At 42.9% G+C, this 72089-nt stretch overlaps 1 long non-coding RNA gene across 1 annotated transcript; it reads left to right on the top strand.

Moving 5' to 3' along the window:
* Positions 1–23017: 23017 nt before the first annotated feature.
* LOC140185980 (uncharacterized) lies at positions 23018–71553 on the top strand. Its single transcript, XR_011882759.1, has 3 exons — positions 23018–23099; positions 31930–32061; positions 71306–71553. It is a non-coding gene; the product is annotated as an uncharacterized lncRNA (long non-coding RNA).
* Positions 71554–72089: the final 536 nt, after the last annotated feature.

The following is a 72089-nucleotide window of genomic DNA, read 5'->3' as shown; positions in this document are numbered from 1 at the left end:
TGAACTTTTACTCAAGTTAACAATTTCTTATCAAGCAATCTGTTCATTAAGTGACCGGTAGACACCTCCAATCCAATATTAGTCACTTCTTCAAATTGAAACCTTGTGTTTATTGGCCACATTTACAGATTCATGCTGCTACTCTCAGATCTTTAGAAAATGTTCAAGATACTCTATCACCCCGTACACCCTGTTGCAGGAAAGCATGTACCACTGGTCTGAAGAACTGTTTTTATCCCACTGTGATCAGACTCACAAACAGGCCTCTTGCATGTTGAAATAGACTCTTGACCTTGCAATTCACCTCGTTGTGATCTTGCACATTATTGTTTACCTGCACTGAACTTTCTCTCTAGCTTTTTCACTTTACTCTGCATTGTTACTGTTTTACCTTGTTCTACCTCCATGCGCTGTGTAATCATTTCAGCAGTATGACATTATGCAAGACAAGCTTTTCTCTCAATTTTGTTACATGTGACAATAATAAGCCGAATCAAACATGGGACACCACCTTCTGCAGCAATATATTCCAAAGCATATTACAGACTGTGAACTGTAGTCAGCATTGTAAGAGATATGGAAATATGACAGCCAGTTGATATACAGCAAGAGCTCACAAACAGCATTGACATATGATAACTGTTGACTTAATTCGAAAGTTCAAAGTAAATTTATTATCAAAGTATGTATATGTCACCATATACTACCCTGAGATAATTTTTCTTGTAGGCATTCACAGTAGAAGCATCTACAAAGAAGGCATGGCAGCAGCTATATTTCACTGGGAGTTGAGGAGATTCAGAATGTCACCAAATACATTTGCAAATTTCTACAGTTTTACCATGACGAGCATTCTAACTGGCTGCATTGCCTTCTGGTATGGCTGGGGGGGTGCGGCTGCTACTACACAGGATCAAAGTAAGCTGCAGAGAGTTGTAAACTTAGTCAGCTCCATCATGGGCACCAGCCTCTGTAGCATCCAGGACATCTCCAAGGAGTGATTCCTCAAAATTGGCCTCCATCATTAAGGATTCCCATCTTCCAGGTCATGCCTTCTTCTCATTGCTACCATCAGGAGGAGATACAGGAGTCTGAAGGAACACACTCAACAATTCAGGGACAGCATTTTTCCCTCTGCCATCTGATTTATGAATGGGCATTAAACCCATGAACACTACCTCACTGCTTTAAATTCTATTTTTGAACTATTTTCATATATACTTACTGTAATTTATACATATACATCATGTATTGCACTGTCCTGGACCCATCAGACAAATATAATTGCAAAGAAAACACAGCAGCACCTCTGCTTCCCCAGGAGGCTGCGGAGGTTGGGCATGTCATCAAAAACCTTGGCAAACTTATGTAGACGTCTGATGGAAAGTGTGCTGACTGACTGTTTTATGGCCTGGTACGAGAACACCAACGCCTTTGAGCAGAAAATCCTGCAAAAGGTAGTGGATTCGGCCCAGTACATCATAGGTAAAGCCCTCCCAACCATTGAGCACATCTACATGAAACAATGCTGTGTAAAGCAGCATCCTTCATCAAGGATCCTCACCATCCAGGCCATGAGCTTTTCTCAGTGCTGCCATCAGGTAGAAGGTCCACGTGCCTCAGGACTTGCACCACCAGGAGCAAGGACAGCTACTACCCCTCAACCATCAGGCTCTTGAACAAAAGGGGATAACTACACTCATTTGAGGACTCTGCTAGGTTGTTATTTCATACCTGTTATTTATTGCTATTTACTTATATCTGCATTTGCTCAGCTTACAGTTACTGTTCTGTAGATTTGCTGAGTATGCCCACAGGAAAAAGAATCTCAGGGTTGTACGTGGTGACGTGTATGTGCTCTGATAATGAATCTTACTTTGAACTTTACTGCTGCCGCAAAGTTAACAGATTTCACGACAAATGCTGGTGATATTAAAGCTTATTCTGATTCTGATACAAAGAAACACAATTGAATCGATGAAAAGCTACTCACAAACGAAGGCAGACAATCAGTGTGCAAGAGCAGACAAGCTGTGCAAATGCAAAATTAAAACAAATAAAAATAATAATAAATAAATAAATAAGAAATAATATTGTGCACAAGAGTAGTAGAGTCCTTGAAAATAGGTTGTGGAAGCAGTTCAGTGCTGAGGTGAGTGAAGTTATCCACGCTGGTTCAGGAGCCTGATGGTTGAAGGTTAATAACTGTCCCTGAACGTAGTGGTGCGGGACCGAAGGCTCCCATACCTCCTTCCTGATGGCAGCAGCGAGAAGAGAGCATGTTTTTGGCCCTCTGATCAGCTGCCTCAGTACAGACAATGAGGTCTTGTTTTAGTGAGGTAATTGAAGGCATCAGGAGAACTTTGTCCAAAAGTGCCTTGAATTCTTTTCATCCAGAGCAGACTAAAGAGTAGTGCAATGCCTCAGCTGAATGAAAGCAGCTCCAACAACTCAGCTCCTTAACTGTCACCCTCCATTACAGAGCTGGACTTGGATATGAGATTACTAGCGCAGATCCGTAGCTGATGCTAATTGGTCTATTGATCAGTTGCCTCAGTCCAGACACAAAGAGGTTTTGTTTCACCAATCAATGTTTTAATATGTCAGGAAAAATTAATAAAGTGTCAATTTCAAAAGCCTATAAAATCTAGAATTGTTTAAGTTGCATCCTTATTTCATGAAGTGTTCCTAATATTACAGGGCATATAATATCAGGGAAACCTAATCAATCCCCCAAGGAAAAATATTAGTCAAAATAGGAAAAAGCTTGCGGAAATTTAATGCACCGCAAACTAAGCATAATGAAATAATAAATACAAGCAGTGCTTGCAAAGCACGGGGATCTCAAAAGGGGGAATGAGCAAGAGCCCAACAAAGAATCTTTGGCATGAAATACTAGCACTGTTTCATTTTCTGCCAATGCTGTTTCCAGGTTTTTCCAATTCTTTTTTTTTTTGCATTTTTACGTTTTGTGCAATATGCACAACCCTTTAATCAAAAAGTTAAGTGAATTACCTTTATTGATCATAGTTCCTTGTTGTGGTTTCAATATAATCAATTATTTCTGCTCAGGGCCAGTTCGCAGCTGAAAACCTGAATCTAAAAACTGAATAATATCTTGGATTTACAGTTATTTATTTATTTACTTTAGGGCTACAGCATGGCATAAGCCCTTCTGACCCTTTGAGCCACGCCACCCAATCGCGGGACAATCTACGATGACCAATTAACCTACCAACCAGTAGGTCTTTGGACTGTGGGAGGACACTGGAGCACCCAGAGGAAACCCATGCGGTCATGGGCAGAAGGTAATAAACTCCTTACAGGTAGAGGCAGAAATTGAACTGGGATCGCTGGTACTGTAAAGCATTGTGCTAACCACTATGCTATTATCATGAAGTTTTACCTGAGTGTGAGCATATTAGTATAAATATTGAACAGGATGTCAGCATTGTCTAAAACGCAGGCAGAGTGGAAGTGCCATCGACATTTTACTGGGTATTGGGAAAGTGCATCTCAACTGGTGTTAGCCACATTACGTGCGCATGTGTGGAACATGAAATGCAAGCCCAGTTAGCAGTCAATCTGCATTAAATCCAGCAGCCACACTGGAAAAAAACAAAATGTAATGATATAATCAATCACAGACACGAGAGAATCCGCAGAGGCTGGAAATCCAGAACAACACACACAAAACGCCGGAGGAACTCAGCAGGTCAGGCAGCAACTATGGAAATGTATAAATAGCTGACATTTCAGGCTGAGACCCTACATCAGAACTGAGAAGGAAGGGGAAGATGTCAGAATAAAAAGGTGGTGGAGAGGGAAAACTGGCTAGCTGGAAGGAAAGGTCAAAGGCTGGAGAAGAAAGAATCTGATAGGACAGGAGAGTGAACAATAGGTAGGGTTGCCATATTAGCCAGGACATCCCGTATATTGGGCTAAATTGGTTTGTCCCGTATGGGACCGCCCTTGCCCTGTATTCCCCCCGCTAAGGTACAGCATTCCTATGAAACCGTTCGTAAGCCAAAATGGCATAAAGCAAAGAAGCAATTACCATTAATTTATACGGGAAAACATCTTGAGCATTCCCAGCCCCAAAAAATAACCTACCAAATCATACCAAATAGCACATAAATCCTAAAATAACACTAACATATAGTAAAAGCAGGAATGATATGGTAAATACATAGCCGATATAAAGTAGAAATAATGTATGTACGGAGTAGTTTCACTTAACAGAAACGGGAAGATTAAACCAAAACTGATATGTAGAAAAAAATTGGCATGTACATGCATGCGCACGTCACGTATGTGAACGAAACGTATGCAAACGAAACGTATGCAAACGACACGCATGTGCACATCACGTATGCGAACGACAAGCATGTGCGCGCACATATGTGCCCCCGCAAGGCTTCATGGTCATGGTAGTCTTTATCAGGGTAAACACAAGTGTCCCGTATTTGACTGCTACTCTTGTCCCTTATTTGGGAGTGAGAAAGTTGGCAACCCTAACTATAGGAGAAAGGGAAGGAGGAGGGAAGTAATAAGCAGGTGAGGGAAGGTAAAAGGTCAGAGTGAGGAATAGAGATTCAAAGTACATTTATTATCAAAGAATATATAAATTTTATAATCTTGAGTTTTGTTTGCTTACTGGCACTCGCAAACCAGGGAACCTGGAAGAACCCAATTAAAAAGAAAATAAGACCAACCTCCAGTGCCCACAGAGAAAGAGAAAAGAAAACAAAACAAATCATATAAACAACAGAAGTGAGCAGCAACAACAGTATTCTGAACCAAACCGAGTCCTTAGATCCAAATCCCCGGAGAAGGCCCAAAGCCTCGGTATTCAGTTCATCACATTCAGTTCACTGCAAAGACACGAAGCACAGCCGCCAGAAGCGGTCTCACAGCTTTAGTGTTGCGGAGAGAGGAGCCTCTTGTCTGTTTGGGCTGGCACTTAAATTGGCTGAACCTCTCACTAGGACTCGGTCCCCCGCCCACAACAAATTGTTCCAGGCCTAGATTTCGCTGACGGAGAAGCCGTTCTCGACCTCCCCAAGTCAGCTCGGGACCTAGAGCGATTCAAACTCGCCCGAATCTAGACACCCTACCTTCCTGGTCTTTCAGGCCCGGTGTTTAGATTGTCCAAACAGCATATTGTACCCTGCATTAGAACCTGGGCCTCATCGTGGCAAATCGCTCCAAGCCTCGTACACACCGCCCAGTGATTCGCTTCGGACATGGATTTCGCTGCCGACAATGCCATTCTCAACCTCTCCCAATCGGCTCGGCGCTTAGACGTTGGGGGAAGGAGGCCCTGGAGCTTGTTCACTCGAAGGAGATAATCAACGTTGTTTCCACATCACTGGTACCTCTTGGCTTTCAGATTGCTGCCTCAAGCATGTTTGAATATAAGTTATACCATCTGTCATATGTATACAGTACTGTTCAAACAGCTTAGGCACATGTAAAAACAACTGTAAAGTGAAGATGTATTCAATAATAATAAAATGAAAAGTTTCTACATCTCAAAAAATTTACTGTAAGGAACCCTAAAGTAACAATCTAAATCAAATCAGTATGTAGTGTGACCAACCTTTACTTTTAAAACTGTATCACCAACAGAATCAACAAACTCATTCGTAAGGCCAGTGATGTTGTGGGGATGGAACTGGACTCTCTGACGGTGGTGTCTGAAAAGAGGATGCTGTCCAAGTTGCATGCCATCTTGGACAATGTCTCCCATCCACTACATAATGTACTGGTTGGGCACAGGAGTACATTCAGCCAGAGGCTCATTCCACCAAGATGCAACACTGAGCGTCATAGGAAGTCATTCCTGCCTGTGGCCATCAAACTTTACAACTCGTCCCTTGGAGGGTCATTCATCCTGAGCCAATAGGCTGGTCCTGGACTTATTTCCTGGCATTTACATATTACTATTCAATTATTTATGGTTTTATATTGCTTTATTTATACTCTATTCTTGGTTGGTGCAACTGTAACGAAAACCAATTTCCCTCGGGATCAATAAAGTATGACTATGACTATGACTAGGTACACTATCCTGCAGTTTTATAAGAAAATCAGCTGGTAGATTGTTCCAAGCATTTTGGAGAACTTGCCACAGTTCTTCTGCAGACTTTGGCTGTCTCGCTTGCTTCTGTCTCTCCAGGTAATCCCAGGCAGCCTTGATGATGTTGAGATCAAGCATTTTTGGAGGCCATTCCACCTGAAACTATATAAAAAAATCTATGGTGCCTAAAACTTTTGCACAGCGCTGTGTGTATAGGCCATTCTTGTCCACCCAGAAATATGCATAATGCAAAGATCAACGTGCAGTGCTAACCCAGCAATGTCATACTGAGGTGCAGTTAACTTCATCCATTAAGGGTCAAACATTCCACAGTGAGAGCCAGCTCCTCTTGTGCAATTCCAGTTACATGTAGATTTGTTGCTTAATAACTCTAACTAAAGCAGTGCATTACTTTGCTTCTATTTTTCCTAAGAGGTCATAAAGTCTGCAGGGTTATGGTGTGCCTGCAACTCAATCAGCTTTAAAGATTTTCCACTAAGTAAATTTTTTAAAGATTAGATTGATTTGCCACATGCAGATCAAAACATCGCAACATGCATTACTGTGCAAAAGTCTTAGGCACATATATATAGCTAGGATGCCAAAGACTTTTGCACAGCACTGTATGGTGAAATGCATCGTTTTGTCTCAAATCAAATCAGCAAGTGTGGGCAGCCCGCGAGTGTTGTCATGCTTCTGGCACCAACATAGCATGTCCGCAATTTACTAACCTTAACTGCACGTCGATGGAATGTGGGAGGAAACCGGAGCACCCGGAGGAAACTCACATAGACATGGGAGGACATACAAACTCCTTACAGATGGTTACGGGAATTAAACCCCAATCGGAGATCACAGGCACAACAATTGCATTAATCGCCACCCAATGCCTGTTTTGAAAGCCAGTTGTGCCTTTTGTCATATGAATACTATACACCAGATGTACGCACAGTGGGCAGATCCTGACATGGTCCTCTCAGAATACAGCTTGGCAAGAGAATGAGGAAAGGGCATTTGCAGAGGAATACCTGCAGGAATGTGGGAAAAGAAGGAAGATTTTTGTTAAGTACTCAGCCTTTCTCTGGAGTAATTCTTCATGTGAGTGATGATCAGCATCTAGGATACTTGTATATCACCAGAGATAGCTTCATAAATATTCTAAATGTTCCCGTCTCAATTACAGTTGTGGGGCAGTGCAGGAGATGATATGAGGTACTAGTGTGTTAAAGCCACTCACTAAAGCCCCAGTGGTCATGAACCTTCTCAGACCAGGTTTACTTTTTTATTTATTGGTTATCTGTTCATTTATTTAATGAGATTCAGCACGGAATAGGTCCTGCAAGCCATGCTGCCCAGAAATCCCCCGATTTAACCCTAACCTAATCAAAGGACAATTTACAATGACTAATTAACCTCCCAATCGGTACATCTTTGGACTGTGTGAGGAAACCGGAGCATCTAGAGGAAATCCACACAATCACGGAGAGAACGTACAAACTCCTTACTGACAGTACCAGGAATTGAACCCAGGTCGCCTGCACTGTAAAGCCCTGTGCTAACCACTACGCTACCATGCCCAATGGAAGCTGAAGCTGTCAGCAACACTTCACAATTTTCTATCATCAGTTTTGTAAGAGAGTTCAAGAAAGCACTTTGTTCCAATAAAGTTGTACAGATCCTGCTCTCTGCTACAGAGGGTTCAGCTTAGTCGGGTCCACTGGCTCTCCAGTGGTGAAGAGGCCCATCAACAGAACCCATGCCAGATAGCAACTGGGTGCAGCCAGAAATACAGGAGCCTGAGATCCCCCATGCTGGACAACATCTGAACTAAAATTGCAATCACCACAACAATTACTTTCAAACTCTGCTGCAACTCAATACACCGCTCCTTAAAGAGGTGCAAACCAGCGTTACCTACTGCAAGCTTGCTGGAACTGTTACCAATCACTCGTAAAGTTGGGCTCCCTCCTGATGCATCAAGACAATTAGCTGTGCAGCTCGCGCTGCATTTGGACACTATAAACGTCATGAAGAACACGGTGCACAGATTTGGTGCATGGTTTGAATCGAGTTGCATCGTTGGTAACTAATTGCTCCCATCATCTCAGCATCGATTTATTGATTTATTTATCTTTTTTTTTAATTTTATTTTTATTTGGATAAGGAATTCACAAATATCATGTACTTTTTTCACACATATAACCTTTTCCATTTTTTTATATGTATAAAACTACAATTATTTATACATTCTTAAGTACACATTGAGATGATATAAAAGGAAAATATTTATCTTTAAAATTTATCGAGAGATAGATAGAGCATGGAGCCCTCCAAGCAGACCACAGCCTTGTTGTGGTTTGGAGGCTTGCTTTTCTCTATAACCTAGAGAGCTATGCTGGCTGCTTTCTCTCTTGATAGGATCACCCATGCCGGCCAGGGCAAAGGGTAGAGGTCAAAGTAAGAGTGGTAACCAGTCCTCTGGGTTTGGGGTTTCAGCTCCTGACCAGTCGAAAAAATTGTCACAGAAACAGCAATGAAGAAAAGCTTTACTGCTGCCCTAAACGCCAGTGGTGGAACAGACAGTCATTTTTTTTTAAAGCATGGAATAAGTCCATCTGGGCCTTTGAGCTGCGCAGTCCAGCAGTCTCCAATTTACGCCTAACCTAATCACGGGACAATTTACAATGAACAATTAACCACCTAGTACATCTTTGGACTGTGGGTGGAAACCTGAGGCTCCACGTTCCTCAATGGGTTGGTGGAGACCACATTCTAAGGTAAAATATACATCTTCTTTTACTTCAGTCCCAAATATGTAAATAAATAGCTTAATGTAGGTTCGGGAAAAGCAGTGTGAGTTTAAAAGGCTTCAGTTTCTTAATAGCTAATTGACTTTTATGAGTGGGCATATATGCTGGTAGCCAAAAAATATGTAATCCATGGTTCAGACACCAAAATTGTCGTTGAATTAAAGTATAGGCAGAAGAAGCCTGTTCATGGACATGTGACTGCAAAGGGTGGTGCTTTCAGAACTCGATTGATAGCTACCACAGGGCAGAATGGCTGGACCGTAGCGGGAAACCCTGCTAAGGGTCCAAGGCAATTTCTCCACAAAGGAGCAGAGAAGACCTGCCAGAGGTAGAGGAAGGAAAGCTCAAGTTGGATTAGCTGTGATGTTCGTATGGTACATGTTCTGATGACAGGTTCCACCTGGCTGACTGCTGACACTGAGGCAGTGGCATAAATGTCAATACTAACTGCTTCCTGGAGCTATGGCAGGGAGGTTACTAGGAAGCAGACTGGTATCCTGTGACTATTTTTGTTCTTTCCCTTTCATGAAAGATAAGTAGGAAATATTCTGGGTAGGATCCCCATTCTCTCAATATTGTAGAAATATAGGCAGTGGCAGGAAGCTTAATAGAAATTACTTCATCAAGGCAAAACAAAAAAGTGATGCTAATGTTCTAAGCTCAAAGTTCAAAGTAAATTTATTATTAAAGTAAATATATGGCACCATATACAAAACCAAAATTCATTTTTTTGCTGGCATTTACAGTAAGCACGAGAAACACAATAGAATCAATGAGAGACCACAACTAACAGGACTGACAAACAACCAATGTGCAAAAGACAACAATCTGTGAAAATGCAAAAAGAAAAAAGAAAAATAATAAGTAATTCAAGCAATATTCTTTTTTTCAGATACATAAAGTATAAAAGAGAGGTGAATGTGAATTATCAAACCATTGGAAAATGATGCTGGACTGGTAGTAATAGGAGATAAGGAGATAACGGATGAATTGAGTGAGTATTTTGCATCAGTCTTCACTGTGTTAGAGAGTACCAGTATGGTGGAAGTTCCAGGTGTTAGAGGTCATGAAGTGTGTGAAGTTACTATTACTAAGGAGAAGGTTCTTGGGAAACTAAAAGGCCTGCAAGTAGATAAGTCACCTGGACCAAATGGTGTACACCTCAGCGTTCTGAAAGAGGTAGCTAAAGAGATTATGGAGGCATTAGTTATGATCCTTCAAGAATCACTAGATTCTGGAATGATTCCAGAAGACTGAAAAATTGTAAATGTCACTATACTCTTCAAAAAAGGAGCAAAGTGAAAGAAAGAAAGCTATAGGCCAGTCAGCCAGACCTCAGTGACTGGGAAGATGTTGGAGTCGATTATTAAGGATGCGGTCTGGGGGTACTTGGAGTCACATGATAAAATAGGCCATAGTCTGCATGGTTTCCTCAAGGGAAAATCTTGTCTGACAAATCTGTTGGAATTCTTTGAAGAAATAACAAGTAGGATAGACAAAAGAGAATCACTTGATGCTGTGCACTCGGAGTTTCAGAAAGCCTTTGATAAGATGCCACACATGGGGCTGCTTAACAAACTACAAGCCCATGGTATTACAGGAAAGATTCCAGCATGCATAAAGTAGCAGCAGATTGGCAGAAGGTAAAGACTGGGAATAAAGAGAGCCTTTTCTGGTTGGCTGCCGGTTGCTCGTGGTGTTCCACAGTAATTCCACAGTGTTGGGACCAATTATTTTTACCTTATATGTCAATGATTTGGATGATGGATTTGAAGATCTTTTTGCACAGTTTGCAGACAATATGAAGATAGGTGGAGGGGCAGATAGTTTTGAAGAAGTAGAGAAGCTGCAGAAGGACAGATTAGTAGAATGGGCAAAGAAATGGCAGATGGAATACAGTGTCAGGAAGTGTATGGTCATGCACTTTGGTAGAAGAAATGAAAGGGTTGACTATTTTCTAAATGGAGAGAAAATGTTAAAATCAGAGGTGCAAAGGGGCTTCGGTATCCTTGTGCGGGATTCCCTAAAGGATAATTTGCTGGTTGAGTCTGTGATGAGAAAGGCAAATGCAATTTCAGCATTCATTTCAAGAGGACTAGAATATAAAAGCATGGATATAATGTTGAGACTTTACAAAGCACTGGTGAGGCCTCACTTGGAGTATTCCGAGCAGTTTTGGGCCCCATCTTAAAAATGATGTGCTGGAACTGGAGAGGGTTCAAAAGAGGCTCACGAAAATGATTCCAGGATTGAATGGCTTGGCATATAAAGAGCGTTTGATGGCTCTGGCCCTGTATTCACCAAAATTCAGAGAACGAAGGGTGACCTTATTGAAACCTATTGAATGGTGATAGGCCTTGATAGACTGGATGCAGAGAGAATGTTTCCTATGGTGGGAGAGTCTAAGACCGGATGACACAGCTTCAGAATAGAGAAGTGTCCTTTTAGAATGGGGATGAGGAGGAATTTCTTTAGCCAGAGAGTGGAGAGTCTGTTGAATTCTTTGCCACGGGCAGTTGTGGAGGCTATCTTTATGGATATTTATTTGGACAAGGCATGAAGGGGTACGTGGAGAAGGCAGGAGTTTGAAGCTGAGAGGGGGAGTGAAGCACCAGCGTGGAGGGACATCCATTTCACACAAAGAAATGGAGAGATTTCTTTAGCCAGAGGGTGGTGAATCTGTGAAATTCATTGCCACAGATGGCTGTGGAGGCCAAGTCATTGAGTATATTTAAAATGATGGTTGATTAGTCAGAGGATCAAAAGTTACAGGGGAAAGGGGTTGAAAGGGCTAATAAATCAGCTATGATGGAAAGGTGGAGCAGACTCAATGGGCTGAATGGCCTAATTCTGCTCCTATGCCTTGTGACCTTATGGTATTCCAGCGCAGAATAAGCACAAGCGAGCTGCCCATGATATTTGATGACTCCGTACCCGGCTTACATCTGTGAACTGAGCACAAACTCAAGCAACTTGTAGATCAGTGCATTCAAATCCTATCTGTTCTTTTTCTTCCCCCAATTTCCTTTCATTTGTATGCACGGTCACGGCTGCTTTCAATGGATTTATGAAATAAATCCGTGAACTACAAAGTTTTGCTTTGGCAGTAATCTCATGAATATCATCAACAGTCCCACTCAATTTGTCTTTGTTTAAAAGTCCACATTCACCCCACCCACACACAAATTAATACTGATATTATTTGGATTACTCTGCCAAGTCTCAACCATCCTGATTGCATTATAACGCAGCAATGGGCCAAGTGAGACATGGGCGGAGATTTGTCATTTAACTTTAACTCTTTGAAAACTAATCATTTGTCCACCAAAATTACTTGATCCTAATTTTTTTTTTTGCTAATTCTTAAATTAAATTTCAGGATTGAAATGCGACTTCCTCCACCTGGCTATTCAAGCTTGACCTTTGCCATTAGCTCTATGACCTTTACTATTTGATTCTCCTAATTGTTTCCTTATTCTACTCCATTCTTCTTTCTCTCGATCTGAAATCCCTTGGCAGATTTTTTTTTACTTCAAAAGCACTATATAAATTCAAGCTGTTTTTGCTGCCTCATGGAATTCATACACAATGCACACTATTTAATTATGTACAGCAAGATGGGACCTCAGCGCAGCTACAGTGAAGCACAAGGCAACGTGTATCTGTGCTGATGGGAACTACTTTGGAAAGGAGTGGGCATGGTTCTGCATCTGCAGTTGGGAAAACTGTGCATCATTCAATTGATGGAACAATACATACTGTTAAATAAGGAGTTTCCAACCTTTTTTACACCATGGACCAATACCATCAAGCAAGGGGTTCATGGACCCCAGACTGGGAAATCCCCGCTTTAAATGAACCTATAAACACATTTATAAAGAGTGTATAAATTTGTGTATAAAACAGTGTATAAAAGAGTGTATAAAATGAAAACCAATTTCCCCCGGGATCAATAAAGTATGACTATGACTATGACTATGTATATTAAGGAAATTGGCCAACCAATCCATGCCACATTTCACATTCTATGTAAGCCTAAAATTTTCTTTTTTCATCACCCCCAACAATTCTTCTGTCTCAGTTTTCACTGAGTGTCTCCTTCTGAATTTATGGTCCACAGCTTAACCACTTCCCCAGTAAGTAGTTCTACTTTCTATTTATTCTCTAGCTAAAGCGGTTTCTCCTCAAATCCCTATTGGATTTATTAATGACTACTGTACACTGGGCTGGCTGGTGGTGTAGTGGCATCAGCACTGGACTTTGAGGAGGATGGTCTTGAGTTCGAATCCGGCCAGGTCCCAACCTGGGCAGCAGCATTAGAAAGGCCTGGCAATCTACTTCCATATCTTGACATGAAATCCCTATGGACAACCATCCATAGGCACTCAGCAACAACAATTGTACACTTATTCTCCTAGGATAAAGACATTCAACATCATAGCATATACGCCTCGGGACTATAACAGTTAATACGACGCTACTACAGCTTGGGGTGTTCCAGAGTTTAGAGTTTAATTCCGGCGCTGTTCTGTAAGGAGTCTCTGAACATCCTCCCCGTGGAATCCATGGATTATCCCCGTGTTCCCGTTTCTTCCCACAGGGTTAATTGTAAACTGTCTCGTGTTTAGGTTAGGATTAAATAAGTGCTGTGGGGTTGGTGGGGCGGCAAGACTCAAAAGGGCCAATTCTCCGCTGTATCTCTGAATAAACAAACATTGGTCTGTTTTCCAGAAAACTGAGACCTAGCCAGAGTTGTATCAGATATTGGTAGATATTCCAGAATGGATAGGTAAGTATTTTTGCATCATTTTCAGTATTTCTAATATCTTCATTATACACACTGTGCTCAGTACGCTAGGATGGTCAGACTCAGAGTTTCCCCACCTGGAGTCCATGGGCCTCTCAGTTAATGGTAAGAGTCCATGATATAATCTAACTGAAGTTCTATTGTTGAGTGTAATTACTCTCTGCATCAAGAAATGAATTCTGTTTCTCAGCTTGCTTCTTTCTCTAATGTTATTAATTTGTGTCACCACTTTTCTGATTTGGCTAGTTTATATTTCCAGTTTCTTTATCCTGAATTTAGAAACATAGAATCATAGAAATTCTACAGCACAATACAGGCCCTTCGGCCCACAATGCTGTGCCAAACGTGTACTTACTTTAGACACCTAGGGTTATCCATAGCCCTCTATTTTTCTAAGCTCCATGTACCTATCCAGAAGCCTCTTAAAATACCCCATCGTATCTACCTGTACCACCATTGCCAGCAGCCCATTCCATGCACTCACCACTCTCTGCGTAAAAAACTTACCCCTGACATCTCCTCTGTACCTACTCCCAAGCACCTTAAAACTGTGCCCCCTCGTGATAGCCATTTCAGCCCTGGGAAAAAGCCTCTGACTATCCACACAATCAATGCCTCTCATCATCTTATACACCTCTATCAGGTCACCTCTTATCCTCTGTTGCTCCAGGGAGAAAAGGACAAGTTCACTCAACCTGTTCTCATAAACCATGCTCGCCAATCCAGGCAACATCCTTGTAAATCTCCTCTGCAGCCTTTCTATAATTTCCACATCCTTCCTGTAGTGAGGTGGCATTTTGTTGTGACATTTGCAGCTTCTTTATCATCCTGGCAAATGAAACCTGGGGTCAACTGGGCACAAGAAATAGGAGCAGGAGTCAGCCATCTGGCAGGTCGACCCTACTGTGCCACTCAATGAAATCATGTCTGATCTGGCCGTGGACTCAGCTTTTTCCTACCTTTTCCCCATAACCCTTAATTCTGCTGCTATGCAAAACTCTATCTAGTAAGGGAGAAAGAGATGTCTCTGTTACACAGCAAGAGGGGAGACATAACAAACAACTCGCTGGTTTATGACGTTAAAAGTCCGTTGCATTGCTTTTTCCAAGCTCTGTGCCCAAATATCTCGGGTCTCTGGGCTCACAGACTTAGCTCTTCCATCCCCCATGACACATCGGTCTTCTGCTCAGACACCAACCTCCGATCACCCCATCTCCAGAGCCACGAGCATTTACAACCTTGCCAACTACAGGAACAGATCTACCAACATAGGAGATGATCTGCCTCCCTGATGTGGTGCCACGGCGGCCCCTACCTTCACTTGAGAGGCGAACATCATGCTTACAGTGAACATTCGAATTTGAACAAGCCGATGTGGTCTCACCATCAAAACTTAAGGTAGACTTATTATCAAAGTACATAAAAGTACATTATCAGGGTACATTGGGGGACCGCTTGGTTGAGCACCTCCACTCCATCTGCTGCAAGTGAAACTTCCTGGTGGCCAAACATTTTAATTTCAATTCCCATTCCTGTTCCGTCATGTCGATCCTTGGCCTCCTCTTGTGCCACCCTCAAGGTGGAGAAGCAGCACCTTATATTCCGTCTGGGTAGCCTCCAATCTGGTCAATTTCTTCATGTGGTTAAAAAAAAATATCCTCCCTCTCCATTCTTCCCATCTGACGTTTTACCTCTTCTCACCTGCCTATCACTTCTCCCTGGGTCCCCTCTTCCCTTGCTCCCATGGTCCACTTACCTGTCAGATTCCTTCTTCACCAGCCCTTGACCTTTCCCACCCACCTGGTTTCACCTACCACCTTCTAACTATCCTTTTACCTTCTTATACTGATTTTTCCCCCTTCCTTTGCAGTCCTGATGAAGCGTCTCGGCCAGAAGTGTTGACTGTTTACTGAGTTGCCTGACCTGCTGAGTTCCTCAGGCATTGTGTGTGTTGCTATGTTACTATATACTATCTTGAGATTCATTTTCTTTCAGGCATTTACAGGAAAAATACAATGGATTTTTACAGAAGCTATACATAAACAACGAATGGAGAACCACCAAAGTGCAGAAGAAGATAAATCGTGCAAACAAAAGTAATACTCTGAACATGTCGTAAAGAGCCCTTGGAAGTGAGTCTGTTAGTCTTAGACTCAGTTCAGAGTGATAGTGATTGAAGTTACCCACACCGGTTCAAGAGCCTAATGGTTGTAGGATAATAACGTTCCTGAACCTGGTGGTATGGGACCAAAGGTTGCTGTACTTCCTGCCTGATGGCTGCAGTGAGAAGAGAGCATGGCCTGGATGGTGGGGGTCTTTGCTGATGGATGCAGCTTTCTTGTGGCAGCACTACTGTACTGAGTGGTGGGGAAATCTTTGCCTGAGATGCACCCTGCCATTCCACGATCATTCAGTCCACCATGGCAAGAACACTTGAACACCATGAAGTGAATTGCCAAAGCATAATGGACAATGGATCAAATACTGGTAAATGAGTCACTGCAGGATTCAAGCTGGTGTCACAGGGCAGGTGGAACCCTTGTGTTTGCATTCACTGAACTACCTGAACAGCATCTCCTGAAGCTCTCCTCTCTTGGTGAGCAGCCTAGACGTTGCAGGGCCTATTTCTCTGCTATATCACTCAATAGTTGAGTTGATTCAATCACTTAATAGCTGATTGACAACACGCTTCAAGCATACAAGACCATGAAGTGCAACATGTCACTAAAGATTCGTTTTCTACAATCCCATTTAGACTTCTTCCCTGCAAATCTTGGCACTGTCAGTGATGAGCACGGTGAAAGGTTTCACCAGGATATTGTAGTCATGGAGAAACAGTATCACGGCGACTGGAATCCATCAGTACTGGTTAATTATTGTTGGATACTCAGGCGACAAGCCTCAGACACTGAGTACAAATGAAAATCATCAACAAAACATTTTTAGCTGAGTTGAACTATTGCAAAGTGTCAGCACCATTATGCAATTAAACACATTATATTTAATAAAAGGTAATTTCTTGTATCTCCAAATTTCTACGTGATACCAGTAGTCTGAAATTATATTTGTGTTCAGCTTCAAGCAGTCTATCATAAACCAAAAAAAATTTCTGAGGAAGGAACACTTTTGAAAAGAAAATTTGTTTTCCTGTGTAACCCAGGGGCAGACTTGATGAATATGTAATCAGCAGTGAATCTACACAACCTCTTACTCACTGCTGACCTCCAGAATGTTTTGGTTTGACTTATTTGCATCCTATCCCAGGAATTCATTGGAAGGTGGTGGCCAAACTCTGCCGAGTGGCAGCTCTTCAATCCCATCACCCGAGATCCAGAACAAGCACTGCCACAATGCAGCTCAAAAAGAATTCTTTGCCAGGCGGCTAAATCACAGACTGTGATGAAAGGTCATCAAGCTTGAAACATCATCTCTGCTTCTCCCTCTCAAGATGCTGCCTGATCTACATTTTCAGTTTTTATATTAGCTAAACCACAATGCCAGCTTCAGCCCGTGAGCAAAGCTGTGAAAGCGAAATGTATGTTTATCATGGTCAGAAACTGCCACTGAAACATTCCAAGACTATTAAAATATTATTGAAAAATGTGACCAATTACTTAAAAATGTAATTGAGAAAGTTACTAAAATACCTAAAAATATATGGAAAGAAAACCATTCAAACATGTCTAAATATACTCAACTGCTCGGCAAATCTTAAAAAATAACAACATGACTTTAATTTATTACAGACATCTTTCCCTCGAATGAAATCAGTCTGTGGATTCCTCAGGTGAAATTCAGTATATGATCTGATTGGATGGAAGCATCTGCAGTTGAAAGTTGGGACCTTTACTGCACTCAGAATTAGGAGTCCAGTTATAAGTGGCATGAAACAATAGGGACCAGTGATGAAGGAATTGGAATTATAACTATAATTAATAATTATTATTAATTATTTTTCACAGCTAGCCCAGGTGGGAAGGGGGCTGCCTAGGTTGTGGCTTCCATTCCTCTTGACACATCCTCCTCATTTGATCCACCAACTCCAATAATTTCTGGTGATAACAGTTAGTGGAGATACGTCTCTACTAAAAGCAGCATAAGGTGCTCCGTCCCTCCGCTAGTAGAAGATTGAGAGGAGGTTTGATAGAGCTATACATAATTATGAGGAGTATAGATAGTGAAATACAAGCAGGCTTTTTTCCTCTCAGGTTGGGTGGGTCTACAAGCAGAGGTCCTGGGATAAGGTTGAAAGGTGACAATTTAAGGGGAACATGAGGGGCAACTTTTTCACTCAGAAGGTTGTGAGAGTGTGGAATGAGCTGCCAGCACAAGTAGTGCATGTGAGCTCGATTTCAATGTTTAAGAGAAGTTTGGATAAGTACGTGGATAGAAGGGCTATTGCCTGGGTGCAGGTCAATGGGAGTAGGCAGCTTAAATAGTTCGGCAAGGGCTAGATGGCCTGAAGGGCTTGTTTCTGTGCTGTACGTCCCTATGACTCTATCCTGCTGGTCACTCTTGGGCAAGGTGTACACCTGCTTAGCCCCCAGATCAGGGTCATGTGAAGCCATGGGAGGTGGTGGGTGGTCGTATGAGCAGCCGGTGCATCTCACAAGTCCTGGTTATGTGACCACCAATGGCAGGCAGGCAATCTCTGAAGAGTATTGCTGGTGTCACCTGTCTTGTAAAGACACTGTCCAGAAGTTGGCAATGGAAAACCACTTCTGTACAAAAATTTGCCAAGAACAATCATGGTCATGGAAAGACCATGATCTCTCATGTCATACAACACAACACAGCACATACCAGATGATGGTAAGAGTTATCCACTGAAGATGATAATGTTATGCAATATGCAGTCCACCACCAAACCATTCCACCAACCGTGACAGGGTTCCTTCAGAGATGGTCCAGGGGCGGTCAGTGGCCTGTTCTGTCAGGTTTTGTGACACACCTGGATTTCGCCGTAAAGCTGCTATGTAAGTGTGCAGGAACCATCAGCCAAAAGGTTTGCAAATAGCTTTTGTCAAACACTCACCATCCTTGGGTTTACAAAGGGAGATCAAATGAAAATGGCAGTGCAGAGAAATGGTCTCAAGAACTCTGTGACAATACTGGGTAATAACCTGAATAGTTTGCAACGGGTATGAATCTGATCAGTTCTCATATGACACAGAGCTGATGTGAGGTTGTATAATGCCTGCAAAAAGATCCACGTATATTCATTGGCTTCTACTGGACTAGTGGTGTTCACTCAGCTGGCTAGGCCCTGGCAAGAAAAATACTGAATGTAACTGTTCAGTAGAGACTTTCAGGGACTTCACTATCCTTGCAATGCAAGATAAAATTTGTGATATTGTAAATATTTCCAACTGCAGGCTGGAAAGAAATTTTGGTCATGCTCTTAGTGTGCTCTTTAACAGCCATTGACAAAGCAGTCGTTAAGCTGCTCCCAGATTCTGCTGTGATTACAGAGGTGGCAGATTTCCAAGAGGATGTTCTTATTAAAGTGTAGATCTCACACACATTGTTCCTCATCGATGCTTGTTAAACTGTCTTAGCTGTCATGGCCTCTCCTTCCTTCCCAAACTCCTCCTGTTTTTCCCTCTCCTGTCAGGTTGTCCAGTTCGAAATGACCTCTGCTTATTTCCCCAGTCAAGCGTTGCTCCAAGGAGAATCCTACTGAAGCATCTGGGAGCAATTAGCTTCTGCAAAAACCTTTAAGTGTTCACATGCATAATACACACAATTTAAGCTCTAGGAGCATTTGAGCCTATTACCCTTTGAGGGCTATTACCCCACAACCATCAGTCTCTTGAACCAAAGGGGATAACTTCACTCGCCCCATCACTGAACTGTTCCCAGAAGCATTGGACTCACTTTCAAGGGGACCTCATCTCATGTTCTCGATATTTCTTGGTCATTTATTGTTATATTTTTCTTTATTTTTGTTTTCGCACAATTGCAAAATCATTGGTTGTTTGCCCATCCTGTTGGGAGCAGCTTTTCATTGATCCTGTTGTGTTTCTTGTACTTACTGTGAATGCCTGCAACAAAATAAATCTCAGGGTTGTATATGCTGACATATATGTAATTTGAAAATAAACTTACTTGAACTCTAAGCTTAACTAGTGTTCGTGCATCGTTTTTTTCACACAAAACAGTGTTAGTTTTCCCAAGTAAAGAAAAAAGGTACACGCATTATCAGAACATTTCAGAAGACCTTATGGGTACCAATTTCCAGCTATTATGTAACCATTAGTATTATGTAGGCTGACGTAGCTGCTAATCTCTGCTCAACATGGCCTAGCAGGCTGCATTGAGTGGACAATCAGTAAGTTTCGTTCTCTAACCCCTTTCCCACAAGAACCTGGGCTTCCCCAGTTGGCAGGCAGGGCCTGAGCTTTCCAGGCAATGAACTGCAATACCTCCCCATGGCTGCGGTTTCATCCAAGGACCTGAAGAGGCACTGATTCTGTGACAGACACCCCTACCCCATGCCAATTCTATACCCTCCCACTGATCGCATAGTGCCAAATGCCAACGAAAGATGTAGCGATGACATATGGGCCCATTTCAACTTGTAAACCTCTGACACAAAAACTAGAGAGCTTGCTGTCGTATACTTAATATTTCAATAGATTACTCAAATATTATCGAAATAACCCATAACTAATTATTTAAACGAACATGAATGCTTAATCAACTTATATATTTATACAGTATATCGGTTGAGTCCTGACGAAGGGTCTCGGCCTGAAACGTCGACTGTACCTCCTCCTGTAACACCTTTCTGAAGTAAGCTCAGAGTTACACCCGTAATCTCAGAGTCCCGGATCTTGCTTTGAATGAATTTAATGTTTGGAGGTTACAAAATATAACACTTGCACAGTATCAACATCTGCAGATTCTCCTGTGTTTATAGTATCTTAATTGACAATGCAATTGTCAATGTACTGTTAAAGTGCTAAATTCTTAGGCAAGAACATTTTAGTTAATAAATTTGAATTTACTCTACGTATTTTAGTAAGCAGGTTTAAAGCAAAATCTGCAACCTATATCCGTTGGAAATAAATGATAAATGATTTGAACCACTAATCTGATGAGCCCCACAATGGTGCCAAAGCTCTGCATGTGGGACCTGAACAGCCAGCTCTAGCGTCAGCATGTCACTGAAACCAGTGAATAAGATTATCAGTTTTTAAAGAACCTTTCAATCCTGGCCAGCGCTGGAAAGTTAGTATCTTGCACAGAGTGATATCTGTATCTGTTGTGTAATTAATATTTCAATAATATTTGAGTAATCTTGTATATACATTATTTGATTAAGCGTTCTTGTTCATTTAAATAATTCATTTTGGTTATATGTATAAATACGTGAATTGCGTATGTCATCACGCTACCATGTGATACGGGTGTGCCTCGCTTAAAGTAAACTCAAAGTTAGACCTGCATTTCAGACTCCCGTGTTTTTCTTTGAATTAGCTTAATGTTTTGAAGTTACAAAACATCAGAGTATCTTTGAGGAAAAGGTGGGCACAGGTGGCAGTGGAGAGAGTTTTGTACAATGCTGAAACAGCCTGGTGGCTCGGTGAAGTTAGTTCAGTGCATCAGGCGGAGGTGGTTTCTCTGTAGATGTGTGCTAACACCAACAGGGTCCCGAAGTGCAGGCCTTGCACACCTGGCTGCAAGCCAGCTGTAAAACTGCCTTGCCTCAGTAGAGCCAGCTGCCAGTGTTTTCACTGGGTCTTCCAAGCCATCGACCTTCGCAAATCAATTCCCTGCTGATCTGCATTTGGCTTACAGCCAGCTGAATAGGGCAAGCACTTCAGGAACCCAGCAGCAATACCAGATTATTAAAAAAACATATCTGGCAAAGGACACTCAGCACCAATATTCACATCGCCATTGCTTTCCTGACTGGGACACTGATCCGTGTGGTTCAGGCACCATACTGATGATATTCATCATCTTTTTCCCCCACAGGGAACTGGGAAGACTGTCAGAGTTGTCATTATTTCCCTTTAACAGGAATTATCTGTATTTTGCACATAATAACTTGGGTTATGCTGTCACAAAATTCAACAGAACAGAATTAATCTCTTTTGTAAAACACTCTGCAAGCGAGGTTATCTTCTTGTCAAAAGGCAAAAGAAAGAATCTCTCAGTGCAAGTGTAATGAATTCATCATGCAGCCCACTATAGTCCATTATGCACCTGAGCAGGAGGTACCAACTTTCAAAGTTCAATGTTCAAAATCTACAAACGTATTACCAAAGTACATATATGTCACCAAATACAACCCTGAGATTCATTTTCTTGTAGGCATTCACAGTCATCATCATTGTTATATGCTGTGTTGCGTGACATGGGTGATCATGGTTATCCATCTGTGTTTAGTCGGAGAAGTTCTAATAAGCCCTTCAAAATGTGTGCCTGTCCATCCCTTGATGAATACCATATGCTGTTGACCACAACTTTTCTTCTACCATTTCTTCCCGTCGTTGCAAGACGTTCGAACTTCTCTTTCTTAAGTATGCATCCCAGAAATTCCAGCTGCCATTCCCTGATTGATGATGTCAGCTTTCTTCTTATTCCAGCTTTTCACAACATTTCCTCATTTGTTTCTCTGTCCCTCCACAATATTTTCATCATTCTTCTCAAAACCGCATTTCTGCAGCTTCGAGTCTTCTCTCATTTTGATATTGTCCAACATTTCCTTCCGTATGTTAGTGTGGAATGAACATAGTATCACATTCACAGTAACTACAAGGAACACAATAGAATCAATGAAAAACCACACGAACAGGACAGACAAATGACCAGTGTGCAAAAGGCAACAAATAAATAAATATATCAATCAATAAGCAATAACTATCGAGAAGATGTGATGAAGAGTCCTTGAAAGTGAGTACTTGTATATCAAGTAACTTCTGGAAACGATTGCTCTTCTCAGCATTTAGATTTGACACTTTGTCATTTGCTTTTCTAAGTGAAATGATTATAAAATAAATAACATATAAACTGATTCTTTGTTACCTTAGTCTAAAGTTAATTGATGTGACTTTTAAAGGCGAAGGTTATTGTTTATTTCAGCATGACTGGTGTAATTTGATAAAATGTTTTTCATCCACAAACTATGCATTAATGAAATACAGATTGACTGTGCTCAACCACAGTTTTCTAACAGAGTGGATGGGGTTAACTGGTTCAAACTAGTCAGTTGTTCAAACACAACAATTTTTTTTAAATTAAAAGGTATGCCTCCTGTGGACTCTGGACAGAAGCACTGGCATCAAGTTGCGGAATCTCTGGCTAATCTTTCTCTCTAGTCCCCTCTCCTGTCCTGCGCTGAATTAGAAGAAGCGCTGTGAAAGCAAGAGGCCGCTTGAAGGGGAGAAACGTGAGTAAGATGCCGGAGCCAAAGAAACTTCTGCAAAATCTAAGTTGAAAGCTCTTCATTGTTCAGATGGTGAAAAATAATCAAAGATAAACTTATGACTAAAACTTTGCATCATTCTAGTGCTGCAGTGCTCAAAAACAAAGGATATACTGTATGATATAAAATTCAAATCAGTGATGTGATTGGTGTGTGTCAGGAGAGCCTTTTAGATACCAAAATGGCATTCATAGCGCTTACACAAACATTTGAGCAGAATCTGCCAATCTTCATGTCATTGAAGGGGTTAACATAAACTTGAATGTTTACAGGAAGAATGCAAAACTTATAGATCATGGTGCAATCTGCATCGAATACTGATTTTTATAACTCTGTTGCCATTTGGAGATCTGTCCAGCACTTCAACAATACAATCAGCAGCACAAAGGAGTCTCCTACAGGGGTATTTGAAAAGATCCTCTATTAATCACAGCTTAATTGCTGATTCCTTGCCCCTGGCTGTTGCTTCCAGTCCACAACAGTCTGGAACACACACAAAATGATGGAAGAACTCAACAAATCAGGCAGCATCTTTGGGGGAGAATAAACAGTCAACATTTCAGGTTGAGACCTGATGAAGGGTCTCAGCCCAAAATATGAACTGTTTATTCTCCTCCTTAGATGCTGCCTGACCTGCTGAGTTCCTGCACTATTTTGTGTGTGTTGCTCAAGATTTCCAGCATCTGTAGAATCTCTTGAATCTGGATATCTTCAGCGAACGTTACTGTGAATGTATGTGCCGCCACTGGTGTTTAGGACAGCAATGAAGGTCCTCAATCCCTGGTGAAACTCAGGGCTTCTTTCATCATGTCAGTAGCTTCCTCTCAGTTTTAACTAGTGTCAGTCATGCAGGTCCCGGGTGTAGAAGGATTCTTCATAAACAAGAGAAAATCTGCAGATGCTGGAACTCCAAGCAACACACACAAAATGTTGGAGGAACTCAGCAGGCCAGGCAGCATCAATGGAAAAGAGCACAGTTGACGTTTTGGGCCAAGACCCTTAGCAACAATGTTATTTTACCACTCATGACTCTTAGTGCTGAGCTGAACCCCCATACGTGGAGGACCATGGACCACTCTTAGTCTGGCCTCTATCCTCTGACTTGTTTGGGCATGGGTGACCCTACCAAGAGCCAAAACATAATGCCTTGACTTCAGCCAACAAATCTCTCTGGGTCATTGAGGCACGCAAACCTGCAAACCACGACAATGTTGTGTTCCTCTTGGAGGACTACTAGGAGCAGTTAAGAACGTCTGATGTAAAGACAAAGAAAGAAAATTCTCAAACATGAGGAAATTCTCATCAGTCTTGCCGCAGCTTTACACAACAGGAGCTGGAATAGTTCACCCTGCCCCTTCAGCCTGTCCTGGCATTTGATATGATCATGGCTAATCAGTGGTAAATGCTTATTATAAAAACACATACCAAGATACAATGAAAATCACTTGTTTTGCATACCACCAGTGCAGATTACGTCATCACATCAGTACATCGAGGTAGAGTAAGGGAAACACTCACCACCTCCACTGCACAAGGAAATCTGCAGATGCTGGAAATTCAAGTAACACACATTAAAGTTGCTGATGAACGCAGCAGGCCAGGCAACATCTCTAAGAAGAGATACAAAAATGTGTGGCCACCTCCAACGGGATCCCACCACTAAGCACATCTTTCCCTCCTGTCCCCCTCTGCTTTCCGCAGGGATCGCTCCCTACGCGACCCCCTTGTCCATTCATCCCTCCCCCCCATCCTTCCCCACCGATCTCCCTCCTGGCACTTACCTTTGTAAGCGGAACAAGTGCTACACATGCCCTTACACTTCCTTCCTTACCACCATTCAGGGCCCCAGACAGTCCTTCCAGGTAAGGCAACACTTCACCTGTGAGTCGACTGGGGTGATATACTGTGTCCAGTGCTCCTGATGTGGCCTTCTATATATTGGCGAGACCCGACGCAGACTGGGAAATCATTTCGCTGAACACCTACGCTCTGTCCGCCAGAGAAAGCAGGATCTCCCAGTGGCCACACATTTTAATTTCACATCCCATTCCCATTCTGATATGTCTATCCACGGCCTCTTCTACTGTAAAGATGAAGCCACACTCAGGTTGGAGGAACAACACCTTATATTCCGTCTGGGTAGCCTCTGACCTGATGGCATGAACATTGACTTCTCTAACTTCCGCTAATGCCCCACCTCCCCCTCGTACCCATCTGTTATTTATTTATATACACACATTCTTTTTCTCTCTCTCCTTTTTCTCCCTCTGTCCCTTTCACTATACCCCTTGCCCATCCTCTGAGTTTTCCCCCCTCCCTCTTTTCTTTCTCCGTAGGCCTCCTGTCCCATGATCCTCTCATATCCCTTTTGCCTATCACCTGTCCAGCTCTTGGCTCCATCCCTCCCCCTCCTGTCTTCTCCTATCATTTTGGATCTCCCCCTCCCCCTCCCACTTTCAAATCCCTTACTAGCTCTTCCTTCAGTTAGTCCTGACGAAGGGTCTCGGCCTGAAACGTCGACTGTACCTCTTCCCAGAGATGCTGCCTGGCCTGCTGCGTTCACCAGCAACTTTGATGTGTGTTGCTTCCACTGCAGCTTGTTTCATGTTTTCACCATGTTCTGAATGAAGAGGTTTCCCCTCAGGTTGCCCTTAAACATTTCACCTTTCACCCTTAACCTATGACCTCTAGTTCTAACCTCACCCAACCTTAGTGGAAAAGGCTGCTTGCACTTACCCTCTCTGTACCCTTCATAATTTTGTTTAGCAAATCTCCCCTCAATCTCCTATGCTTCAGGGGATAAAGTTTTAACTTATTCAACCTTTCTCTGTAACTAAAGTCCTGTTAACATCCTTGTAAATGTTCTCTGTTCTCTTTCAAGCTTATTGTTATACAGTATTTCCTTAAGATAGGTGGCCAGAACTACACAAAATACTCCAAATTCGAACTCGCCAATGTCATATGCAACTTCAACATAACATTCTAACTCCTCTACTCAGTACTCTATTTTATCAAGGCCATTGTGCCAAAAACTTTCTTCGTAACTTTACAGTATCTACCTATTACACCACTTTGCAAGGAATTGTGGATCTGTACTCCCAGATCCTCTTGTTCTACCACACTCCTCAGAGCCCTGCAAGTCCTACCCTGGTTTGTCCCCAAAGTGCAGCACCTCATATTGACTTGCGTTAAACTTAATCTGCCACTTTTCAGCCCATTTTTCCAGTGGCCTTGTAGAATAACTTTGACGAGCAGCAGGTTGCACCATTGCCTGCCTAGGCACTGTCTAGAATTACCCTACTGCATAGCCCTCTATCTTTCTAAGCTCCATGTACCTATCTAAGAGTCTCTTAAAAGACTCTATTGCATCTGTCTCTACCACCATCACTGGCAGTGTGTTCCACATACCCACCACTCTCATGTGTGAGAAACTTATGCCTGACATCCCCTTTGTACCTACTTCCAAGCACCTTAAAACTATGCCCCCTGATATGAGCTGTTTCAGACCTGGGAGAAAGTCTCTGGTTATCCACAGAATCAATACCTCTCAGCATCTTATATACCTCTATCAGGTCACCTCTTATCCTCCATCGCTGCAAGGAGAAAAGGCCAAGTTCACTCAACCTATTCTTATAAGGCATCATCTCCAATCCTTGTAAATCTCCTCTGCACTCTTTCCATAGTATCCACATCCTTCCAGTATTGGTGACCAGAACTGAACACAGTACTCCAAATGGGGTCTAACTAAGGTCTTATACAGCTGTAACATTACCTCACGGCTCTTGACCTCAGTCCCGTGACTGATGAAGGCCAACACACCATATACTTCTTAACAACACTGTCAACCTGCGCAGCAACTTTGAATATCTATGGACATGGACCCCAAGATCGCGCTGATCCTCCACACTGCCAGGAGTCTTACCATTTATACTATATTCTGTCTTCAAATTGGACCTATGAATGGGAGAAAATCAGAATAGTAGGTATGTGGTCCATGAAGCCACTGCCATTATAACTCCTGAGCAATCCCCTAACCAGGTTGTTTCTGGGACAATCTAACTCCCAAATAAGTGTCTACTGCAGCATTTTTCGTAGCCTGCTGCTTTTTTGGTGAGTAGTGGGGATGTGATACCCAAGGTTTTGGTTCAGGGGCCCCTCTGTGATCCGGGTCAACCATGGATGTTGCATCCTAGCTGTTTATATACTAGCCAGGGCAGTACAATATGGAGAGCAAGCTGTTGCCCATGCAGCAAGCTCCCACTCTCCACTCATCTAATGAACCCAAAGGAAGGGCAGAGACGGATACAGTTTGGAAACAGCGGCATCACAGGAGTTGCCACGCAGTTTGAACTCAGTGTAGGACTGATTTAAGGACATCAGCTCTGGAGTTTTCCTTGGGTTTTCTCCCAAAGCCTTCCCCATGGGTGAGTATAGCCTGATTGAATTCTTTGAGGACGTAACAAAACACAGTGATGAATGTAGAGCTGTGGATGTAGTATATATGGATTTCAGTAGGCATTTGATAAGGTTCCCCGTGCAAGGCTCCTTCAGAAATTAAGGAGGCATGGGATCTAAGGAGACCTGCTTTGTGGATCCAGAACTGGCTTGCCCACAGAAGGCAAAGAGTGGTTGTAGACAGGTCATATGCTGCATGGAGGCCGGTGACCAGTGGTGTGCCTCAGGGATCTGTTCTGGGCCCCCTCATCTTTGTGTTTTATAAATGACCTGGATGAGGAAGTAGAAGGGTGGGTTAGTAAGTTTGCTGATGACACAAAAGTTGGGGGTGGTGTGGATAGTCTGGAGAGTTGTCAGAGGTTACAGCAGGACATTGATAGGATGCAGAACTGGGCTGAGAAGTGGCAGATGGAGTTCAACCCAGATAAGTGTGAAGTGGTTCATTTTGGTAGGTCCAATTTGAAGACAGAATATAATATAAATGGTAAGACTCTTGGCAGTGTGGAGGATCTGAAAGATCTTGGGGTCCGGTCGATAGGACACTCACAGCTGCTGTGCAGGTTGACAGCATTGTTAAGAAAGCATATGGTGTGTTGGCATTCATCAGCCATGGAACTGAGTTCAGGAGCCGTGAAGTAATGTTACAGCTGTATAAGACCTTGGTTAGACCCCACTTCAGTTCTGGTCACCTCACTACAGGAAAGATGTGGATACTATAGAGAGAGCGTAGAGGAGATTTACAAGGATGTTGCCTGGATTGGAGGGTGTACCTTATGAGAATAGGTTGCGTGTACTTGGCCTTTTCTCCTTGGAGCAACAGAAGATGAGAGGTGACTGATAGAGGTGTATAAAATCATGAGGGGCATTGACCGTGTGGACAGCCAGAGGCTTTTTCCCAGGACTGAAGTGGCTAAAACGAGGGGGCACAGTTTTAAGGTACTTGGAAATAGGGACATTTGGGGATGTCAGGGATAAGTTTCTCATACAGAGAATGGTGGGTGCGTGGAATGCCCTACTGGTGGCGGTGGAGGAAGCGGATACAATAGGGTCTTTTAAGAGCCTCCTAGTGCTTAAGGAAGTAGCCCAAGAAATAGTGGATGCATTAGTGATAATTTTTCAAAACTCGTTAGATTCTGGACTAGTTCCTGAGGATTGGAGGGTGGCTAATGTAACTCCACTTTTTAAAAAAGGAGGGAGAGAGAAACCGGGGAATTATAGACCGGTTAGCCTAACGTCAGTGGTGGGGAAACTGCTGGAGTCAGTTATCAAGGATGTGATAACAGCACATTTGGAAAGCGGTGAAATGATCGGACAAAGTCAGCATGGATTTGTGAAGGGAAAATCATGTCTGACGAATCTCATAGAATTTTTTGAGGATGTAACTAGTAGAGTGGATAGGGGAGAACCAGTGGATGTGGTATATTTGGATTTTCAGAAGGCTTTTGACAAGGTCCCACACAGGAGATTAGTGTGCAAACTTAAAGCACATGGTATTGGGGGTAAGGTATTGGTGTGGGTGGAGAATTGGTTAGCAGACAGGAAGCAAAGAGTGGGAATAAACGGGACCTTTTCAGAATGGCAGGCAGTGACTAGTGGGGTACCGCAAGGCTCAGTGCTGGGACCCCAGTTGTTTACAATATATATTAATGACTTGGGTGAGGGAATTAAATGCAGCATCTCCAAGTTTGCGGATGACACGAAGCTGGGTGGCAGTGTTAGCTGTGAGGAGGATGCTAAGAGGATGCAGGGTGACTTGGATAGGTTGGGTGAGTGGGCAAATTCATGGCAGATGCAATTTAATGTGGATAAATGTGAAGTTGTCCACTTTGGTGGCAAAAATAGGAAAACAGATTATTATCTGAATGGTGGCCGATTAGGAAAAGGGGAGGTGCAATGAGACCTGGGTGTCATTATACACCAGTCATTGAAAGTGGGCATGCAGGTACAGCAGGTGGTGAAAAAGGCGAATAGTATGCTGGCATTTATAGCGAGAGGATTTGAGTACAGGAGCAGGGAGGTACTACTGCAGTTGTACAAGGCCTTGGTGAGACCACACCTGGAGTATTGTGTGCAGTTTTGGTCCCCTAATCCGAGGAAAGACATCCTTGCCATAGAGGGAGTACAAAGAAGGTTCACCAGATTGATTCCTGGGATGGCAGGACTTTCATATGAAGAAAGACTGGATGAACTGGGCTTGTACTCGTTGGAATTTAGAAGATTGAGGGGGGATCTGATTGAAACGTATAAGATCCTAAAGGGATTGGACAGGCTAGATGCAGGAAGATTGTTCCTGATGTTGGGGAAGTCCAGAATGAGGGGCCACAGTTTGAGGATAGAGGGAAAGCCTTTTAGGACCGAGATTAGGAAAAGCTTCTTCACACAGAGAGTGGTGAATCTGTGGAATTCTCTGCCACAGGAAACAGTTGAGGCCAGTTCATTGGCTATATTTAAGAGGGAGTTAGATATGGCCCTTGTGGCTACGGGGGTCAGGGGGTATGGAGGGAAGGCTGGGGCGGGGTTCTGAGTTGGATGATCAGCCATGATCATAATAAATGGCGGTGCAGGCTCGAAGGGCCGAATGGCCTACTCCTGCACCTATTTTCTATGTTTCTATAAGTACATGGAGCTTAGAAAAGTAGAGGGCTATGCAGTAGGGAATTTCTAGGCAGTTTCTAGAGAAGGTTACATGGTCAGCACAACATTGTAGGCTAAAGAGTCTATAATGTGCTGTAAATTTCTATGTTCTATGAGCTGCCAACTTCGGCTGAGTAGCCCCATCTGCCCAAAGCAACTGGTTTTAAGGTGCGAGTCACCCACCTTTGCCCCTTCTCCTGTCAATAGAAATGGTTCTGCTGGATTTAGTAGCTAAGCCAATTGAAGTGAGGCCATGGGCTGGACTTGGTTATCAGGGGCTATTTGAGATGTTATTCCTTTGGGAGCATTTAATATGTAGTGGGGCCTTATCCACACTACGTCCCCTAGCTACGACAGTCTTAAGCAACCAGTTTGTCAGATACTGATTTTGAGATTAATTTGCAGACATTGGCGACTCATATGGTGCAGCACAGAAACATAGCGGTTAGCACAATCACTTTACAATGGCCATGATCACCAGTTGGGGTTTGATTGTCTGTAAAGAGTTTGTACATTCTCTCTGTGACCGCATGGGTTTCCTCAGTGTTCTCCAGTTTTCTCAGTTCCGAAGGTGTACGGGCTAGGGTTAGTAAATATTATGTGCGCGCTGGAAGCATGGTGACGCTCAGACTGTGTAGGTCACTGACACAAGCAACGCATTTCACTGTAAAGTTTGATAAATAAAGCTAATCTAATCGAAAAGATCATTGTACTCAAGTACACACCTGGCATTAGCAACACAGAAAAATTACTTTGACAGTGGCTACAATCATAGCATTCTCAAACAAATACTGTCAGAGCATTTACTTGCATTGTTTTCTGAACATGTGTCTGCAAGGATCTCTGGCCCCAGGAGGTAACAGGTCACTCATTCATCCTCCTGGTATCATCATCATCACCACCGTCATCACCATCATCATTATGTTCTGTGTTGTATGTCATGATTGATTATGGTCTCCGTGACCATGATTGTCCTTGACAAATTTTTCTACAAACCACTTCTGGGCAGAGTCTTTACAAGATGGGTGACCCCAGCCACTACCGATACTCTTCAGACATTGCCTGCCTGGCGTCAGTGGTCGCAAAACCAGGACTTGTGATGCGCACCAACTGCTCGTACAACCATCCACCATCTGCTGCCATGGCTTTTCATGACCATGACGGAGGGTTAAGCAGGTGCTACACCTTGCCTGAGGGTGACCTAGAGGTATCTCCACCCACCAGCCAGATATGACTCTGCCAAAACATCTAAAGTCTTGGAAGCTACTATTTCCTACACTGCGCCATCCTATGCTATTTCTCACCCTCTGTCCCATTACAACTCCCATTCCATTTAGATGAGTCTAGGCCAAGGGTTCCCAACCTTGGTTATTCCATGGACCCCTATCATTAACTGAGGGTTCTGTGGACCCCAGGTTGGGAACTCCTGGTCTAGCCCAATTTCCATTTAAACAGACCACGCACACTAGATTTTGCTGTAAAAGTACTCTTAGCAGCCCTCTCTTAGTAAATGTCCTCCCCTCCACCAAATAGATGTTGAGATACAAGAAATACACGCAAAATTAATTACATGAGAAATTAAAATTAAAGGATTAAAATAAATCTGGAGCAAAATACAATATAAAGGAACAAACAGGTTATGTTTGAAGTTTTTTAATTTTGATACAATTGTTTCAAACATTTATTTTTGATGGTTAATTCACAGTTATAAAGGCACACCTGCAATCTTAATGCTCGACTTGGCATCACAGTGTGAGAGTTGAAAACTCGCAAAGCTCTGAAAATTGAGGAGGTTGCCAATTTCCTGGACCAGGTGACAGCAAGGATTAACAGCTAAGTAATGTACAAATATACTAAAACAGATGTGTAGTCATAAAAAAAAATCTTTTTGAAAATTAAATGAGGTTTAACCTCATTATCAAGATAGACTTCCCGTTCACTCTTGACTACGTTTATTATTCAGTGATTTCTATTTCTACCTTTTCTGCTCTATTGCCTCATCCACCCCCCCCCCCCACCACCATCTCCTTCAGAGTTCCCTCATTGTTTTTTTCCATACTAGGAGTTGTGCTGAGTTACCGCATGGAACATACACACAGTGGCCACTTTATTAGTTACACTGCGCTGCTCTAGCCCATCCACTTAAGGTTTGACGTGTTGTACATTCAGAGATGCTCTTCTGCAAACCACTGTTGTGATGCCTGGTTACTTGAGTTATTGTTGCCTTCCTGTCAGCTTGAACCATTTGGGCCATTCTCCTCTGACTTCTCTCATTAACAAGGCAGTTTCACCCACAGAGCTGCCGCTCGCTGGATTTTTTTTTTGTTTTTCACACCATTCTCTGTAAAACTGTAGAGCAGGAATCTACCGGCCCCTTGGTTAATGGTAGGGGTCCATGGCATAATAAATGTTGGGAAAGACTGCTGTAGAGACAGTTGTCTGTGAAAATTCCAGGAGATCAGCTGTTTCTGAAATACTCAAACCACGCCATCTGGCACCAACAATCATCCCACGGTCAAAGACACTTAGATCACTTTTTACTCATTCTGATATTTGATCTGAACCTCCTGACCATGTCTGCATGCTTTTATGGATTGAGTTGCTGCCACGTGATTAGCTGAATAGATATTTGTATTAACAAGCTGGTGTAACAGTACACTTAATAAAGAGAATGTATCGTCATGCATATTTCATTTATTATTATTCATTTAGAGATATAGCACAGGACAGGGCCTTCCAGCCCAACAAGCTGCTCAGCCCAGCAACTCATGAGGTGGACTGACAATCTGTCCCTGTGATTTTTTGCACCAAAGTAGTTGACCTTCGACAGGCAATCTCTCAAAAGACCCAGACATAACATTAGCATTGGCATGGCCAATGCACAATAGCCCAGAATTTGGTGAGGAAAAGAGGAGAATCAATAAAGTACCATCATTAAAGTGCAAGTTTGCAGTGAGGAGGACAGCATGGTACTGGGAGTCACCACAAGCAGCTGGGTAATTTGTCTCTCACTAGCAGTAACAGGACCTTATTTCATTCAGATCTCTCAAGTGAATGTAGTTTATTGCAAGATGGTGCTGATGATCATTAGCGATGTTCTGTGCACTGCAGAAAATTGTTCAAAAAATTCTTTTAAATACACCTCTTCTCCATCTCATGTTCTTGATATTTATTTAAAGTGGTGAATCTGTGGAATCCATTGCCACAGGCGACTGTGGAGGCCAAGTCTTTATGTATACTTAAGACAGAGGTTGATGGATTCTTAATTAGTCAGGACACTAAGTGATACGGGGAAAAGGCAGGAGATTGGAGCTAACAGGGAAAATGGATCAGCCATGATGAAATAGCAGGACAGACTTGATGGGCCAAATGCCCTAATTCTTCGCCTACATTTTTTTTATTTATATTATTGTTTCTTCTTTTTGCATTTGCACAGTTTGTTGTCTTCGGACTCTGGTTGAAAGCCCAAGTTGGGCAGCCGGTCATTGACTCTGTTATGGTTACTATTCTATAGATTTGTTGGGTGTGCCCACAGGAAAGTGCATCAGGATTGCATAAAGTGAGATACATGTACTTTGATGATAAAAGTTTAACTTTGAACCTTAGATAACCCAAGCAAGAGAGCAAGGTTCTTCTCAAGTCTCCCCCTGAGCAACTGTATAAAGAGAACTTTCTACGTGGGCTGTTCGCAGTGATACACACACACACACACACACACACACACAGACATCAAGTGCTGCTTTAAGGATCACCACCTCGATGAAAGAAGCACTTTGGCCTATACGAAAGTTCTAGTTTTCCATTACACTGAGACATTCGTCAGGGACCACTGCTGACTGGTACATTGTAGACTGCAGGAGTATATACTAAGGGATTCATTGAAGTTTGGTGGGGAAGAAATGCAGTCTCAGGCTGAACTGCCCTTAGCCATTGAGCCTCTCAGACACTGAAATGTTGATAGAGCCTAAAGGGGGTCACATGAATGCCATTCAGTCTCTGGCTACAGGATGTGCTGACACCATCGATGCCTAGAACTATGGATCTGTACTGACCTGCACTACAAGTGTAAAGGAACCCTTGTGCTGCATTTGTTTATTTCCTGCATGCAGTTTTTGAACTACACATTAAAAACAACCAAGAGCAGGGACATTCTTCCCAGTTTCCTGATTAATATTTATCTAATCATTATCACACGAATGTTCACAGGATCCTGCCATGCACAAATGCATAACGCTCATTGTCCGTCGTATCAAACAATGACAGGAGACCCCAGTGGGAAAGTATTGAAAGTGGAAAAGCCTTTACATTAGGGCTGTCCCACTCTTTTGATCTTGGAAGTCCGGGTCCAGCGGTACAAACAAGCATCATGAACTCAGGTCCTCCTTGGTTACAGTGACTTCTTCTGCACCTTCTCATCCCCTTTGCTCCCCACGGAGTGTTGCAGTACCGTCTTCCTGGCCATTGGGTTTCACTGCAGATCTCATCCACCCCATCTGCCTGAGCTGACTTCACATGCTAGTTCAGACATGCCCCTATTTCACTGGGGTATGAGGCCTGCCGGCTTCCCTCGCCTAGTTTAGCCCGCATGTCGAAGCTGGGTACTAGGAGGAGACTGCTGTTGCAAGAAAACGGCTTCTTGGAGCCACAGATGAAGGCTGCAGGTCCCAAAGGAGAATAAGCTGGTCAGAATGGGTATAACAAGCTCTTTCACCAGAGATGCTACCCCTCCATGAACACCCCGTACACCCCACGCAAGCTGTAAAGTGATTGCAATAACCACTACTCATTGGTGCTCTGCCATATGAGTTGTCAAGGTCTACAAATTAATATCAAAATCAGTGTCCAACCAACTACTTCATTAAGATTGTCACAGCCAGGGGAGAGTGTGAGGATAAGCTCCCACTACCTATTAAATGCTCCCAATGGCATGTGTCTGAAAAAGCCCCTTGACAACCAAGTCCAGTTCCTGGCCTTCACATGTGGCTTTGCTACTAAACCTGGAAGAACTATTTCTACTGAAAGGAGAAGGGACAAAGGCAGGTTACTGACGCCTTAAAACCAGTCACTTCAGGCAGATGGGGCTCGTCAGCCATGGCTGGCAACTCATTTAGGGGAAGTAAATCTCTGATGGCAAACTTTGAGGTTATACCCACTCATAGGGAAGGCTTCAGGAGTAAACTCCGACTAAAAATCCAGAGCTGGTGTCCCTAAGGCTGTGCTACACTGAGTTCAACGCTGACTGGCAACCCCTGCGATGCTCCCGGTGCCAAACTGTACCAGTCTCTGCTGTGGGTTTTGGTTCGTCAGATGCTTGGGGAGGGGGAACTTGCAGCATGGGCAACAGCTTGCTCTCCATATCGTACTGCCCTGGCTTGCATAGCACACCACATCCATGGTCGACCCCGACCAATGATGGGCCCCATTACAGCAGGTGTGACTCAATGGCACAAAACCCTGTTTCCTTGATGCATCTTTCCATGAACTGTGATTGTGGGCTACATTTGACTTTTGAAAGTGGCAATAGGAAAGATTTTTCACTCTTGAACTCTAACCCACCCACTATCTGTTCTTCCTTGTGTATATTGTAGATCTTTAATCTGATTGATAAAAGAGATGCACTGATTGTTCTTTTGGTCACTGGCATCCCAAAGGACCGGTTGTGCCCCAAAGCAGCTTCTCAACTTGCCACCCTCTTCACTCCACCCCCTGCCCCAACACACACTAACTCCCTCAAGCAGCCTTAAGGGCAAAGAACCTCTTTATGTATAAACCTAAGCTTGCACCAACACATAAATCCAACTGCTAAAATGTAAACAATTCATCATCAATTTGCTGCATCATTGAATGGGTGATCATAGACACCATACTTCAAATAACAATTAGGGACATGCCTGTCCTGCCATGTGTAGTCGGCTCTGGTGGACAGGGTGGATGAGATCTATAGTGAGATCCAATGGCCAGGCAGGCTGCGCTGCAATGCTCCGTTGAGAATGAAGGACATGACAAGCCACAAAAGACTTCATGATCATCCATTGCAACCAAGGAAGACCCCAGTTTGTGACCCTTGTTCATACGTCTGCACCCGGACTTCTGAGGTTGAGAGAGTGGAACTGCCCCAGCGCAACGTCTTTTCCACGTTAAAACTCTCCCACACGGGTTTCCTGTCTTCGCCAGAAATGTGGACGACCACCACTTCAGTTAGCATTCTTCGTTTTTATAAATTGCTCGAAAGGTAAGCGTTGTCTGTCAGTTTGTGTAGTTTAGCAGGAGTCACACAGCATGGTAATGTAGTGGTTTGCACAACTCTTTCCGGTACCAGCAACTCCCGTTGCTGTCTGTGAGGAGTCTGTACGCTCTCCCTGTGACTGTGGGGGTTTCATCTGGGTCCTCCAGTTCCCTCACACAGTCCGAAGACATACCAGTTGGCAGGTTAGTTGGTCATTCTAAATTGTCCTGCGAATAGTCCAGGGTTAAATCGGGTGATTGCTGGATGTTGTGGCTTGAAGGGCAGGAAAGGCCCTACTCCACACTGTTTTTCAATAAATTAATTAATTAAATAAACACAATTAAAAGTTTCCATTGCTGCATCGGTAGATTGTAAGTATCAAGTTCTCACCATTCTAAGAGTCAAGTAATTTTTTGAAGGAGTGAACCATTAGATTGTTGTGTGATTATTGCTCCATTCTGTAAGTTCAACTTCACTTTATTGTCATTCAACCGTACACATGTATACTGCCAAACAAAACAATGTCCTCCAGACCAAAGTACACTACACAGTACATATAACTCACACACAAAACTCATGAAGTAATACTACCCCAAATAAATTAACAAATAGGTGCATACACGCTACAAGTTTAAAAAGTAAACAGTGTAACGCTACTGGCGCTTCATACATGATGAGAACGCATGAGATTCATACGTGATGGCAGGGGTTCAGTAGTTGTTTCCCATCCTCACAGTTCTTGTCCTAATGTTACAGTAGCTGCTGCCTGATGGTAGAGGGGTCAAAGAGATTGACCCCCTCCCATTATATTGACACCTGACCATATAAGATACCAGTTTAAGTCATTATTCACTGTAGCTTCTACTAGATCAATGTTAATAGTTTTCCCCCAATATTTCGGCCTCTTTGGAACTGTTTCTGGTACGTCAAACAGAAGTTACTATACTTGCATGAGCCTTAGAAATATACAGTATTGTGCAAAAGTCTTAGGCACTTACATATCACTAGGGTGCCTAAGGTTTTTGCACAGTACTGTAGTAATTTTATGTATTGCACTGTAGTGCTGCCACAGAAAAACAACAACAAATTTCATGACATATGTGAGTGATGATAAACCTGATTCTGCTATGGGTATCTATTGTGGACTGAGAGTGAGAAAGGGGCAGGGAGAAGGAAATCATTGTCGGAAAAAGGGGGAAGGGAGAGGGGAGGGAGCAGGAAGCACCAGAGAGGCATTCTGTAATGATCAATAAACCAGTTGCATGGAATCAGACGAGTTGCCTGCTGTGTCTGCACCCGCGCCAAGCCCTGTCCTGCTGCACTCCCCTTCTGCCATCTGTCCCACACCCCACCTGTGGCTCTCCACCCTCGCCGTTCCCAACATCCTTTGCTCCCACTGGATTTACAAGCTCCACGTTGACAAATACCCTAGTCATATATACGTGCCTAAGACTTTTACACAGTACTAAATATCAATGCCCTGCTTCATCACAGGGGAATTTAACAGTCAAGCATTGACCTCTTCTGTAACCAGCATCCATCAGCATACTTATAGCAAGCTTGTTCACTAGAAACAAAAACATTCATCCTGTTTGCTCCATAGTTAACCATGAGCTCCCACTTCTAAAGCTGGACATCTGAGCACAGATATTTTTGTACTTCCAACTTTAGCAGGCTTTACAAAGGATGATCCTGGGATCAACTGCATTATATAATTTAGAGTTAACTGCACGTCACATGTTTAATTGGAAACAAAATGCCCCTGTCATCCCTACATTCTAATTGTAAAATTAAATCCTTCTAAAAAGATGCATATTGAGAAGGTATCTTTGAAGGGGATAGCGTCTGATGAAGTATGTCAGAGACCGGGGGATTCTTAACCCTTTTTATGCCATGGACCCCTTTGTCAGTCTGCTGAAGCCTGTGGACCCCTTCTCAGAATAATGTGTTTAAATATATAAAATAAAATGCACAGGATTACAAAAGAAACCAATTATGTTGACAAAGGGTCTCGGCCCGAAACGTCGACTGTACCTCTTCCTATAGATGCTGCCTGGCCTGCTGCGTTCCACCAGCATTTTGTGTGTGTTGCTTGAATTTCCAGCATCTGCAGATTTCCTTGTGTTTGCCAATTATATTGAAATACAGCTATCAAAATATTTTAAAAACAATTTTGCGATACAGCAATATATGTTCTTCTTTATTAATGTATTAAGTAACAACTCCGTACATTTAAAATATAAGCAAGTTAAAATTAAATTTTATTTTTTAAAGACATAGCTGTGTGAAGACTGTTGTCGCTTAGCTTGAATAAGGACATTAAACAGTAGGGTGGTCTTTGACAAAGCAACAGGCATGTCTCATTGAACATCCATTCCCTGGGCTGCCTGATCATTGACCAGCTAAGGTGCATGGGTATCTGCAGACAGCAGGACTGCAAACATGGTCGATCTAGTAGATCTAATAACTACCATAATTTTGAAGTAGTCATGAGCGTGCTGCAAACAACAGTTTGAGATATTTGTAATAACTGTAAGGTGATATGAAAATATCTTTGATTTCTGTTGGTGACAAAGTCACAGGTACTGCTAATACTACTGTGGTTTGGTGCCTACATTCATAATTGAAGGAATTGCTTAATTTCAGTTGGAGATCAGCGAAAATAAAAAGCAATTTTTTTCCCGTTCAAGTTCACGGGCCCCCTGGAATCTATCCACGGACCCCAGGTTAAGACTGAAAGCAACCACTCATGACAGTTCTCCAGTTGAATGCCAGTCATAGGAGGGGCGCATTAATCTCAGAACATCTTATGCATTTTGTTTACTAGAATATTGCACCTTATGAATGATAAATCAGGCATCTGTGACATATAACTCATTTGATATAAATTAATGAAATTTGAGCTCCAATAGCCAATTTATTTACACAAAGCCACTCTGCTGTTAAAATGAATCACTTGGAAATGTTTCTGAGGCACATAAGCAAGAGCCAATTTGGATAGTTGTGCTTTTGTATAGTTGTTTTGTCCTGTATTGGGTAAAACAATACCAAATACCTTTGATAAACATTTCAAGCAAGCCCCACTTAAGTGCCACTTTCAGTGCCAGTGGAAGAGGAGAAAGCAGCTTTTGATGCTGTAGACTCTGCGTGGTTACTTTTCTGCTCCAATACCAACGAGCAGAAGGGAAAAAAAAAACCTGGCAAAAGTAATAATAAAACAGGAATGAGATCATTTTTCTGGGGTCTGGCTATTTTGAGCAGCCTGTAACAAGAAGTGTATTTATCTAAGTTTCTATGACCCTTTTCAGGCACTCTGTCAGTGAACTTAAATTGAGCAGCCAAGCTGGGAGAAACTTGGAGTCTGCTCCAGGCCTCGAAGGTCCTCAGGGACCAGGAAAATTATTCTTGGCAAGCCTGCCTGGCTCCAGGAGTTGATCCAGTGCCCCCAGCCCCCCCTACCACCACCTTACTGATGCAGCAGCAGACCAGGCTAAGAACGTCCTTTTAAATTAATTGTGGTCCGTGTTGATTGGCTCCTGAAGGTGGCCTTCTTACTAACGCTGTAGAACAAGAGTCGCTTATTCAAGGAACAAACTGGGTCTCATACTCAAACTGCAAACAGCCATTTTGGGCCTATAAGGCTCACTCACTGGAAGTTACCCACCTGCTGCTCCGCACTGGATAAACAATGACGGCCGAAGTGGTAGAAAACAAGTTGAGAGCCTGATTAGATGCAAAGGAATCGAACCGCAAAAAGTAAACAATAGAAGTAAAACGCATTGCTGAGTAATGGCTAGGACTGTGTTTATTCAATTAAGTAACATATGGGGAGAGGGCCATTACTGTAATTTCAGGTCCACGAGTTAATCTGAAATATTAGCTCCATTTAGGAATGAGACAGGGTTTTGTTCCCAAATGGAGTCAAGTGCAAGGAATTTGAATCCTGATTCATGACTTCTGAATCTTATCCCGGCCTGCCTTGTCACTATACCACATGGGAGCTGAAGTGCCTGAAGAAAGAACTACAATTTCAACACAGTTCTTCCCTCTATGCAGCTTTCCCATGGTTCAGATCGGATACAGAGGAAGAACCAAGTCCGTCCATGAAAACCATGAACGAGGTTGAGGGAATCTGTAAACCCCTCCTGGGTCCTAACCCTCATTCATTGCCGCTTTCCTAATTCTCACCTGTTCACTTGTTCTGCCATGGCAGAGATGGTGGCCAGAACTGTCTCTGTCAAAGAAAGCCATAGAAAAAGATTTTGATAATTTTGTAAATAGTTTGATAACCAAATATTTTTTATTTATTATTTATTGAGGCACATCACAGATTCGGCCCTTCCAGCACCACGAGCCATACCACGCAGTAACCTAACAATTTAATCCTAGCCTAAACACAATTAACCTACCAATCAGTACACCTTTGGACTGCGGGAGGAAACCAGGGCACCCAGAGGAAATCTACGCATTCATGGAGAGAATGCACGAACTTTCTTGCAGAGGTTGCCGGAATTGAACTCCAAGCTATGATGCCCCAAACTGCAATAGCCTCATGATAACCACTACACCTCCATGTTCTCCATTTCCTTCCAGCGAAACAGAAATTTACTGAGACAGTTCTAATTGGTACCTCCTTTCTATTTAGGAATTGACACCATAATATACGTGGCTTCTCTGACACTGAGGCCAGAACTTCACAACTGTCAGGTTCATCGATACTAGGACAGAATTAATGCTATGCATATCTGACTGGGAATATTGAACCAAGTGCATTGATACCACTTTATTTCTGTCACACTGCTTGATCCAGACGTGTGTGTGAGAGCATAGTCTCAAGGTTCTGTTTAACACTAAACTGACCTACAGACGGTTTATATACATCCATCATTCCTGTTTGCCATCTGTGACACTACCACACTCATCCAGTAAACTCTCATTCATACCATAGTCGGCCAAACATTTTCCTTGCAAACCACAACTGGTCTAATGTTCAACAGGCCCATTCTGTGCCACACTAAGCCCCAATAACTAAAATTGAGGCCAATGCTTCTATACAGTACTGAGGGAGTGCTGTCGTTAAATTGGACCTGTCTGGTCTCAGACGAACATAAAGGATCCAATGGACAAGCTTGAAACAAAGATTTTCTTGGTGGCCTCCCTCAATCAAAATTCCTATTAAAAGTTCATTACAAATCATAGAAGCTTGTGTACATTAACAATGCTACTAAGGAAGAGCAGTCCAAGCTTCTGGAATAACCCATTAAAATACAAGTCTCATACATCAAAGTTGCTGGTGAACGCAGCAGGCCAGGCAGCATCTCTAGGAAGAGGTACAGTCGACGTTGCAGGCCAAGACTCGGCCTGAAACGTCGACTGTACCTCTTCCTAGAGATGCTGCCTGGCCTGCTGCGTTCACCAGCAACTTTGATGTGTGTTGCTTGAATTTCCAGCATCTGCAGAATTCCTGTTGTTTGCATTTTTAAAATACAAGTCTCTTCTTTTTTACTCCAAAACTCAGATTACACTACTCTGCAGAGTGTTGTGGATTCCGCCCAATATATCACAGACACATCCCTCCCAACCTCCCCTCAGGGATGTGTACTAAATCCCCTCCTTTACTCCCTCTATACCAGTGACTGTGTCGCCACCCACAGCTCCAATCTGCTAATGAAAATTGCAACGACACTACATTGATTGACCCAATCTCAAACAATAATGAGGTGGCCTACAGGGAAGAAGTCATCTCTCTGACACAGTGGTGTCAAGAAAACAACATCTCCCTCAATGTTGCAAAAACAAAGGAGCTGGTTGTGAATTACAGGAGGAATGGAGACGGGCTAACCCCTATTGACATCAATGGATCTGGGGTTGAGAGGATAAACAGCTTTAAGTTCCTCGGCATCCACATCACCGAGGACCTCACGTGGTCTGTACACACTAGCTGTGCGGTGAAAAAGGCACAACAGCACCTCTTTCACCTCAGACAGTTGAGGAAGTTTGATATGGGCCCCCAAATCCTATGAACTTTCTACAGGGGCACAACTGAGAGCATCCTGACTGGCTGCACCACTGCCTGGTATGGGAACTGTACTTCCCTCAATCGCAGGACTCTGCAGAGAGTGGTGCGGACAGCCCAGCACATCTGTGGTTGTGAATTTCTCATGATTCAAGACATTTACAAAGACAGGTGTGAGAAAAGGGCCCAAAGGATCACTGGGGACCCAAGTCACCCCAAACACAATCTATTCCAGCTGCTACCATCCAGGAAGCAGTACCACAGCATAAAAGCCAGGACCAACAGGCTCCGGGACAGCTTCTTCCACCAGGCCATCAGACTGATTAACTCACACTGATTTGAGTGTATTTCTATATTACATTGACTGTTCTATTTATTATAAATTATTATAAATTACTATGATTGCATGTTGCACATTTATTTGGAGACGTAACGTAAAGATTTTTACTCCTCATTTATGTGAAGGATGTAAGAAATAAAAGTAACACACATCAAAGTTGCTGGTGAACGCAGCAGGCCAGGCGGCATCTGTAGGAAGAGGTGCAGTCGACCCTTCGTCAGGGTCTCGGCCTGAAACGTCGACTGCACCTCTTCCTACAGGTGCTGCCTGGCCTGCTGCGTTCACCAGCAACTTTGATGTGTGTTGCTTGAATTTCCAGCATCTGCAGAATTCCTGTTGTTTGCGTAAGAAATAAAATCATTCAATTCAATATCGGCTGCCTCAAAAGGCAACATCGGCCATCAAAGATCGCCACTCTCCAGGCCATACCACCGTCTCACAAATACCATTAGGCAGGAGGAGTAGAAGCCTGAACCCTTACAAGGTTCAAGAACAGCCACTTCCTTTCAATCGTTCAGTTTCTGAAGCAACTGCAGCAATACTAATCACTAGACATTAGCAGCACTATAACCACTTTTGGGTGGTGGGGTGGAGATGCCCCTCTGCCAAAGGAGGTGTAAGGCACTCCTTCCCTCTGAAGAAAAATTTGCCAAGTACAGTCACGGTCATGGAAAGACCATAATCGGCCACGTCAATCAACACAGCACATAATGATGATGATATCAGGAGTACAAGTGCCCTGTTATCTCCAGGTGCCAGGACATGTTCAGAAAACAGTAATGAAGATGACGGCCACTTTAATCACTGCACTAAAACTGACTTTTTTTTTATTGTGTGCTTCCTTGCAAAAGTTGATGCTTAGGTTGTTTACCTTGGGAATACTGCGGTACCATTAAGCAAAGTGTCCATGGACCGCAGGTTAGGAACACATGGCTTATGCTAATGCTATGTTCGTGTGATGCCAGTGCAAGGTTTTTATTGTACCTGTACAGTCATATACTTGTGCTACAACAATAAACTCGACTTTGGCCAGAACAATCAACATTCCCTCAGCCTGAAAACCACGTGGTAATTTAATAAAAGAACATTCCAGCTGCACGGCAAGCGAGGCCATGTGTGCGGGAACATTTCAGTCACTGTGCAGCCACACACCTGTGCAGCTTAGAGGGAACAGTGACACCAACAATACGAGCTGGTTTGCAAACTCACATACATAGTTTCACTATTGCTGAGGATGAATCTCAGAGCTGTATTCTTCATACATATTTCGACAATAAATGTACTTTGACTTTGATGGTTCCAGGAACCTAAACTTCCCAGAAACTTGGAAGCAGTATCAGAGCAGTCCACATACACCTGTGCATTAATAGCCCGAGGGAAAGTGGGGTGCTTTGTGAATTTCCAATTTCCCTCTTGCCATTTTTGTTTAAAACAACTGACCACAAGTGCCTTAAAATCAGCAAGAGCTTATTTAAGCAGACTAAATATTCTCCCACCTGGGTTTCAGGACCCAGAGGCCTTGTCAAAAACTTTACCATTATCTGATGGTGATGCTAATTCACAGAATCCTCAGCTGCTGTTGAGGGAAGATGAATGGAGATGTGCGAGCTTTGTGCTTTGAAGGCTTTGGTATTATACACACACACACACACACACACACACACACACACACACTCTGTCTTCTGCTCTACAGCCCTGCTTCCACTGGTATCTGGCACCTACACCTTAGTGGTCCACTCAGTTTCTTCAGCAATTCTGATTTACCCTACTGCTGAAAATATAAAACTATGCTTCACCAGTGAGACCTGTGCTGTGTCAGCTGGATACTGAAGAAAAAGCCACTCTGCCGTGTAAAAGTTAGCCTTATCTCTATTAATATTAACAATCAGGGCATCACACAACTAAGCAGGCTGATAGCACCAAAAGACGAAGCACCTCACTTAATTTGTGTTCCTTCCAGCACCTCAAACATTTCCAATGTACAACAGCTACAAGACATGTGGGACCCACCAGATTTCTTCAACAGCACTGCCCCAGCTGACCCCAGGAGAAGCTGAAAGGTTTTATTTATTTATTGAGATACGACGCGGAATAGGTCCTTTGAGCTGCACCTCCCAGCAATCCCCCGATTTAACCCGAGCCTACTCATGGGACAATTTACAATGACCAGTTAACCTACCAACCACTGTGTCTTTAGACAGAGAGGAAACCAGGGAAACCCACACGGTCACAGGGAGAACGTACGAACTCCTTGTAAACAGCGGCGGGAATTGAACCCAAGTCGCCCATACTGAAAAGCGTTATGCTAACCCCTATGCTATCAGGCTGCCCTGGGCAGCAAAAGTATGGGAATGTCTTCGGCCATGACTTTCCTTCCAAGTCACACATCACCCACATGTGGCACTACGAAGATTCCCATCACTCAAGGCACAGAGGCAGGATCCCTACCTAAAGGGAGTGACTGTGCCACATTGATTACAACGGTACACGGCATCACTTGTACCTCTGTCAGCCAAGGATAGCAGAGGATGACAATAACCGCTGGTTATTGGCGGCAATAACTTTCCAACAACCTTGTCAACATATTTTTTAAATTATACTCTTCATTTCTTCTCGACAGATAAATGAGAGTTTACAAATAAAACATCTTCACATTCAGGACTTATTTCAGAATGAATTACTGAACCACTGTTTCTGTCGTGGGTTATAAAATCACCATGTGCTGGATCACTGGTAAATTTTGAATTAATGTATAACCTCCTGTTAACTGTTCTGAAGAACAAGCTCTGATAAAGTCTGACTGTTACTTGTTTTCTGCTATTCGGGATCTAGATACGTGGCAGGCATGTGCTGAGAAAGCTCCTTGGGAAAACAAGGACTTCAGAAAGTAATACAATAGATATGACCCGCACATATCTCATTAGAAGGCCAGAAGTGTGCAAACAACCCCATCAGTCCCCAAAGGCCAAGTGCCTGGTGTCTGTTACATTTAATACCAAAATCACACATCATAACATAAGGTTGATATTCTTAAGTTAAATTGAGATTTACACTGCACTGATTGACATTGTCTACTGAACCTATTATGGACACCCTCTCTTATCAACAGATTCCATCATTCAAACATGAAAAAAACAACTTTCTTGAAAGAATGCCATTGTCTTCCCATGTCATACAGTATTTAATCTGTGAACTGGTACAGTTGACTGGCTTGGGTGCAAGCCTTTATGATCCCTGCCCGAGTGGAATTTTCATTTGTGACTTTTGGCTTTGTAATATTATAAAGCATCAGAATCAGGTCTAATATCACTAGCATATGTCATGAAATTTGTTGTCTTTGTGGTAGCAGCACAATGCAGTCCATAATAATAGAAAAAGCTGAATTATGGTAAATATATATATTAAATAGTTAATTTAAATTAGTACAAAAATAGAAATAAAAAAGTAGTGAACTAGTGTTTACGGTTTTAATGTCTATTCAGAAATTGGATGGCAGAGGGGAAGAAACTGTTCCTGAATTGTTGAGTGTGTGCCTTCAGGCTCCTGTACCTCCTTGGCAATGGTGGCAATGGGAACAAGGCATGACCTGGGATGATGGGGGTCCTTAATGCCTTTTTGAGGCAGCGCTCCTTGAAGATGTCCTGGACACTGCAGAGACTAGTGCCCATGATGGAGCTGACTAAGTTTACAACTCTAGCTGCATGGAGACTTGTGATAGTCACCTACAGCTCTAACTTTCAGTATGTGGAGCTTGAAACCAAGTTTCTACGAGTTTCACATCTACTTGTAACACTGCAGGGCATTTATCCATTCCCCTCCCACTACACTGCTAACCACCTCCCACATGCGTACACACACACCGAGTTTTTTTTTCAGCTTTCTATCTTCACCAGAGGACATTTGCTCATGTTCAAAGTAAATTTATTATTAAAGTACAAATATGGTCGGCGACTTGGGCCGGCTCCCCCACCAGACTTAGTCTAGTGGACACCCAGCAGGACTAAAAAAAACAAGACCTGACAAAGGGGGGATGAGCTCCTTGTGAGCCAACGATCATCTTCCGTGGAAGAGATTAAAGCCTCACCACGTATCTACGAATCGTACGCTATGCACCTAGTTAGAAGAGATATAATGAACTTGGGCGCTGCACCGTGTGCCTGGACCTGCCCAAGGCCTCCGCCTAAGGAAGAGCCGAGCTCGAAGAAGTGGCCGCGGCCGGGGCCGACATGGCCTCAGGCTCGAGTTCGGCGGGGGCGGCGGCAGGCAGTGCCAAAGCGGCCAGTGAGAACAAACTGGAGGAGAGGCTGTACCCGGCAAGATCGAAGAAGATGGAGGTACATAGCCGCCAACCCCGGACTCGGGACGGCACCCACTGACTGACTGACATATATGTCACCATATACTACCTTAGATTAATTTTCTCACAGACATTCACAGGCAAAAAAAATGCAATCGAATTTTTTTTAAAAGCTATTTTACCAAAGACTGATAAGCACCAATATGTTAGAAGACGACAAATTGTGCAAATGAAAATAGTACTGAGAACATGAGTTGAAAAGCACTCTTGAAAGTGAATCTATAGATCGTACAATAAGTTCAGAGTAGTGTTGAATGAAGGTATCAATGGTGGTTCAGGAATCTGATGGTTGAAGGTTATTAACTGTTCTTGAACTTGGTGGTGTGAGAACGCAACACACACAAAATGCTGGAGGAACTCAGCAGGCCAGGCAGCATCGATGGGAAAGAGTAGACAATCGACATTTTGGGCGAGACCCTTCATCAGGACTGATTTCCTTCATGAGCTCAAAATATTGACTTGTTTACTCTTTTCCATAGATGCTGCCTGACCTGCTAAGTCCTTCCAGTGTTTTGTTTGTGTTGCTTTGGATTTCCAGCATCTGCAAACTTTCTCATCATGGTGTGGAACCTAACGCTTCTATACCTCCTGCCTGATGGTAGTAGTGAGAAGAGAGCATGGCCTTGATGGGAGAGGGTCTTTGATGATGGATTCTGTTTTGTTGTGGTGCTCAGTGGCTGGGAGGAGTTTTCCTGAGATGGAGTGGGCTGCACCCACCACGTACTATAGCCATTCCTGGGCACTGGTGTTTCCATACCAGGCTTTGCTACAACTAGTTAGGATACATTCCCTGTGCATCTGTAGAAGTTTGTTAAAGTTTTTGGTGATGTGCTGAGTGCATGCAAACTTCAAAGAAGTAGAGCCACTCTATATGATGAACTTATGTGCTGGTCCTAGGACAGAACCTCTGCTATGTTAATGCCAGAGTATTTAAAGCTACTGACCCTTTCCGTCTCCATTCCCCTAATGAAGCTTGGATCACAGACCTCCAGATTCCTCCTCCTGTAGTTGACAATCAACTCTTTGGTTTTGCTGTCATTGAGTGAGAGATTGTTGTCGTGGCACCACTCAACAAGATTTTTTAATCTCCCTCCGATGCCTGATCAGAACTTGGGGGAATGTGAGGCCGTGCAATGCTGTCTGTTTCATTTTCAGCTCGCAAACAGACCTGCTCCCCACCCCATCACCGCAGCTTGTAGTTAATAATGACAACAGTATTGGGCAGGTCAAGGTCACAGTGGCAGAGGACAAAGGGCAGCACTCAAGGTGTGACCAGCTGGAGCCTGTACAGAGCAAAATGAAGGGTAAACTTCACATAGCTTGTCCAAATGGTGCTGTCACTCTATCAAGCTCGCATACATAATTGCAGCTTTGTGAGAGTTCCATAGTACTGAAAATATCAATTTTAATCACTAAAATTGGATTTCAATTGAATCAATATATATCCTTTAGAAAATAACTCTTACTGAAGATGTTGGATTAAAATGTACAAAGTATTTTGATTTAGATCTAGGTTGCATAATTTTCTGTCGAAACCATGAACATTACATTCCCTAAAGAGCCTATTAGGAAGGTAAATATTACAGCACTGATTCGGAGATTGATTGTCGCTAGTTGTGCATTCTTTGTCGCAAAGTTCCCATGAATAGTGCAGACCCAGTGACAATCAACCAATCGGAAAGTTTAAGTAAATAATCAGCATAACAAGAAGTCTTTTCAAACAAGTCTCCTCCACGAAAGCCACAATGTGTTTTGTGGAAATAGCTGAAATATAATCTGAGTTTTGCTGTTGACCTTGCAACACACTGACTAGTTCTTCCCACCCCAGTAAAAGAGAAACCACAAAGAGGCAGGCCGGAGGACTATGAGCACAGTCACAGAACTGCTCGGCCATCGCTCCTTCTGCAGTTCACTTGCTTGGTCCTTTTTCAAAAAAACAGCAGAAAAGAAAGTTATAGACAAGTCAGAAAACTAAGCAGCCAGGAGTGGGGAGGAGGAGGAGGAGCCAGGGTAAGTGAGAGAGGAGCACCAAGCACAAAGAATGCAGCAAAATCAGTTTCTTATTTCCTACAGAGGGCCCCCCTGCAGTGAAAACAACCCTACTAAAACAAAGCACTCTTTTACAGCTCAAACAATGTGATGTATGAAGCAATAGTTTCAAGATTTCTTCCTGCCACCCAGTTGCACAAACACACTCTAAAATACTGTACCCATTAACTTGTTTTTACGTACTAATCCTGCAAGGAGATGGACGCATCACAGTAAAGCCTACGACCACTGTTTTCAGTGGAAAGTGACCGCAGACTTTCACTTGCCCGGTGATCTTTTACTTGTCTCTCCATTTTTGCATTTTCTGAATTTGAGAAAGCCTCTCCTTGATGTCTTCAACAGTGTAAGCTCTTCTATCGCCAGTAGCTGCCTGCAGCCCCACGGACTCCTCTTACTACTGAGAACTCCTTCCATTCCCATGAGGGCTTTGCTCGGCCCAAACTGGCTATCATATTTCCTCTATTGTGACAACTGAATTGGCCCTGTTAATGCAAGATCATTATCTGTGACTCCCTCTCTCCACCTTCCAGTGCTTTGCAGGCATGGAGTTTCCTGCCCAGTTCCATAAACTGCCTGTGGTCACTCATGCCTTTCTATTAAGGAGCTGGAACATCTGCAGAAACCATGGGTTTCCCCAGATTTCCTGCGGCAAGGAATTTTTCTCCTTATTTTTCAGCCCGAGAGACTCATCAGACCAATAGGCTGAAGTTTCCAGGGAGCAGTTACCAGAGTCGATCCAGGTGATGGAGGTTGGGGTACTGAACATAGCTACAGGGGTAGAGCTCGATATTCCATGGACTGGATATTACTGAGAAGATACAGGATATAGATATCTATGCCCAGGCAAATGATAATTGTTCATTTCCAACAAGAGAAAATCTGTAGATGCTGGAAATCCAAAGCAACACAGAGAAAATGCTGGAGGAACTCAGCAGGCCAGGCAGCATCTATGAAAAACAGCATACTCAATGTTTTGGGCTGCGACCCTTCATCAGGACTGGAGAAAAGGAGATGAGGAGTCAGAGTTAGAAGGTGGGATGAGGAGAGGAAGGAACACAATGTGATAGGTGAAACCGGGGGGGGGGGGGCGGGGGGGGGCAAGTGAAGTGCTGGGAATTTGATTGGTGAAAGAGATACAGGGCTGGAGAAGGGGGAATCTAATGGGAGAGGACAGGAAGGCCATGGACGAAAGAAAAGTGGGAGGAGCACCAGAGGGAGGTGATGGGCAGGTCAGGAGATTAGGTGGGAGAGAGAAGGGAATGGGGAATGGAGAAAGGGAGCATTACCAGAAGTTTGAGAAGTTAATGTTCATGCCATCAGGTTGGAGGCTACCCAGACAGAATATAAGGTATTGCTCCTCCAGACTGTGTGGCCTGAGGAAGGAGATGAGTGGGAAGGGATGAATGGACAAGGAAGTTGCATAGGGAGCAATCCCTGTGGAAAGCAGGAAGTGGTGGGGGTGGGAGAGATGTACCTGATGGTGGCATTTCACTAGAGATGACGGAAATTATGGAGGATTATGTGCTAGACGCAGAGGCTGGTGGGGGTGGTAGGTGAGGACAAGAGGAATCCTATCCCTGGTGGGATGGCAGGAGGATGAGGTGAGGGAAGACGTGTGTGAAATGGAAGAGTTGCGGTTGAGAGCAGCATTGATGGTGGAGGAAGGGAAGCCCCTTTCTTTGAAGAAGGAGGATATCTCCGTCATTCTGAATTGAAAAGCCTCTCGTGAGAGCAGATGTGGCAGAGACAGAGGAATTGAGAGAAGGGGATGGCATTTTTACAAGTAACAGGGTGGGAGGAGGTATAGTCCAGGTAGCTGTGGAAGTCAGTATGTTTATAGTAGGTAAGATGTCTCCAGAGATGGAGACAGAGAGATTGAGAAAGGGGAGGGAGGTGTCATAAATGGACCAGGTAAATTTGAAGGCAGGGTGAAAGTTGGAGGCAAAGTGGATGAAGTCATCAAGTTCAGCATGGGTGCAGGATGTAGCACCAATGCCGTCATCGATGTAGCATAGGAAAAGTTGGGGAGTAACACCAGTGTAGGCTTGGAACATAGACTGTTTCACATAGCCAACAAAAAGGCTGGCAGACCTGGGACCCATGGCTACACCTTTTGTTTGAAGGAAGCGGGAGGAGCCAAAAGAGAAATTATTGAGAGTGAGGACAAGTCCCACCAGACAGAGGAGAGTGGTGATGGAGGGGAGCTGTTTGGGTCAGGTGTCCAGAAAGAAATGGAGAGCTTTGTGGCCTTCCTGGTGGGGATGAAGGTGTATAGAGACTGGTCATCCATAGTGAAAATAAGATGCTTGGGGCTAGGGAACTTGAAATCACTGAAAAGATCAAGAGTATGTGAAATGTCAAAGATGTTGGTAGGAAGGGACTGAACAGGGGGGATAAAACTGAGTTGAGGTATGCAGATTTAAGTTCAGTGAAGCAGGAGCAGGCAGAAACGATGGGTCTACCTAGACAGGTAGGTTTGTGGATCCTGGGTAGGAGGTAGAAATGGGAGGTGTAGGGTGAGGGAGCTATGAGGCTGGTGGCAGTGGATGGGAGATCCCCAGAGTTAATAAGGTCAGTGATGGTGTGAGGGACAGTGGCCTGATGCTCCTTAGTGGGATCCATTTCTAATTGTTTCTGAGTGAGTGGTCTACTCTATCATTCTAGAAATTGGTTAAAAACCATGACCTTAAGTCCAAAAGAGAGGAGCAGAATTAGGCCGCTCAGCCCATCGAGTCTGCTCCACCATTCCATCATGGCTGATTTATTAGCCCTCTCAAACCCATTCTCCTGCCTTCTCATAACTTTTCACACCTTTACTAATCAAGAACCTATCGAACTCTGCTTTAAATATATCTAATGATTTGCACAGCTGTCTGTGGCTATGATTTCCACAGGTTCACTATGCTTTGGCTAAAGAACTTAATCCTCATCCCTGTTCTGAATGGAGGTCCCTCTATTCTGAAGCTGTGTGTTTTGGTCCTAGAATCCTCCACTATAGGAAACATCTTCTCCGCAACCACTCTCTCAAGGCCTTTCAATATTTGATAGGTTTCAATGAGATCCCCCTCATTCTTCTAAACTCCAGTGAGCACAGGGCCAAGCTACCAAACACTCCATGTACGTTAACCCATTCATTCCTGGAATCATTCTAATGAACATCCTCTGCACCTTTTTCACATTATTCTGGACCTGGAGTCGCACATGAACCAGACAAGACTGGGATTGCAGTACAGTAAAGTACAGAAGTGAGTCAGGTGAGTTTTAAAACAAACCTGGAGTCTTATGGATGCCATGGTTTGACTTAATTAACCCAAGTTAAATTCTCCAGCTGCCATGGTGAGATTTGAACTCATGCCTCTAAATAATTAGGTCAACCAGGTTACCAGTCCAGTCAACATAACCTCCAGACCACACCACAGATGCCATGGGAATGTTAGGGCTGGGTCCAGACTCTGCAAGTGCGTGTGAATAATGGTGGTCAGCATAGATATTATCATGGAGTTTATAGAGCTCTATAACACAGAAACAGGTCCTTCAGCCCACCTCATCTACGTTGCCCAATTTTCCTGATTGAGCTGGTCCCATTTGCCTGAGTTTGACTATATTCCTCCAAACTGGGGTTCACAACTCTTTCTTTAATGCCCTGGAGCCTTACCATTAACCAAGGTGTCTGTGGACCACAAGTTGGGAACACCTGCTCTAAACCTTTTCTATCCAATTATCTTCTGAATGCTGTAAATGCCCCTGCCTGTACCGCTTCCCTTAGCAGCTCACCACACTGTGTGTGTCAAAATCTTGCCCCTCAGGTAACACCATAAATCTTTCTTCTCTTAATTTAAGCCCAGACCCTCTAGTTTTGGACCCCTCTACCCAGTGGAACATATTTTGCCTATTCATCATATCTAATTTCTCTCAGGATTTTATAAACCTCAACCTCCTATGCTCCAAGGGAAGAAAAATCCAATACTATCCAGCCTTTCCTTTGAAAAGAAGCATTTTACTCCTGTCAACATCCTCGTAGCGTGGGTGATAGGTGATGTTGTGAAGAGGGTGGGGATAAGACACCAGTCAAACAGATTGCGCTGCCTTGCATGGTGCTGAGTTTACAGCCAGCCAGAAGCAGTAGTACTCTGTAGTCTGGCCTGCCACTCATCATACATGAAGAGGAAATACATTTTGTATCAGATCATACATCAGAACTGGCAAAGCCCATTCACAGTCACTGTAATTCTGTGACCACCACCAGTCAGTATCTTTTATACAGTTGCAAGGAAGAGTTTGTGAACCCTTTCCAATTACTTGGTTTTATGCATTAATTACTCATACGATGTGGTCTTATCTTCATTTAAGTCACAATAATAGGGATGAGTGTTCTCATGTCTGGCCAGCAGCCAACAATCCTGCTCCTGACCAATCTTTGATATCATAAAATTAATCCACTTGCTTTAACTAATATTAAAATACCTTTCCTAAATGGACAGTATTCCAAACATCTGATTTACTCAATTAAATCTTACCTAGTAAATCCAATAGACCACCACAGTTCCCTCCAAGCTGTGCAAGTGTGCAGCCGTGCATTAACTGAAATGCTCCCTCTCACACAACCTTTCGTTACTGCACAGCTGGAATTTTCTTTTATATAATGTTCATATGATTTTGAAATTATGCTAATATAATTTTGAAATCTATATTATCACAATTGTCAAATACTGTACACTGTAATTACGGGGTAATCCATATAATCCACAAATATTCTAAATCATAAACATACCACAACCTTTACTTTGAAACATTTTAGAGCTTCAACATATTTACGTTATCAATGTATCAAGTTACAACACTGTTATAAATTGTAACAACAAACACAGAATGGAAGTCAGTGGCTAATTGTTAATAAACCGCCGGCTTGCTGAACACCGATGCTGACTAAGTTTAAAAGTTTACAAAACATGTAAGAATTTCTTTGTTGTACTTCATTTCATTATACCCTTCAATTAATAAAATCAAAAGTATGTGATCTTTCAATTTTCATTCTAAATACTCATAGTATGCATATTACCAAAAAAAAAAAGCATTTAAAGTATTGTACAGTTTTCAGGCCGTGTAAAAATTCCCTGCTTAGAGCAATGGTTGGCCCATGCAGCTTTAAAAATATTAGAGGGAACTTTGAGTCCACTACATCCAGACTGCCCTTTATTAAAAGGCTGCCTATACCTCAGAAGCACAACATAGGCTGTCCATTTCCCTGGAATCTTCTGAGGTCATGAAAGGTGCTATATAAATGCAAGCCCTTTCTTTCTTCCATAATACTTCACATTCTTAAAAGATCAGTCTTCATAATACTTGAAACTCTTGTTACATAGCATCAAACAAAAGCCTTTCTCCCACTGCAGCCCATCTATCACACTGGAGACATCCAACACAAACACAAGTGCTAACCACCAGATTTTTTTTTAAGCTGATGGCTTTTCAAGCCATGTATCAACTTGTCTGAATTTTACAAGAATCTTTACAGATCTTTCCCCCCCATCGGCATTGAAAGCTGTCAGTATCAATTAATCAGTTCATTTGGAAGACAGGACTGAAATCTATCATACTCAAGTACATTGGTGAGCAAGACCACAAAAAGACCCAGCCTAATCAAGCTGACAGGGAGACAATTTAAAATAAGCTTTTAGTTGCTTAGAGTTCCAGTTATTCGTGTTTTTATTTAAAACTTGTCTCCCAAAAAGGTTGTGTGTAACAAACAACTGAAGCACTCAGACAGAACTTCCAGGATTGTGGCTGACTCTTGCTATATGTTAAGATCAGAGTTCTTAAGGTTGTTATAGCCAGGGGTGGTAACGGGAATAAGCTCCCAGTACGTATTAAATGCTCCCAAAGGCATGCGCCTCAAATAGCCGCCGACAACAAAGTCCAGCACCTGGCCTTCACGTATAGCATCACTGCTAAGCCAGGCTGACAGGAGAAGGAGCAAAGATGGGTTACATCAGTCGCTTCAGGCAGATTGGGCTCATCAGCCCTGGTTGGCAGCTCATTTAGGAGAAGGAAAACTTTGCTACCCACTCACGGGGAAGGCTTGGGAAATAAACAGAGGAAAAATCTGTTGCTGGGATCCCTAAGGCAGTCATGCGTTCAGTTCAACACTGACTGGCAACTCCTGCGATGCTGCTGGTGCCAAACTGCGTCGGTCTCTGCCGTTCCTTTGGACTCGCCAGCTGTGTGGAGAAGGGGAGCAAGCTACATGGGCAAAAGCTTGCTTTCCATATCGTACTGCTCTGGCAGGCATACTGGCCTCTGCATCCTGTAAACAGCTGGGATGCAACATCCACAATCAACCTTGACCAATGGAGGGCCTAAGAATTCTTCAGAAATGGTTGCAGCTGGGCCTGCTTTGCAGTATATCTGAATGCTCTTGGGTGGTATGCATTATGTGTAGCATGTTCTCTCACCACAGTTCCCTCTAAGCTGTGCGGATGCGCGGCCACGCAGTAACTGAAACACTCCCGCTCACGTAGCCTTTGTTGCTATGCAGCAGGAATTGGACGCAACTAGAAAAAAAAATAACGAAACATGGAAGGTTTTCTTTGTTGCACTGTATTTCACTAAACCCCATAATTAATAAGTAAAATCAAAAGTGCGATTTTTCAGTTTTCATTCTCAATATTCATAGTTTGAAGCGTTGTGCAGTTGTCAGGCCATGTAAAAATTTCCTGCCTAGAACAATGGTTGGTCTGCGCAGCTGGAAAACAAAATAAAGGGAATGTTGTCTGTCACTTTATCTGTGCAATTGGCAAGGTTTTAAAAATAAATCAGGGAATGGGATTTGAGTGATGATCTGTTCAGCTTAATTAGAAAATAGAGATTCACTCAGTGTTACAGAGGGGTTCCAAAATAATCAAGGCCATAAAGTAACTTCTGGGAGGGGAGGCCCAGAGTCTATATCTACTTAAAATTTAAAGAGAAAGTTCTCTTTTGGAGGGAAGAGCACAATAAGAGGACACAATATTGCAATTACACCTAGGACATTTGCGAGTGAAATCAAGATGTACAGTGAGAAACCAACACTTGCTTCTTCAAGTGATAACAACTTGATGCTTAATGTCACCAAAACCAAGGAGATGCTCATCGATTTCAGATGGTCTCAGCCTGAGCACACACCCCTCAGCATCAGCGGCTCCACAGTGGAGAGAGTGGAAAACATCAGGTTCCTTGGGGTGCAGAACTCGGACAATCTCACCTGGTCCAGGAACACCATTGGGATTGTGAAACGGGCCCAGCAGAGATTGTACTTTCTGAGGAAGCTTAAACAAGCATCACTCCCCACTAACATCCTAACCACGTTCTACAGAGGCATGGTTGAGAGTGTGCTGACCTTTAGCATCACAACCTGGTACTCCAGCTGCAGTGCTGTCAACAAAAAAACCTTGCAGAGGGTGGTTAGGGGAGCAGAGAAGGTTATTGGGGTCTCCCTACCTTCTGTCCAAGACCTCTTTCAGAGTCGATACCTCCAGAAGACACGGTACATCTTTGAAGACCCCTCACACCCTCTCCATGAACTGTTTGTTCTTCTGCCATCAGGCAAACGTTACAGGAGCATCAAAACTAAAACCACAAGGCTACTAAACAGCTTCCTCCCACAGGCAGTCAGACTGCTAAATAGCTGCTCTACCTGACTCTGCTTTGGACACTTTTAACTTGCACCGGACACTTATAACTTGATTTTAACTGACATGTGGCTGTTGTGTTTTACTATTTATCGTTATGTTTATTATTTAGTGTTGCGTTTGTTATGTTATGATTGCTCTGCTCCTGGGAAACGCTGTCTCATTCTGCCCTGCAGAGCTGATGTATGATTAGAATGACAATAAAGTTTTTTGAATCTTGAATCTTCAAAAGGACTCATTTGCTGAGATGATGGTAAATTTCCACATCTGCCCATGTTCAATTGACTTGACTCATTTCTACATCTTTCTACAGACCCAACTCTAAAGAGTGTTTCAAATGATAGCTCTTTATGTGATAAAATGGCTGCAACACTCATTGGTTGTCTAAAATAAGCGACAATTGTTTTAAGGCTTTGATTGTGGTTCTGTCTGCTTTTGCCTTGCCTGGTATAGAGAAAGAAGCATAATCTGTCCTCACTCAGGTTGCTCTTTCACAAGATAAATGTGCTCCTTATTTGTAAAGTGCTCACCATGAGCTCAGTCTTACCTCAGCCAGATACGCTTCCCTTTCCTTCCGTACTGACAATCTGGAAAATAATGGCATCAGGGTGAAATCTACACTTCCAGAAGCATCCAAGACAAGCAGCATCATTTCAGTTCTGAGGCGGTGTTTCACCTCTCCTCAGTTCACCTACGATCCACAAATCTAACTGTAAAGGTATGTTTATAGTTTCTACCTGCTCCTGCCTCACTGAACTTGTGTTCGCATACCTTGACTCCATTTTCTCCCCCTTGGTTCAGTTCCTTCCCACCTACAGTAATATCAGCAATAACTCACATGCTCTCAATCTCCTTGTTCCTGATCACCTCATTTTCACAGAAGTGTCCAAGTCCTGATACACTTCTATCTCCTATCAGAATGGCCTTAAAACTCTCCACTTCTTTCTTGTCAATAAACCTGATCAGTTCCCCAGCTCTATCACCTTCTGCCGAGGAGATCTGATCCTCATCCTGAATCATTTCTCTTGCGGGTCCTGCCACTTTCTCCAGGCTCAGGGGGTAACCATGGGCCCCCACATGGACCCCAGCCATGCCTGCCTCTTTGCTGGCGATGTGGAACAGCCCACGTTCCAAGCCTTCTCTGATAATGGTCCTTAACTCTTTCTGCGCTGCATTGATGACTGCATTGGTGCTACTTATTCACCCATGCAGAGCTTGTCAATTTCATCAATTTTGCCTCCAACTTCTACCCTGCCCTTAAATTTACAGTACTTGGTCCATTTCTGATACCTTGATCTCTCTGTCACCATCACTGGAAGCATCTGTCTACCAAAACCTTTTATAAACCCATTCATTCCCACAGTTATCTTAACTATACCTCTTCCCATCCTTTCCCTTATAAAATAAAAAATGCCACCCTTGTTTCTCAGTTCTTTTGTCTCGGCAGCATCTGTTCCCAGAAATACCCTCCTTCCTCAAAGTATGGGGTTTCCCTCCTCCACCATTGATGCTGGCCTTACATTCATTTCCTCCATTTCCCAATATTCACACTCACCCCATCTTCCCACCGCTTTAACAGGATAGAGTTCCTCTTGTTGTCACCTATCACCCCACGAGCCTCCACATCCAACACATCAATCTCTGCAACTTCTACCATCTTCAATGAGACCCTACCACCGAAGATCTTTACACCTCCCCCTCCCCACTCTCCGCCTTCCACAGGGATCGCCCCTGTGATTCCCTTGTCTATTCATCCCTTACCACTAATCTCCCTCCTGGCACTCATCCCTACAAGCAGCAGAAGTCCTATACCTGCCCATTCACCTTCTCCCTTACCTCCATTCAGGGCCCCAAATACACCTTCTAGGTTCAGATGCAAATCTGTTGGGGTCATCTACTGTATCCAGTGCTCCCGGTGCAGCATCCTTTGCTTTGTCGAGTATCTCAGCTCCATCCGCAAAAATGGGAATTTCCTGGTGGCCAAGCATTTCAATTCCAATCCCCATTCCTATTCCAATATGTCACTCCTTGGCCTCCTCTTCTGACACAATGAAATCACTCTCAGGTTGGAGGAGCAACACCTCATATTCCATCTAGGTAGCCTCCAACCTGATGGCATGAACATTGATTTCTCCAGCTTCCTGTAATTTTTCTTACACTCTCCTTTCCCTTTTTTATTTCCCCACACTGGCTTTTTACCTCTTCTCCTCACCTGTCCATCAGCTCCCCTCCTACCCCTCCTCCCTCCATTTCTCCAATGATCCATTATCCTCTCCTATCAGACTCTTTCTTTTCCAGCCCTTTATCTTTTCCACTTGTCACCTCCCAGCTTCTTACTTCCCCTCCCCCACCCACCTGGCTCGGCGTATCACGTTCTCGCTGGTGCTCCTTCCCCTCCCCCACTTTATTCTGGCTTCTTCCCCCTTACTTTTCTGTCCCGATGAAGGATCTCAGCCCGAAACATCGACTGTTTATTCATACCTGTACCAAATAATGAATAAGCATTTTTGTGTGGAGATCCCTTCTCTACCAAAATTTCCTCATCTCCCTGATTTGAAGAAAACTAAACTCGATGGATCAAATGGCCTAATTCTGTTCCTATGTCTTATGGTCTAAACGCCCATCGCACTGCAGATAGTTTTGAGTGTGGATCTCAACTCATTTATTACTTGACACATCCAGTGTCCTTGCATTCCTGTGATAGCCACCGTCTGATCCCTAAAAAGCAAATCTAAGTGATTAACTATGTATTAATAAAAAATTGCTCCTGATCATAGAGTCATAGAAAAGTAGAGCACAGAAACTAGTCCTTCGGCCCATCTAGTCTGTGCCAAACCATTTAACCGGCCTACTCCCATCAACCTGCATCAGGTCCAAAGCCCTCTATGCCCCTACCACCTACGTACCTATCCAAACTTATCTTAAATGTTGAAATCGAGCTTGCATGCAGCACCTGTGCTGCCAGCTCATTCCACACTCACACGACCCTTATTCAGTATCTCAGTTGAAAGTATTTGTCAGGTTTTAGAAGCACCTCTTCCATTGAACTATTTAATTACCATTCAATGACCCTACAGACCTTGGGTTTTACTCTTTAAGCTGTGCTTTGCACATTGTCTCTAGTCAAGAAAATCTCACAGCTGCAATTTACTAGTTTTGACATTGTTGTTCAATTTATCACCGACTGCATGCTTTCTCTCATCAACTTGTCTCTCAATCAAAATTTCACTTACCCAGAAAAAAGTATTTTCATAGCCACATGTGCAACTTCAATCAATCAAGCTGAAACACCTCTGTCCTGATTTTTCATTCACTTTATTTTAATGGGTTTCCATATGTCAAGGCTCAAGATTGTTTGATGTCATTTCGTGTACACAAGTGTAAGAAGAACAAAAATAATTGTTACTTTGAATCTGATGCAACACAAAAAAATTCAAAAGATAAACACAATAACAAAAAAGAATAATACACAATAAATATATACTAAGATTGTTTGTGTATTTTTTCCCGTATGGGGGGGGGGAGGGGAAGAGAGAGAGGCAGACACACACACAGTGGTATGTTGAATTACCGGGTGAATGTGTCGTCTTTGGGGTACTGCAAGTCTGTGTCTTTATTGATGTTTTGCTGCACGCTTGAGTACTCGGTAGGAGGAGCCAATATTTCCTTGCTGGTGGAGAGGGGGGATCATTGTTTTGCTGCTGCTTATGTGTGGGTGGGGGGAACTGGGGGGGACTTTGGGGTTCTAACATTTAACTGTCATTCTTTGGGGCACACCTGTTTTCATGGATGCTTGTGAAGAAAAAGAATTTCAGGATGTATATTGTATACATTTCTCTAACATTAAATGTACCTTTGAAACCTTTGAAGTGATGCCAAGCTGTACTTAAGGTGACTGACGTGAAATAATAAAGTTGTGGTGGAGTTAGTGGGTGGAGGTGTTGAGCAGCCTTACTGCTTGGGGAAAGTAACTGGGAGTGATCCCACACTTGATCCTAAGTTGCATGTGTTCACAATATAACGATCAAATCATGTTCCTACCCCAGAAACTTGAAGAACCATTGAAATACTGGAGACTATAAAGCACTGCAGCACAAAGGAATAATTATTGATTGAAACCTGAAAGAAAAGGGAGGCAAAGGTGCAGAAAGAAAATGGCATGAAGGCCAAAACTGGATCAGTCATGAACAGTAGAACAGGCTGGAAGGGCTGAAAGGCCTGCCCCAGGGTTTGTTTATGAAGGTTTATTGCCTCTCACTCCTCCTAAGCAGTGCACAGAAGATTTCTGAAATAAAGTCTCTTTTATTTTTCATTTGCTCTCTATTTTCCCCCCTCAATTCATGTTTTACCATTTCTGCATTTGCTGAATCTAATTCACAATTTTCTTCCATATTCCTGTTTCTTTCTCTGCCCTTCTGTTTAACTGATTTAAGTAGAAAGAGATTGGGTTCAGTTTTTCAGCTCCCAGATGACCCATTGACCATCCCTAAATCACCCACCCTCCCAGCTAGAGCCACCTCCAAAATGAATGGAATTTAATATTTTGGAAGACAATCTAACTTGCCTTTCACTCAAGATGTCGACTCCAATGACATTTACGATCATTGTCACTATAATACTGGTGTGCCTATTAATAAGGCAACTTGTGAAGAGAGAGATGGAAAAGGGTTGGTACAGACATCGGAGACCCACCTGAAGATGCAGGAAACCAAAGCATTAAACTTACACATGCTCCTCACACAGCTCTGAATGATTCAGCTAATATCAAAATGGGATTGGCAGCTAAAATAGGGAACAGAAAGTACAACTTAATGAATCATTACTTATAAATGAAGGAATTACTTGAGGCCACCAACATGCAACAGGAAACAAATGAATCATCTTAATCACTTCAACTTTTGACCTTTATTTGTAATTTATAACCCTGGTTGCATGCAGAGGCTTTGTAAATAAGTCTATTTACCTGAAGACATCACAAATGCTCTGACACTCCCTACATGTGATGCCATTCAGATTTCCATGGGCCACTAGAGATAAACTTATTAAACAGAGCATTTCCTATTTGATTCCGCAACCTCCGTTTCTAAGTAGGGTGCCAAGTCCAAATCTTGCTTGCAAATGCAGAGGCCTTTTGTTGGGAAAACTGCCTCATAAAGTTCCGAAGGTTCAGTTTCTTGGCATGCAGGATGAGTTTGCAATTTGGATTTGGCATTGGCTTCTCGGCAGAAGTTAGAAAGTGGTAGTAGTTGGTTGCCCCTCTGACTGGAGGCCTGTGGCAAGCCGTGGGTCACATGGATCATTGCTGGCTCTATTGATATTTGTCATCTATATTAATGATTTGGATGATAACGTGGATACCTGGATCAGCAAATTTACAAATGACTCCAAAGTTGGGGACGTAGTGGATAGTGAGGAAATTTAACCATGACTGCAGGAGGCTCTGGTCCAGCTGGAAAAATGTGAGGCAAGTGTGAGGTGTTGCATTTTGGGAGGACATTTCAGGATTAGGGTTGGTCAGGCACTTTGGTGGAAGAAATAAACGGGCAGACCATTATTTAGATGGGGAGAGAATACAAAATGCAGAGATGCAAAGGGACCTGGGAGTCCGTGTGCAAGATACCCTAAAGGTTAACCTCCAGGTTGAGTCAGTGGCAAAGACAAATGCAATGTTGGGATTCATTTCTAGAGGTATAGAATATAAGAGCAGGGATATGATATTGAGGCTCTATAATGCATTTGTGAGACCACACAGAGTATTGTGTGCAGTTTTGGGCTCCTTATTTTAGAAAGGACATTGGAGGGGATTCAGAGAAGATTCACGAGAATGATTCCAGGAATGAAAGGGTTACTGTATGAGGAACGTCTGGCAGCTCTTGGGCTGTATTCCCTGGAGTTCAGGAGAATGGGGGGGGGGGGGATCTCATAGAAGTATTCTGAATGTTAAAAAACCTGAACAGGTTAGCTATGGCAAAGTTATTTCCCATGGTAGGGGATTCTAGGACAAGAGGGCATGATTTCAGGATTGAAGGACGTCCTTTTAGAACAGAGATGCGGAGAAATTACTTTACTCAGAGGTTGGTAAATCTGTGGAATTTGTTGCCACAAGTGGCTGTGGAGGACAAGTCATTAGGTGTATTTAAGGCAGAGATAGACAGGTTCTTGATTAGCCAGGGCATCAAAGGGAATGGGGTGAAAGAAGGGGAGTGGAGATGACTGGAAGAATTGGATCAGCCCATGATTGAATGGTGGAGTGGACTCGATGGGCCGAATGGCCTAGTTCTGCTCCTATATCTTATGGTTACTGAGGTTTTATGGTTACTGAGGAGCACCAGACATTATAAGCAGCCCCGGCAGATTTGCAGGTGAAGTGTTGCCTTTCCTGGAAGGATGTTTGTGACCCTGAGTGGAGATGAGGGAGGTGTATGGGCAGGTGCAGGCCTTAGGCCACTTTCAGAGATGTGCCTGGAGGGGGATTAGAGGGGAGGGACAAATGGACAAGGGAACTGCGGAGGGAGCGATCCCTGTGGAAAGCAGAGGCAGGGAAGGTAAAGATACATTTTGTGGCAGGGTCTTTGGAGATGTTGGAACTCGCAGGGGATAATGTGTTGTCTGTGGAGGCTGATGTGGTGGTAGGTAATGACAAGAGGGACTCTATCACTATTAAGGTGACGGGAAGATGGAGTGAGTGTAGATGTACAGGAAATGGAACAGATTGGGAGAGGGCAGCATCAACAGGAGAGCGAGGGAACCCCAGTGTGGTTGTTTTTTTTTAGAAAGGAGGGCATTTCTGATGTAATCCAATTACATTCCAGCTCCATTAACAAAACTATTTACTTCCATCTTCAGCCATCTCCAAACCTGTCTCAGCTCACTTGTGGCTGAAACTTGAATCCATGTCTTCACTGCCTCTGGATGCAATTAGTTACTACACGAGTCCAAATTATAATTTTGAATACATTCAAAATTCCATGCTAACTCATAGTTACCCATGCCTACAATTGTATTGGCCTGAATACCCAAAACCATTGCACTAAACAGATCTAGAAGGCTCTGAGACACAAGAGACTGCAAATGCAGTCATCTGGAGCCGCAAACTGCTGGGGAAACTCAGCATGAGGAGGCAAAGGAATGGTCCACATTTCAGCTGGAGACCTTGCATTAGGACTGAGAATACAGAGCGGAGATGGCCAGTATCTAGCAGCGAGAGTGGCAGGGGCTGGCAGGGGATAGGTGGAGCTTGGCAAGGAGAGGGGTGATGGGGAGATGGAGCCAGGTGGGGGAGAGGGAGAGGTGGAATTGGGAGATGGCAGTTAGTGGATACGAGTAGAAACAGATAAGTAGAGAGAATAAAAGGGAAAGATGGAGCTTGGTGTGGGATGGGCTGCGGTTATCTCCCTTCTACACTCTGTCCTGGTGTACGATCTTGATCTGAAATGTCAGCTGTTGCTCTGCCATTTTCCCCACTGAGTTCTGCCAGCAGTTTGGCTTTTGCATTAGATACACGAGGCTGATTGCATTCATATTCCTCACTTGCTAAATGCAAGAAAGGAAAGAAAATGTGCTCCACACTGATTTAAAAATTGGATATTGGAAGCCCAAGGTGACTGAAGCCAAACCAACCTCTGGGAAGTCCAAAATGCAATGCACAACTAATAACATTGTGTTGGGTTGCATGCAGTAATTCCATCTAGACAAAAAAATGTTGCAGATAGACACTTACACCTCTGTGCAGAGATTTGTGATAGGGGCCAATGAGGTAACAAAATCAATTGTGACAAAAACGCTCAGTTAGATAACACACTCAAAGTGGCAGTACATTCACAAGAACATTAAAATTTGACGCAAAAGCACTCCAGAAAATACTCAGTTTCAATATATAACGGCATCAAATGCTGACAATGTCATTACAGCCTCAAAATCCAGACCTTTTATATCAATGTCATGTCAGATGGTATCTAACCCTAACCTAACCACTATAACCAGGAGAGAGGAATATGGAACAGAAAATGTTAGTGTTTCCAAAACTTCTTAACACTGTAGTTAAGAAGTGAGGACTGCGAACACAATAAGTCTTGTATACCTATTTGGCACAATCGTTTTGAAAATTTAGGTTTTCAAAATATGGTTTAATCCCACGTGAAATTACAAAATTGGTAGAAAATCAAAAAACTTATTAATCTGTCATAAACAGATTCCAAGAACATTCAACAAGAAGTGAAATAGAAGCCAATGTACTTATAGTTGATATATTAAGGCTTGTCAATTGAATCCTAGGGAACAAGGAGAGCTTCTAGAGCAAGATAAATTCACAAAGCTGTGTGAATCTAAAAACTAGACATCCATTCTTTCAATAAGTACGAGCATTCACCAAAAATGACTGACACAAACTGAATTCCAAGCATTAATTCCAATACTGTAAAAAAAAACAGATGGCTAATCATTCTTTGCAAGTGAATCTGCGACTCATGTAATAAGCTATAATCAAATTGCTCAAAATGCCCGCAAACTAGTTCTGTTACGTTCCCATGAACTCTTTTCACCACTCTGCTTGTACGTGCTACCCGTTGGTCTCATTTGGGTTTGTGACCATGCTGTATGTACAGAAACACAGGCACTTGGCAACAAACTTTATTTCACAACATTGGGTGTTACTGACTCACTGTTCTGTCACATTCTATGATCTGTGTCCTTTTGGCTTGCTAGCTTGGCATAAGAAAGTATTGCTTCAGATTCTTTGTCGCAATTATATGTCTCAAATATCTCTAAAATGTTACTCTGAGACTTTCTTTTCAGAAACTGGAGAGCTTTGCTCTCATATTTCCACCCTTCGATGAGTGATTTGTGAAATGCAGGGCTGCAGGAATTCATGTCCAATTTTCCTCATCGCCTACAGCATAGGGAGAGGAGGAAGGGGGTGAAGACAACTCATTGTCCCTTGTCATTATTCTATTTCATGACTCCTAAGCCTGTGTAGGTCAAATGTAATGCCAGGAATGAACATTCACTGTTACCACTCAAGTCAATCAGCTCACAACATCTCATCTCTCACCTGAACAAAGGTCAGCCGGATGAAGAACTGGTCACTTTTATTAAATACAGTAGCTTGCATCTGCCCCCATGAGAAGACGACCAAAGATTTTGGAAGCAAAGAAAGAAAGATTCTGTCAAAAATTAGAATAACTAAACTGTTCCCAATAGCGATCATGTTAAAAGTACTTATAAATAGTTATTTTATCTGTTTCAAATAAAATTATTATTAAAGTAAACCAGGTACATAAGCATCTCACTCCACAAGTAAAAAACTAATTGAAAATTGAATAAATAACAGATTTTTTTAAAAATTAAGTCTTAGATTCTTAATATCACTGAACAATTTTTTTTCCAAAAGTGTTACTTCCTCAGAATCTTTTTTACATGATAGACTGCTTGAAGCTGAACACAAATACAATTTCAAACTACTGGTATCACACAGGCATTTGGAGAAACAAGAAATTAACTTTTGTTGAATACAATACATTTAATTACATAACGGTACTGATGCTTTGCAATAGTTTAACTAAGCTAAGAATGTTTTATTGACGATCTTCATTTGTATGCATTGTCAGAAGCTTCTCGCTTAAATGTCCAACAATAATCAGCCAGCATTGATGGGTTCTAGTTGCCCTGATATCATTTCCCCATGACCGCAGTGTCCTGGTGAAACCTTTCACCATGCTCGTCACTGACAGCGCCAAAATTTTCAGAGAAGCAGACCAAATGGGAATGCAGAAAATGAATCTTCAGTGACATGTTGTACTTCATGGTTTTGTATAGCAATCATCAAAAGGGATTCATTAAAAGGGCAACTAGAGTAATTTAATTGCAAGTGGCATAGCCATTCCTTTGAGTGTGCTCGCTCATCAGGCTTGGGTGAGGGAGATTGTCTTGTAAGTTACTCACTGTCTCTGTTCATTCCTCATCTATTAGTGCATTGTATAATGAGAATGGCTCCGGGGCAGTGTTGTGTACTGTGTGCGAGAAGTGGAAAGTCTAAGAGACGTCCATTCTCTCAGATAAACACATCTGCACCTGCATCTGCAGCTCAATGACCTTTGGCTCATATGGGAGAATCAGGAGGTGAAAGACAGGAGCTACAGGGAGGTAGTCACCCCTAGATTGCAGGAGACAGGTAACTGGGTGACTGTCAGGAGAGCGAGAGGGGAAATGCACAGCCAGTGCGGAGTACACCTGTGACCATTCCCCTCAATAATAAGTATATAACTTCAGATACTACTGGTGGGGGGAGGGGGGGGGCGCGACTTGCTGGGGCAAGCCACGGTGACCGAGTCTGGTGCTGTGGCTCAGAAGACCAGAGAGGAGAAGAGGATTGAGGACTGCAGTGTTGATCAGAGATTAGTCACAGGAACAGAGGCAAGGTTTTGTGGGCACAGTAGAGACGCCCAGATGGTACGTTGCCTCCCTGTTGCCAGAATCAGGGATGTCTTGGATCGGGTCCATGGTATTCTCAAGGCTAAGAGTGAGCGGCCATAAATCTTGGTACATATTGGCACCAATGACATGGGTAGACAGGGTGAGGAAGTCCTGAAGAAAGATTTTAGTGAGCTAGGTAGAAAACTGAGGAACAGGACCTCCAGGGTAGTAATCTCGGGATTGCTGCTTGTGCCACGTGCCAGTGAGGGTAAGAATTGGATGACTTGGCAGGTGACTGTGTGGTCGAGGAACTGGTGCAGGGGTCAGGGGTTCAGATTTATGGATTATTAGGATCTCTTTTGGGGAAGGTATGACCTGTACAAAAGGGACAGTTTACACCTGAACCTGAGCGGATCCAATATCCTTATGGGCAGGCTGGCGAGAGTTGCTCGGGTGAGTTTAAACTAATTTAGCAGGGAGATAGGAACTGGAGTGATAGTGCTGAGGATGAGGTAGCTAGTTTACAAACAGAGGAAATGTGTAGTGAGACTCCTAGCAAGGAGAGGCTGATGATAGGGCAAAATTGCAGTCAACAGGATGAGTTGCAACTTAAAAGGTGGACAAAATCGAAAAGGGTGACTACAGGACCGAAGGTGTTGTATTTGAATGAGCACAGTATACAGAATAAGGTCAATGAACTTGCGGCACAGTTACAGATCAGCAAGTATGATGTTGTAGGCATCACAGAATCATGACTGAAAGAAGATTATAGCTCAGAGCTTAATGTTCATGGATACACAGTATGTTGAAAGGATAGGCAGGGGAGGCTGACGGGGTGGTGTGACTGTTGCTAAAAAATAAAATTAAATCATTAGAAAGAGGTGACAAAGGGTCAGAGGATGTTGAATCGTTGTGCATAGAGCTAAGGAACTGTAAGGGTAAAAAAACCCTGATGAGAGTTGTATACAGACTCACAAACATTAGTAAGGATGTGCCCTACAAATTACAATGGGATATAGAAAATCCATGCCAAAAGAGCAATGTTACAATAGTCATGGGGGACTTCAATATGCAGGTAGATTGGGAAAATCAGGTTGGTGCTGGATTACAGGAGGGGGAATTTCAAGAGTGCCTATGAGATTGTTTTTTAGAGCAGCTTGTGGTTGAGCCCACTAGAGGATCGGCCATTCTGGATTGGGTGTTCTGCAAAGAACCAGAATTGATTAGAGAGCTTAAGGTAAAAGAACCCTTGGGGGAAAGTGATCATAATCTGAACAAATTAACCCGAAATTTGAAAAGGAGAAGCTAAGGTCAGGTGTATCAGTATTACTGTGGAGTGAAGGGAATTATAGAGGCATGAGAGAGTAGCTGGCTAGAATTGAAAGGAAAAGAACACTGGCAGCGATGATGGCAGAGCAGCAACAGCTGGAATTTCTGGAAGCAATTCCAAAGGCACAGGATATACACATCCCAAAGAGGAAGAAGTATTCTAAGGGAAAAATGACACAACCATGGCTATCAAGAGAATTCAAAGCCTACATAAAAGCCAATGAGGACATATAATAGAGCAAAAATTAGTGGGAAGTTAGGGGATTGGGAAGCTTTTAAATTACCAACAGAAGGCAACTAAGAAAGTCATTAAGAACATAAAGATGGAATGAAAAAGTAATCTAGCCAATAATATTAAAGAGGAAACCAAAAGTTTCTTCAGACACATAGAGTAACAAAGTGGTGAGAATGGATATCAGACTGCTGAAAAATTATGCTGGAGAGGTAGTAATGGAAGACAAGGAAATAGCACATGAACTGAATTAAGTATTTTGCATCAGTCTTCACTGTGGAAGACAATAACAGTATAGTTGTAGTTCCAGGAGCCATTGATCATGAAGTCTATGAAGTTACAATTACTAGAGAGAATGTTCTTGGGAAGCTGAAAGGTCTGAAGTTATATAAGTCACCTGGACTAGATGGTGTACACCCCAGAGTTCTGAAAGAGGTGGCTGAAGAGATTGTGGAGGCATTGGTAATGATCTTCAAGAATCACTAGATTCTGGGATGATTCCAGGTGACTGGAAATTTGCAAATGTTACTCCACTCTTCAAGGAGGGAAAGAGATAGAAAGAAGGAAACTATAGGACAGTTAATCTGACCTCAGTGGTTGGGAAGATGTTGGAGTCAATTATTAAAATGTGCTTTGGGGGTACTTAGAGGAACATGATAAATTACGCAGTAGTCAGCACGGTTTCCTGAAGGGAAAATCTTGCCTGACAGACCCATTGGAATTCTTTGAAGAAATAACAAGCAGGATAGACAAATCAGTTGCTGTTGCATACTTGGATTTTCAGTAGACCTTTGATAAGATACCACAGATGAGGCTGCTTAACAAGCTACAAGTCCATGGTATTACAGGAAAGAGTCTAAAGCAGTGTCTGACTGGCAAGAGGCAAAGAGTGGGAATGAAGGGAGCTATTTCTGGTAGGCTGCCGGTGACCAGTGGTGATCCACAGGGATCTGTGTTGGGACCGATTATTTTTATGTTATATGTCAATGATTTGGACGATGGAATTGATTACTTTGCTGTATTTTGCAGATGATATGAAGATAGGTAGAGGGGAAGGTAGTTTTGAGGCTACAGAAGGACTTAGGCAGATTAGGAGAATGTGTAAAGAAGCAGCAGATAAAATATAGTCTCAGGAAGTTTATAGTCATGCACTTTGGTAGAAGAAATGAAAGGGTTGACTATTTTCTAAATGAACAGAAAATACACAAAACTGAGGTGCAAAGTGGCTTGGGAGTCCTTGTGTAGGATTTCCTAAAAGTTAATTTGCAGGTTAAGTCTATGGTGAGTAAGGCAAATACAATGTTTAATTTCAAGAGGACTAGTATATAAAAGCAAGGATGTAATGTTGAGACTTTATAAAGCACTAGCGAGGTCTCACTTGGAATATTCTGAGCAGTTTTGAGCCATTTATCTTAGAGAGAATGTGATGAAACTCAAGAGGATTCAAAGGAGGCTCAGGAAACTTATTCCAGGATTGAATAGCTTGTCATAGGAAAAGAGTTTGATGGCTCTGCGTCTGTATTCACAAGAATTCAGAAGAATGAGGGGTGACCTAATTGAAACCTATTGAATGTTGAAAGGCCTTGATAGAGTGGATGTGGAGAGGATGTTTCCTATGTGAGATTGTTGAAGACCAGATGACACAGCCTCAGAATAGAGGGGTGTCCTTTTGGAATGGAGATGAGGAGAAACTTTTTTTTTTAACCAAAGACTGGATAATCTGTGGAATTCTTTGCCACAGGTAGCTGTGGGGCCAAGTCTTTATGTATATTTAGGGCAGAGATTGATAGATTCTTGATTGGTCAGGGCATGAAGGGATACAGGGGGAAGGCAGAAGATTGGGGCTGAAAGGAAAAATGGATCAGCCATGATGAAATGGTGAAGCAGACTCAATGGGCCAAATGGACTAATTCTGATCTAACATCTTACAGTTTTATGGTATGCTTGAAGCACGTTGTCAAGCAGCTGCAGGCAGTTTGGTGGTGTGTAGTTCCCAAGAAAATTTTCAACAACATCATTGAATACCTTCCATGCGATTTTCTCCAGTCCCATTAGAAGTTCTTAGAATTGCCTGTCATTGATGACCTGTTTGATTTGTGGACCAAGAAAAGTGCCTTCTTTCATCTTGGTATCAGTTATTCTGGGTTGAATTATGAATTGATTCAATTATGAAATAAAGGCAACTTTTCAAAGTGGTGCATGATAGAGAAGTTTCGTGGTGAGCTTCATGATCAGCAGCCCAAAATCCATAAGATAAACCTAAAAGTATTCAGGAAGCAAAATTATTGTTGACCAGTGTATCCTATTCATTTTGAGGATCATGTAGCAGACTGAGTGATTTCGATCTCAGGACTGACTTTTACAATTATGACATTCTCTACAGTATCTGTAACAACTTCAGAGTGTGAATTTAACTGCACGACCCGTTAACCAATCAAATATCTGTGTCTTGCAGCTTGAGCAGAAATGGAACATTATCTTCGGGCTTCGCGTTAAATGGCCACTACCCACAATCTGGAGCCGGGTCACTTCCAACCTGCACGCAGTCCTCTCTCTCGCAGTATGGAATACGCACAGCTCGGCACTTCGGTAACCACATGGTGAAAATAGCGACTAGTTTGCATTCTGCATGATGGTGTTAACTTCCCCCTCTTTCACATTTCCACTTTTATCCCTTTCACTTACTGTATACTAATAAACTACTTTTCATGCTTGTGTTCTGCTGTTGTTTGAGATAACGCGTAAATCTGCCAGGTTCACTTGTCTTCAGAATTTACACAGTCAGCATTATTGCCTATTTCCTCGGCGTTCCTCCAAACCTGCAAACCTGCCCAGGTTTTTCAGTCAACTATGAAGTGCTTCACCTTGCCTCTAATCCGATGGAAAACATCTGCACAAAAGTCAGGCAATCGACTGCACTGTGGATTTCCACATAACCACTCACAATGTTAACTTAGCTCTGCCTCTCCCAAAAGTTTTGCAATCCAGCAACAGTGATGTCATCAAGCAGCATGAGCATCCAATCAAGCTGAAAAACTCTCCTGGACATTAAACCAGGAAGTAAAAAGCACCATTTTTAAACATCTTTTTTTGTAATTTGCACAATAAACATTGGACCCAGCTTAGATTGGCACCTGAGCAAAATGTCATAAAGGCCAAATTATTTTCCAAGTCATCAAAATACCTATCTTGAGAAAATTAGATTGTTTTATCTTTCCAGTATATTGTCATATTTATAG

The sequence above is a fragment of the Mobula birostris genome, chromosome 21, assembly GCF_030028105.1.
Source record: "Mobula birostris isolate sMobBir1 chromosome 21, sMobBir1.hap1, whole genome shotgun sequence".
Classification (NCBI taxonomy): Eukaryota; Metazoa; Chordata; class Chondrichthyes; order Myliobatiformes; family Myliobatidae; genus Mobula; species Mobula birostris.
This window is presented reverse-complemented; position numbering and strand designations above follow the sequence as displayed.